The 71,427-nt window shown below is 42.9% G+C and overlaps 1 protein-coding gene across 2 annotated transcripts; it reads left to right on the top strand.

Moving 5' to 3' along the window:
• The first annotated feature begins 20,521 nt into the window (after positions 1–20,521).
• Positions 20,522–68,631, top strand: FRMD1 (FERM domain containing 1). Of its 2 annotated transcripts, XR_010883881.1 has the most exons (15): positions 20,522–20,612; positions 34,815–34,995; positions 41,045–41,135; positions 50,775–50,854; positions 52,907–52,983; positions 54,932–55,118; positions 57,651–57,806; positions 59,760–59,825; positions 60,030–60,098; positions 60,289–60,463; positions 62,841–63,176; positions 63,316–63,444; positions 64,180–64,259; positions 65,142–65,219; positions 66,160–66,198. XR_010883881.1 is itself a non-coding variant. In XM_067294729.1 (14 exons), the coding sequence occupies exons 2-14, from the start codon at positions 34,897–34,899 to the stop codon at positions 66,445–66,447; spliced, it is 1,833 nt and encodes a 610-aa protein (XP_067150830.1). In that variant the 5' UTR covers positions 20,522–20,612; positions 34,815–34,896; the 3' UTR covers positions 66,448–68,631. The 2 variants fall into 2 exon arrangements, 1 of the variants encoding a protein (XP_067150830.1); XM_067294729.1 differs by lacking the exon at positions 65,142–65,219 and having other exon boundaries at positions 66,160–68,631.
• The last annotated feature ends 2,796 nt before the right edge of the window (positions 68,632–71,427 follow it).

The following is a 71,427-nucleotide window of genomic DNA, read 5'->3' as shown; positions in this document are numbered from 1 at the left end:
GATGGACTATTTATCACAAGCTGATATCGGAGTGGTGAAATGCTGGGAGTGGGATTCAGGTTACTGGAAATCTTTTTGCAACAACCTGCTACCACATCAGTTGGGATTGGGTAGGGGACTCTGCAGCCAGCTGAAGGGCTGTGTGACTGAGGCAATCCCAACAGTTCTGAGAGAAATATCACTACACTCCACTGGTCACACTCTCTGGAATTTTGTAGTACTTAAGTCTCCAGTTCATGTAGAAGGCTCTCTGATATTCCTTGCTGCTGACTAAAGTAAATCCAAAGTTGATTTTGTTTGGTTTTCCCATGCCTCAGTAGTCCCCCAAAGGTGCTTTTATTATTTTAGGTATTAGGCATGTGCATGGGAAAGAATTTTGTTAGTTCAGCTCGACCACTCCCTAGGAGTTTTCTTGGCTCTCTTGAGTCTCCTTACCCTCAGGCTGCTCATATCTTTTAGTGGACTCAGCAGCTCTCCTCTTCTTTTTCTGCCTTTCAGTGTGAATCCAGGCAGGGCTGGGCACCCACCACTCTGACTGGGCAGTGAGAACCCACGGCATTTCTCAGGGAAGGATCTATACTTTTCAAGAACAGAGACTATGAGGACAAAACTCTTCATCAGGTGTAAAAGCCAGTACAAAGTTTGTATGCCATTTAGATCCCCAGCAGATGTCAAACTAGATCTCAACTAGTATGTAAATAATATACAGGCCTTGGGCTGGCCTTCTGCATATTAGTGAAATTCATTACTTGCCCTTTATTCAAATACTCTGTTGCTTGTTGGTTCTATGTCTCTGTGTGAATAATGGCAATGCAGTGTAGAGATTCTCTCTAGCTAGACAATGAGGAGACCATGGTGCATTTTACATCATCTGAATTGTTCTTTCCAGCTCCTGAATCCTGAGTGGTAGGTGAGCTGCCATGGAAGTGGTAGGCAGACAAATTCAAATGGGAAATGAATAGCATGTTTCAACACAAAAGCATGTGTGGGGTAAAACTATCAAATAATTTGGGGGCAGTAGTTTCTTAAGGTGTGCAAGAGTCTAACCTACTGTAACTGGTTGAGAATAATGCAAGAAGAGATGCTGTAGGCAAACGGAATATTGAAAACCAATTTCTTCCTATTTGTATCTAATACAGTTTTTATTATTTGAATGAGATGCCTCAGTTCAGCAAAAAGCCTCATGCTGAGATTCCTCCCTGACTCCATTAGCTTGTCAGTCACAAAACAAGAAGCCACAAGCACTCTCAGTTGCCCTGTTCTTTGTCTTAGCTGCCTGGGTTCACAACATTAGCGCTAAGAAATAACCCACTTTTGTTGAGCATGTCCAGGTGCTCTTTGCTCACGGGACTCCTGCTGTGACTTTATCTTTTGTTAGAATGAAGCCTGGGCTCTCACAAGGCTGAGCTGATCAGATCAGGCAGAACAAAGAATAAATGTGATGAAAAGTGAGAGAGGATAGAAAAAACTAGTGAGTCTGTGGATACTCTTCCTCTGGTGTCAGCAGGGCAGTGTCCAGAAGAATATCTGCAAAGAATATCTTCAAAAGGGGTGAAAAGAAGCAAAGAAATAAAAAAAGCCAAGTGGTGGGCTGTCATGGGCAACACAGTCTTAATGCAGGGATTTAATTTAATTTATTGCTAATTTACACAAGCTTCCAATGACTGGGTATTGAGAAAAAGAAAACATAAACAATTAAACAAACATTTAAATAAACACCTTTTCTTCTCCTTCCCCAAGCCCAATTTCAGTCAAACACCTCTCCTCTCACCCCTTCCTAGTCTCAACTTCCCTCGTTGTCCCTGCAGGTTACACTCAGTCCCTCCCAATCCCTTCGGTGATGTGACGAGCAGTGGATGGGGTTGGTGTATAACAGTTTCTGTCTACCACTTCTCCATGCTTCTTATTGTGTTTGCTCCTCTCCTCTATAATTCTTACTGGTTTGCCTGCCCTGGCGTGGGTCACCTGTGGGTTGCAGTGCCTCAGGGTGTTCCCTTTTGGCACGGAGCCAAAATGGCTATAGAAAGCGATTGTTCTTTCACATCTTCATCCTTAATAGCATGAAAGGTTCCCATCATCAAAGACAGAGTATTGACAATAAAGTACCTACAGCAGTCCCAACTGATCTGGTAGAGGGTTGTTGTAATAAGACTTCCAGTAACCAGTGACTTACTAACTTGGTCTCTCCATGCAGAGAAATGCTGGGACTGAGGCGATATGTTTACATGGCTGAACAAAGCAGCTTCTGAATTTTGCACCGAGTGGACTTCCTCTGGGGTGCCTGGCACTACTCCCCACATTGCAGCTGAGGCTGGAACTCACAAATGCACTAACAGCTGCAGCCAGCTGCTCCAGGCCTGGGAAGAGTAAACAAACTGGTTAACTTTGAGTAGTAATAAGTGTACTCACAGCCATAAACAGCCAAAAAGCCTGTGGTGAACAGAAGGACCTCCAGCTGAAAATCCCAGTGTGGTTTTACAGTCAATAGGAAAGGGTGTTCTCAGAAAGACATACTCACCAGAAAGGAGTTTTATGGAGAAAAAGTGTTCTTCAGTATGTCTGGCTTAGGAGCAGATTTTGCATGACAATCACATTCAGGCAGATATTGCCAGGCTTAAGGCAAACATATCTTGTTGGAAGACACACCATATTTTTGCTGGTTGTGGCTTAGGTGGTGGTGTGGAGGCACACTGGTGGATGGGGAGCAGGGCTGGCAGCTGGAGAATTTGCTCTCTGCCTGCACTTTGAACAGGATGAATCCTTGAAGCCATGTCGTTGGGAACTGAGTGTGCTTGGGGATGGAAGGTCCTGGAAGGCAAGCTCACCTTGCATGCTACTTGGCCTTCTCCTTTGAGGAGTGCTGTAAAAACAGCAATATATACTTGGGTCTGCCTTCACCAGTGGGAACAGAATCAGATATGATGGGCAACATGAGGCAGAGATGCCTGAAACTGTTAACTCAAATTCAGTACAGTGTAAATATTACTGGACTGCTTCCAAACATGTTGTAGGACTTCTGTGTATTGCTGCAAACAGCCAGGCCTGCTCTGTGCCTGGCTCTGTGCCTCTCTCACAGCCTAGGAATCGAGCCTTCATGGGAAGACAACCTGAAAAGATGTGCAACCACTCAGTAGAGGAAAAACTGGATGAAGAGAGGTGTCAGAAAGAGAGGAACAATAGCAGTATTCAGTCATGACCAACATGGTTTAAAACTGCTGAACTAGAGATGAAAGGGCTTATTATAGATGTGTCTTAGGTTATTCATGGACCCAAGAAGAATTCAGGCCATAGTTAGATGATACAGTAAATGCAGCTTTAGGGCTCCCAGTAGATCAAAAATGCTGCATCCTCATACCACAAAAAAACAATCCGAGATAAAGTCATTCTTCTGGCTCAGATTTGTTCAATAAGTGATAACAGCTACCTTCACACTGTCCAGGTTAATGCCAAATCAGGTATCTTTGGGCCTGTCACAGCCAGCATAAATTCTCTTTTGTTTGCTCTGGCTAACTTGATAGGAAGTAATCATGTGCCCATTTCTGATTCAGATGAAATTTGTTTCGCTTGGTGATCCGGCAGCACACAGAGCCAGTGCTAATAGTAATGAAATTCTGACCTGAAATCCTTTGTAAGGCTCTGTCTATGTTAATGAAATCCCTTGAGCAAAACAAACACTATCATGGTTCCAAAATTATTCTAAAAGTTTACAAAGGGTCACCAAACATACAGCTACATAAAAGCTAAGAGGAAAAATAAGTTTAAAGTAGCAGGAAGTATTTTATCTGCTATCCAGCCATCTCATTAACACTAACAGTTTTGCAGGCACATGGCACAGTAATTTCTCTCTTCAGATGCTGTGTGAAAGCAAGATATAAAGAATCCCCAGAACAAGACTGCAGGAGGGAAAATAGCAGAACTGACAATGCATAATATCATGTTTACAAAGTAAACAAACTGGGGAGACAAAAGCAAACCTTGCCTCAAATCTTTAGTTAAAAGAGCCTTGTGTACAGCATGCAGCTATAGCACCAGCACAGCACAGATGGGATAGAGATCTGAAACTCATGATGTTCCTTTAAAGGCTTTGCCACATGCTAATGTAGCACTAGCCATTTTTTTAAATTCTGTTTTAGGAACAAATATTCCTAAATATGCACTAGACTACCAGCAGGCAAAGGCCTGTCACCAAATCCATTTCTAGTAGTCACACCAAGGAGCAATTTGTCCTATGCTGCTCACTGCCATTGATATCATGTTTCACCTCAGTCACTGAGCTGCAACATCTGAGAATCACTGTCACCTATCAGAGGCAGATTGAACATGCAGCCCCAGGGGCCAACAGCTATAAACCAGCTATGGAAACACTCACCAATAATTTATCCTAAAGAAGAAGCTTTCTAGGACAAACACAGAGGGGGCTGTAGGACTTCTGCTCCTTGCCAGAAGCATCTGCTAAAGAATGCAAGATGCCTTGTGCAACAGGTGACGCTTGATTTTTTTCTGTGTGTAGAAGAAGAAACACAAATAACTGCTCCATGTGGACACTTCATGCTTTATTGAGATGAGCATGAACAGTATTAAAACTGGGCCTGCTAATACATCCAGCAAACAGGATCTCCACACCACTGAGCCTTCCACTACATCAGCATGCTACCAAGACGTGAAGGCTGTGTCTTGAATTATTTACTTGGTCAAGTTGCTGTTTGGCCTCTTCTTAATCTAAGACAAACCAGTTTTGCCTCTGCTAAAGCCAGCTCCGCCCATAAGAGGGGGTAAGGTGAGAAACCCATGCATGCGCACACACACACGCACTCACACTTTCTAAACCTTGCAGTGAGAAGTTGTCCTCAGTGCCATTTTGTCTCCTTTGGTCTTGTTTTTTTCCCCAGAAAAGACTTGCAGTTATATCCAAAAATACCACCTTGCAGTAAATAAGCAGGCTGCTTCAGCATGAATAGGGGCTCTGGGGGCAACAGTATAATTCTGTGGTGCTATTATTAAGAGTAGCAAGCTGCCAGGACAGAAAAAGAGAGAAAGAAGGACTGAGAAAGTCAGACCGTTGTTTCATGATGTAAGGTCAGCTGGTGCTCCACTTGTCGCAGGTGTTAACCTCCTACAGGAGGGCCTGGCCAAGAGTGCCTGGACGCACTGTCCTAAAAGACTGTATGAAATTATACTCAAGACATTCAACACTCAGCCCATTCATCTCCCGAGACATGGAAAATTCAATCTTGGATCAGAACATATTTTTGCTTTATTTTATTGGCAACATGCCCTGAAGTATGAACCTCCCAGGCCTCACACAAAGGTCTGGAGCATTTTGGTTTCAGAGGGGCGGGTGAAGGTGGGGCGGCAGGTTGGGGGGGGGGATTATGCCTTGCTGTTGTTCTGTTGAAAGTAGGTTTGTTTCTGTCTCATAAAGTATGCAAGAATTTTCCCATGCTCTGCTCTGGCCAGCCCCGAACAGCATGCTTTGGGCATTAGCAGCTGATGCTGGAATGTGGCGTTCCCAGGGCAACTATTAACCCCCTATTGAGCCCGGCCAACCCCTCACTATTGTGTGCCCTTGGACTGAAGGCTGCCTTGTTGGATGATGTAATGTGATGTATGCAAACTAAGCGCCAGGCACAAATGGCACTTGGAAACTGTTCCCTGACTTCAAAGGATGGGCTGTGTGACTCCCACTAAGGCTGCTAGCTCGGGCCCGCACCTTTGCTAGCGTATTTCAAGGGCTCTCCCACTCTGCTGTTACAACCACTGCTAGCCCCCGGCAGAGGCCTGGCAGGAGCTCTGCGACGGGCAGGACCCAGATGTTGCTATCAGTATGTTATCCTACCTGCCTCACCCATGTGTCCCCACTGGGACCCCTGGGACACAATCAGATTTTTAGAGGCTTTTTTCAGAATATTTTTCATTTTTGTTATTTGAGTATGGGACTGGAGAGCCTGCTGTACAGCAAGAGAGAGGAACTATCCTTTCAGACCAGTAACCCAGCTCTGGACACAGTTGAATTCTTACCCATTGCCTTTCATAATTCAGCTAAGTCTACAGCACTGCATCCTCAAGAGACATGGCTTGATATTGATTAGAGGCTTTGGCTGCAGGGAGCCAAGACTTGGTGTAGATCTAATGCTGTGTTAATATTAAAAATACATTATTCTTGTCCCTGAAGCTTTGCCGGGTTCTACAGGTAATAAATACTGAGAGATGAGTTGGAGGTTTGCCATCAGCTTCAAAAAGAAAAAGCAATGTTGTTCTTACTTTTTAAAGTCCATTTATCAGTTGGCTCTCTAAACTCAGTTACATAAAATGCAAAAATAGGACATATCAGACTAATCAATTCCTTAACAACTGGAGTTTAATGAAAATCTCAGCATCAGACCACTCGCAATAACATGCCAGATTGATTGAGAAACAATGGAAATATGTTTGTTCTGCAAGCATAATTTCACTTCTGAACAAGAAATTGGTGGAGGTATGCAATGTTCAGACAATCATTACAGTGCACTTCGGTTTTGCAACAGCAAACCAACATATAATTCCAGCTAGCACAGTGAAAACTCCTGCCTGAGAACAGAAAGCACCCCAATTCTATACCTATTTGTAGACTGCACACAGCTTTAATACTGACATTTTGCCCTACTACTTTTTGGCCCAGTTTTTCAAAGATACATAGGGAGTTTGAAGATGCACGTAGGCATCTGTGAGTTTAAGTGTCTAACATTTTGGCGCGTGTTTCTCAGCCTGTATCCATCCACATCTTTAGGCATCCTGACTTTGTCAAATGATCTCAGACATTTCCTGTAGTACTTCCGAGAGGTAGGCAAGTCAAGTACAGCTGTGATGTTTTTACCCAGTGCAAAACTGATGTGCAAATGGCCTAGTATTTTGGTCATATATCAGTGTCAGTGAGAAAACTGGACCATGAAGCCCATGGATGCAGAAGGCAGAACTCCCTTTGATTTCAAGAGGGCCAGGGCTGAGGTGCTTCCTAGTTCACCTGCCATAAGGGAAGGTGATTTCAAGATTATGTAGTACTTCTGACAAGAATGAAAACTGAATTACTCTGTTTTGTGGATTTTAAAAAAATGAAACAACAGACAAACACAGGGTTGAAAGCCAAGAAATTCAAAGATAAACCCTTAAATTCAAAGACAAACTCTTAAAACGATCTTAAAATGTGGAATAGAAAGTGAATATAAAGCATATAACCTGAAGTCTGCCCACGTGTCCCCATCAAAATTGCAGCAGGAATGCTGCGATTCTTCTGCTATCTGCTTAACAGATAGCTTCTGCTTCAGCTATCCAGCTCCCAAAAAATGAAGCTGATGGGAAACTTCCTGACCTGCTCTAGTGAGACCCAATCCTCTTTCCCTTAAGGTTACACAAAGCTCCCATTACTTTCAGTGGGAACAGCTTAGCAGTTCTAGTAGCGTGAATGGATGCATTATAATGTCAGTAACAACAAATGTCATGCACATTCCATGATTAGCTAGAAAAAATGATTCTAGGGTTAAATAGGAATGTCTCATTCAGATGCATGTCACTGAGCCAGGCCCATCACCTAGGTACTGGATGCCATCTCTCCCTTTTTCTCCTTGTCCTATTGCTAAACATGCTAATCCAGCGCAGCAACCAAACATCATTATTGCAGGCTTGTCCAAAAATTATGCAGAGACAATTAGCCTCATTGAAAAAGGTATCAAAGACCTCACAGTATTATTCATCTGTCCCTCAGTGCGCACGCACACCCACAGGCATCCAAGGGATTTTAAACATAGCTAAGGACAGTGTTTTCATTAGTTCACTGTGAATAGCAGTGACTTCATGCACTAAAAACTCTGCACCTCCCCCCGTGGTGTAATGCCTGTGCCCTGAGCTGAATGGCTTCGCTGCAGCTTTGTCCTGTAAGGCTAGGAGAGAGATACTCACCAGTCCCAAGAGAGATTGCAGCTGAACATGCTCTATTATGATCATGCTGGAGGAATCTATTGATTGCAAAAAGCAGGTGATAGCATCCCTGTCAAATTAAAAACAGGGATAAATCAAGCACTTCTAAGCAGCAGGCATGGAAAGTGGGAAACTTAGAAGAATGCCACTATTTTAGCTTCTGCTAGGGTATAAGTAGTCAGTAACTGTATGAATTTGTATTTCCAAACTGCTTTACTAATGCTAACAGTCATAGTGCTCCTGATGGGTAGAAATATCATCCTTTGTCCTTCTTCTTCATATGTTATAACTGTAAGGTAGAGAAGCATTCATAACAGTGTTCCCATATATAACTCCCAGCATTCCTACAGCATGTGGGGGACAGATGGGCTAAAAGTTAAGTAAGTGGATGCAATAAGGATCCAGATGTTTGCAGGAAACTGTGCAAGTGTGCTACGGCTGTAAGGTTTCTGCAGGGATTTCCATATAAACTGACATTAAATAAGTATTTTTCATTTAAAAATGCTATTTTAATATTGGTGTTTATGACTACAATGCATATATCCTATTGCCTATACTTGTTATATTCTTGCTCACAAGTGTACAGTGCATATTTAGTCCAAACACTGTGATATGGCAATGAGACAGTGTTTAGACCATCACAGAGTGATATTGCAGTGAATCTGTATACTGAATGAAACACAAAACCTCTTCACACTTTATCTTTCAGAGAATTTGTAAACAGAGATGCGGAAGAAGCCCACAACTCTGGAAAAGCGATTACAATTGTAATTTTTATTAGAAGACTTGGCAGAACCACCACAGATCAACTAAGCTATGGGAGCTGAGCACCCAGGATCAGCTGATGATTCTCTGCAAACCTATTGAAGAGTCTCTGGGCCAAAAAGCTTGCTTGCTATTTCCAGCTCTAAGAGCTATTATTGCTCCCTAAAAGCATGTCTCTGAACCACTGAGGCTGCACCAACTTCAATGCTACTGTCTTCAGACCAGTGTCTTTCACAGAATTTATCAACAGCCTTATCTAAAATTGATGGCCATATAGAGAAGCACAGTCATTCTAAAAACTTAGCTCTTAAATTTGCTTGAAAATATAAACCGAAACTCTCCCAAATTTCCTTATTAAAAACATTTACATGCTATGAAATAATTTACAGACTACTACCCTCCCCCTAACAACTACTTTTTTAAGAGTCCACTAAACCACCCTGAAGCATACAGTGGCTGTGTACAGCCTTTAGGAACCTGCTGTTGTTAATAATTAAACTACACATGGTTTCCTAAAGGTGGTGCTGCAGCCAAAATGCAGTCCATAGGTAGGCAGCAGAAACCAAGGCAAAGTAACTGTTCTTCTAATAAAGAACGATTACTGCCTTCAAGCATAATGCTTTTGACAGGCTGGTCTAAACTCTTGTCGGGGTCACAAGGTTAATCTCACAGCAGCCACAGGCCCCCTTACTGCTGAGCGTGAACAATATGGTTAACATTTTTGGAACGGAGTTAAATTTCTTTGTCATTCCTAGCCTACACCTGACAGAAGCAGCCTTCTTCTCCGCTTTCATAAGCTGCCATCTGGAAGATAACAACTTCTTATCTAGCCTGTTGATCTTTTCTTCAATCACTATGATTGTTTCCCACTGCTGACCAAAAGACCAGAAAACAGAGGTTAGGCACCTGAAATAAACTCTGGGCTTTCCTGAGGCTAATTCCTTCAGATACCAATATGACTGCAAAATACAGGAATGTGTGACACAGCAAAGAGCTCTCAATAACAGCAACATTCCTCAGACTCATCACCACAACCATCACAGCTCTCATTCCTGGGCTACTGAGTAAATGCAAATAAATTTTGACATTGTCTTTGTTCACTACTTCGCTGTGTATTTGGCTTCACTCATCAGTTTATCCTAATGTAAGACTAAGAGTAGGTTAATACAGGATGGATGATGCCATTTTGCTTGTGTTCCAACAAAGAGTAGACTGCACTTTGCCTGAGCACCTATAGTGATGGCATAGTATTGTTACCTTTGGTAAATTAGTATCAACACAGAGTTACTGCGAATTTCAGTAAGGGATCCAGCTGTCCTCATGAGGACTTGTGTCCCGTGCAGGGGGAACTCTTTCAATCCAAGTATTCAGACTCAGTAGTGAGATCCCTAAACTGAGTCCTTGCAAGTGCTGTCCACAGCTCCAAGTCTTACCAAATGTACATGTGGGTCAGCATATCTTCTTGGACTCAGGCAGGCTTCTCCTTGTACCCCAAATTTCTGTCAGGAACTTGAAAGCTTCATGAACAAGGTCTCATATCCCACCCACAATTAACCAACAAACTCCAAATTTTCAGTGCTAGTAGCACAGACCAAATACTTAAGGGCCAGATCCACAAAACTGATGTTTTATTTAAATGACCAAATTTATTCACATCATCGAAGGTAGGTACCTACATAGTAATGGTGACCTGGACTACTGAGGGCTATTTATGCTGTCTGATTTTGGGCTAGGCAACCTATATAGTCACAGAAGGGAGACAGGCCTTCTAGGGCCAGTCAGAGGTAGGATTTTTGGTTTCCTTCTCAAACTGGCTTATGTGCCCCTTCCAGGGGAAGAGAAAAAAGAATGAGCTGGGGAAAGGAGGTATAGGTGAAACCCTCAAACTCTTCCAGAAAAGAAGAGGCATGGTAGGAAGAGTTTGAGAACCACCACTCTAAAGTAGCATCTCTGTTGACTCTGTTAGGAACGTAGACAGACTAACATAATTTCAGTTACCCTGGCTGTCCACTCCCATCCTCCTGCTTCACAGCAGATCTAGCAAGCATGCAATTGCTCAGCAATTTAAGCCTTTTCTTTCAGTGGGCTAGGTGCCACTGATTTAACAGTGGATTTCTGCTGAAAAGTTCATTTGCCACTGCAACATCTCTAACTGCAGGGTCCCTGCCCCATCCCTCCCCATATTCTGTTGGGTAGTCATCTTGAAGTGAGGTGCTCCAATTCAGCTGGCTCATCAGGAGAAAAATAGTTCATTTTTTCACAAGATTGTCTCCTGCTGGGTAGACAAATGGACCAATTCACTCTGCAGCTATAGGCTGCACACCAAAGAAGCAACAGAAGTGTACAACGGAGAAAGGAAGAGGAGCAGAGCATTCCTTTTGGCTAGATCAGCTTAGATGTAACCTGAAACCATACTGTAAATCAGGTGTCTAAACGCAGGTGGCAGGAATTTGCCCCCTTGCCACCCAGGAGCAATGCTTGGATCGTTTGGCAGTGACATGCTCAGCAGTAAGCTGTGCTGTTTGCCTCCTCAGCAGGTCATGACACCACTACTTTCAGATGATTTGTGGGCAACACCAAGGAGCAATCTTTATCATGGGTACCCCCAGTACATTGATATCAGTGGAGCTCCCCTTCTCTTCTGAGATGTAGGACATGCCTGGATGCATGCACATATGTATTCATGCATTTAGTAAAATGGGTGGATCGAGTCCAAATTATTTTGGAAAAACTTTTCTGTTTCACAGAGGTGAGCACAGGGGGAATAGTAAATAGCAAATCATAATCCATCTCATGGACTGATCATGCAGAATGTACAATTGCAAATAATCATACAGAAATGCAGTAGGTATCTGAAAGTACTTTACATGTGCTAGTTCAAGGACTCTGGTTGTCCCACACTTGGCATATGATTGAGGGGGTGACAAAGGTACCTGTATTTGCTTGAAAATGCTTAACCTACTTATCTTTATCCATATAAAGTTGCAATGTAGCAAATCAAAAACCTATGTGTACAGATTCACACAAATGGCATATGTCTCATAATTGGAAATTAATACCCATTTCTACCTTCCTTATAATTCTTTTCAACACAAAAACTGATGAAGAAAGTATTTGTTGTCTAAAACCAAGCCAAACAAGTGAAAAAATAGGGAGGTGGGGTTCAGTATGCATATATGCACCTTGCTCTGACATTTGTCAGTGACCAGGAAGAGGAGAGCCTCCAGCCTGAGATACCTGGCTGAACATGCTCTGACCTTCGCTGAAGATGACCTCTTTGAGCAGCTTGCTTACTTACTTGCCTCAGCCAAGCATTATGTTTGGGGCAGTGTTCAGAGCCCACTGCATTACATGAGAATGAGATGTAACCCCAAGGAATTCAGTTCTATCCGAGCAGGGTTTCCCTCTGCTAGAGGTCAGCTTTACCACAGGACTTGGTAAGGGATAACTCTAAAAATTGCATTACTTGCTAGGAGATGAGTATTTTCTTTGCCATTTCAATGGAAGAAATTGAACCAGCTATTTTAAAAAGCAGGACTAATCACTCAGTTCTTTATGGGATCATTTCCAAGAAGCTGTGGACATCTTACACAAAAAAAAAAGCCTCAACTTTGAACTAGAAGATAAAAAATAATTAGTACCAGTAAAAGTTTTTATGAGACATAAGTGATATATACAAAGAATTAGAGAAAACTTCTTACTTTTTAAAGTATTTAAATACATTTTCAAAACAACTCTAAGTGAACCTGGCTTATGTTATGACTTAGGTTTCTCATCTTTACTTGACGTATGAGGACAAAAGAAGATAACGTTGCTATTAAAGATAGCATGATTTATTCAAAACTGAAGTTTTGAAGTGAGACGTGTTTGCAGTCATTGCAGATCAGTCACCCCCGTGTGTACACTTTTTATTACCTCAGGCTTTTCTTCATTTCCCACCCTTCATCTCCAGCTTTTACCTCGTATTTGCCTGACTTGAAGTAATGTCCTTTCTAAAGGACAGAAACCAATCCTACAGAGGATAATGTTTCATAGCCACATTCTTTATTTACAAGGAGCTTTCAATGCTCAAGACCTCTTATATTTATGAGATAACTCACTTGTTTTTGTAACCCGATGAAATGTTTATAACGTGATGAAATGCCTTTCAATTCAGAAATCCTTTACAGAGGAAATTTGCAGCAGATATTTTAACACCTCCAGGCAGCCCCTAAAACAATTGCAGTATGGTGAAATGTGATTATATGTCTTGATGTAAGTTTCCAAATCAGCTCAGATTTTCTTCAGGAACAAGTCAGCTTTTCTTTTTTGGGAATCACAGGTTGAAACATTCAGTTCCAAGTAAATTGTTTCATTAAGGCACTATGGGACCCATCATCCCCTCCAGACCCAAGACAAAAACACAAATATGCGGGAGCCATTATTACAGGCAAGTGAGACTCTGACCTGAAAGGTGTTATTGGTGACGGAGAGAGGCAGAGCCCTGCAGGTGGGGAGGAGGAGAAATAAGAGGGAGGCTGTGTGGAGCTTGTGGAGCAAGTTTACCTCAGACCCCAATTTTCAGGGGTGAGAGCGAAGCCTGATTCACTGCACCCTGGAGCATCCCACCCAACTGGGTATGGGTACGAAAGAGGAAAAAGGCTTACTTGCCTCCTTTATTGATTTACTTCAAAGGATGCCCTCTGGCTGAACACACCCCATATTTAAGGCATTTCTGTCTCTGCTTACATAGCATCTTTCCTAATGTCACCTCCTCTATGGGCAGATACTATATAATACTCTTCCTGCTGACCTTTCTTGACTTTCCACAGGAGCTGGGAATTCATTTGAATCCCTTACTCAGTGCACAGGTAATGCGAGGAGGAAGGAATTGGATGGGACCTACACACCTTAGTAATTTTATCCCAAAGATATAGGAGAGAATGAAAGTATTTATGGAATTAATCTGTGCAGGAGAGATCAGAGTACAGCAGAGATCAGAGCACAGGAGAAGGTAGGGTTTTTTGTGAATTCCAATAGGTTTTTAAGTCATACAGGTACAGACAATGCCTTTTCTTCATGTTTGGAACTGTTTTGCCCCGAGCAACCCAAAAATTTGACACACACTTTACTTAAAGTTGCTACATTTGACCTACATTTGCATTGACATTGTTATGACTTCAAATTATTTCACTGTAGAATCTTAATTTACAAGAATATAACTGACTTTTAATTATTATTTATACAACCCTCTGTTTACAGATTTCACAGACTGTTTGCTGTGATATTATATTCCACTCCTGCTGCCCAATTCCAAAGCTATTGTTGCTTTGACACAGCATACCAGCATTAATACATAACTTATGCATTTACTAAATGCACAGGAGAGAAAAACGGATGAGCTAAAGCAGGGTAGGCAATTGACTAATTATCTGTGAATAGGCTTACGTTAGCAGTGATGATGGTAGAAATGGATTTCACACATCAGGCTAAATTCAAATCGTCTTAGTGCCATTATTTCAGGCAAATGTTCAGGCTAAATGTGGCATTTTTTCCCCTTTCATACCCATTTCTGATTTAGGGAGCAGAATAACACAGCACCTAGGGGTATTTATGCTCTTCCCTTAAAGCTGCAGTATAGTATCCTCATTATTGGCTTTCTCCTCACTTTTTGCAGTGTTTTCTCATCTGGGCACACCACTTCCAAAGGTGGGAGAATCTGAAAGCCCAGGGCATTTGCAAGCAATGGCCCCTCTTCAGACAATTGTTTCTTGTGTGTAGGGTTTTGGAGCTTGTGGAGCTGCTCCCAGGCACGTTCACCTCCTGATGCACTCCAAGCCCCCTCCCTATTCCCCCACCAGGAACACCAGCTCTCCTTTGTGCGAGGCACAAGGCGCTCTGCAGGCAAGAGACTGCATCAGCCTAGATTGCACGTCCTCCACATCCCCCCAATTGCTGAGAAGTGTATCGGAGGGAACACATAAAACTTTTTCAAAAAAAAGGGGGAAGGAAAAGGCAATGCTTTTGACACAAAAAAAAACTCAGCGATTTTGTAAAGAATGTCTCCTAGTGCTAGTGTTCTTTAGTAATACTCTAATAGTCGGTAATTGCAAACTCTTCGAATATTTGATCTAGGAAAGAACACAGAAATGTAGGTGAAAAATAAAATCTGTATTTGACATCAAAAAAAGCTTAATCAGGGAATATTGTTCCAAATGTTTCAAAAATCAGTTAGTTTTTGTAACTGAAACCTACCCATCATCTAGTATATACTTTTTTCCAATTAAAGTTAGCATACTAGAGACAATATTTTTTGGATTAAAAATATTTAAGTAAATCAAAGAGAAAAAGGGAAAAGCAAGAACATACTACAGAAAGTAACTCCAATCAGAGCAAAAATAAACAGATAACTTCAAGAACATAAAATCAAGAGTAAAGCCCCCATAAAATACATCATCTGTGGGAACAGATGCTGCAGGGGCTACAACTCCTTTGGGGGCTATGGGTTTGGTAGGATTGTCTTTGTTGTCCTTAGGGCCTGAGAGAGGAAAAGTTAGATGCATGGAACAGAAAGCTGGAAAGTTTTTTATTAAGCAGTTAACACTAATGTAAAGTATACATTTGCCATGCAGAGGACATATAATTCTGTTAATTATTTTAATGTTGTTATCAAAGCCCAGAACAACTGTGATAAGCACTGAGAAACCCTGGGTGGGAGGGAATTAACAGTTCTAGCATGGTTTTGAAGTTGTCTGAACGTAACCAGAACTTCACAGTTCAAACTACAGTGCATGGTTAGGTACGTGGACTCCTTCTGTGTCATTACTGTATTAATCATTCACAAACACAATTGCAGAAGATCTATTATAGATCTATAAAGTTTCATCTGATGAAGTATGGAGAAGTGACCCCAGAAGGAACTCATACCAAAGGCTTAGGTACTTTGTGTGTATTTAGTTACAGATACTGACGGCCTGAGCATGCATATAGGCAAATATATATTGAACAGATCCTATCAGAGATAATACAGTTTAACTCCTCATGACCAGCAGCCATGCCACCATTAGCTGTGATCTCAAGAGGCTGCATAATGTATATAGGTTTGGACTTGATTAGAGCTTGGGTTAGGAAATCTCTAAAGGAAGCACAAAGTGCAGCAAGAGGAGGCTATGGGAATTTGGTCAGAGTTATGTTAAAATCATGAGCCTATAAAGGTATTAAATGATTTGGTGCTACTGAAAGGCTCAATTTCTCTGTTTTGGTTTACAAGTAAAATGAAGTTTATTACATCTTAGTAATCACAGTCCCACAGAGACCCTGTGAAGGATAAGAGTTATAGTCTTTGTGTCCTAAGCCAAACTTGATTTATGAGTCCATTCTCCCTACCAGATTCCCCATATGGTTTCGAAAGGTTTGCAGAGTTACAGAGAACTGTTAAGCAGCTGCTCCCTTGCTACCTGGAAGGGTCTCTGTTTCAATGGCAAATGAAAAAAATTCTCATTGAGGAAGCACTTTAGGATTCTCTGGGATGAAATATATAATATATAATGCATATGAGGCATTAGATGCAATGTGGTATGATACAATGTTTCCTATATGGGCAGTCAAATAGCATATCCCTGGCACAGGAGCCATACTTGAATTGCCCACAAAACAATTTGTGGCTCCAGAGCTGTATCCTGGCCACACTTACGGCATAATGTGGTTGATGATCATCACAAACAGCATTTGACCTTTATTTAATGTAACTGATGTCTCAAAACTCATATATTATATCTATATATTATATACAGCTTTTGGTAGATTAATGAGTGATTACTAGTAATAATCAATATAACAAATACTGTTAATTAGCACATACGCTACCCTGCAATTTTATTGGTGGTGTTTATTGCTTACATGATGTTATAGATAAATGTGATACTTCACAGGCAAAAAAACCCACAGAGCTCAAACTCAAACTTGATTTTGCAACATGTTGTTAGTCATGAAAGCCCTACTTTCATGAACAGTCCCATGGAAGCCATCAATGATTTTCTTGGAATAAGAAAAGAGTCTGCAAAATCAAGCTCTAACATGCACTGAAAACATCACAAAATAAGATTTTGCTTCATCACATATGCTAACAGAAAGTAGATTATTATTGTTTCATGTGTAATAACTATGATGATTGTATGCACAAAGACAAATATACTCAAATACTTCTTATTCCTGCAATAGCTGCATTAGGGTTGGAAGGTCTCAGTAACATGTGCAGCAGGGATCTGAATGATTTAAATGGAGAATGCAGAGTACTGTGCATAACCTTTCATGTAAGAGAGTCAAGTAATTTTTTTAAAGACTCCCTGACCGTCAACTCACTGCAGCCACAGCTAGTTGAAACTTTCTTTAGGATTCATTTCATGCCTTCTTTTCTGTTAATATCCCAAAGATCAACCCTTTCTCTAATGAATAGCTGACCTATTCTTCTTTGATTGGCCATTGATTTCCTCCGCTTACCTCCCAACCGCTTTGCCTGTTGACTAAATGCTAGACATAAGAATGCTTCAAATTTCTGACTTCTGAGTCATCCTCTCATGACTTGAACAGCTTGAAGTCAGCTTCAGCTCCCCAAGATCATTAGTGAAAACTCCCTTTGCTTCTCCACACAACAAACAACACATTTCTTCCTGAGTTTAGGTGCTGCTCATGAATTAGATAATGAACAGTAGTAACAAAATTATCTGCTATATGCATTTTTTAAATTATCATAAGAAAAAGGGGTATTTTTCCAAAATTCTGAAGGCAAACCCCAGCTCTCCCTTTTGTGTTGTAAATCTTTTTGTCTATATGCAATGCAGACAAGACCATGAGCAAAAATATCTGCTCATGCAAACTTTTACTTTTTGCACAGACTCCCTCTGACTACAGCTGACTCTGCATGAGGCACAAATTTGCAAAATCAGTTATATTTTCTGGATCAAGACACTGTTTTATAAGAACCCTTCCACAAATCCCCCTTCTCCAGCTTCCAATCTACAGAGCAAACTGGATGAAATTGCTTAGCTGCACTGCAAGTTGCTGCAGTTGAAACTTTCAAAATGTGAAGCAGTATTTCCTTGGAACCCAGGTATCTTCAGCCTCTAACACCTTGACGTCTGCTTCAAAAACAAACAGGCTAACACCACCTCCATTTTCCTGCTGTTTTGACGTTTCTCAAAATACAGCTTGTTTTTCTCTAGGGTGACACACAAGGTCTACTAATCCTGGGACACCAGCTATGCAGGGTAATTACTATATTTCTAATTAAATTACAATACCTGACATATTGTAATATATTCCAATCTAACTCACCAACATAATGCTGGAATTTTCTGTCTTTTTAGTGAGTTAAATTAGCTCAGCAAAAAGTCTGAAAGTGCTCCAGAAAGGTGCTGCAGCTACGAGCAAAGACAGTGAAAGAAAGCAAGAGCTGAAGATGGGAATGAGCACAAGGGAAAGGAGAGTGAGACATCTTTCTGTGGGCAGAGGGAAGCCGTCATGCCAGCTCAGCTGCCTGTGAAACCACACCTTTAGGCACCTCAAAAAGGCATGTGAAACAGCCAGCACACTGAAAGAGTAACTGTGTAAATCAGGCTAGGCTTACCCAAAGAACAGGCCCCGAGAGACCTAACTCTGGCTGTGGGGAGTCACCTCTGTCCAACCACAGTCCCAGACCCATTCCTGAAATTAGGTGTCTACACTTTTGCTCAGGTAACGAAGCAGAAACCAATATTTTCTCTAAGACTGCTGTTGGAGGAGAAGGGTTTGGTGATGAGGTGCCCCCCAAGCTCACAGAGCAGCCTCGCAGTTAGAATCCGGTTGGGAAGAGGCAGATGTAAGTTGTCACCCACACTTGTAGAGTTGAGACTTTATCCAGTGTTTTATTCAACCTAAAATGCAGAAACAGGCTGGGAGCAAGAATCTGGACACCTGATCCTCTGCTTCCCTCCCCCTAACAGGTGGTCATGCTACACCCACATGCATGTCATGTCTTGTGCTCTGTCATGGACAAATTTCAACTCTTCTGCAGAGCAGTGCAACACTCTATGAAAATCTTCCCATCCACCTCCCTTTTATGGCTTGCAGTTATCCCGGTTCCTTTGCAGCCTGCACCCTCAAACACAGCTGGCTGTGGGGCTGCACCCTGGACTAGACCAAGCAGCTGATGGGCAGAGAAGAATTAACTGGGAAGGAAATAACTGTTTTTGTAGCATTAAGCTATAAACCTAGACTCTGATGTGGATTAAACTGCCATCTCCGCCAGGATGTCTCAAAGGACCTGGGGCATCTAAAATGGCACCACACACCTACATGTAGGCACCTCAGCTATCCCAAAATGCCTGCTTTCAGCAGTGATCCAAGAGCATTATTCCCCTCAACGGGAGTTTCAGCTGGCCTTCCTGTAAGCAGATGTCGTTATCCTTTATTCAGTCCTAACACCTACACCCCTTATGAAACACTTCACTATAAGTAATTAGACCTCATGACATTTCTATGGGATATTGTCATCCTCAGCTTCTTACTGGAGCAAAACAAGGCAAAGTAATTAACCCTATGGCAAAAATGGCTTTTCAGTATTGAAAGCAGAAAATAAAATTTGAGAGGTCTTGCCTGCTCCCTTTTTTATTGAACCCACAAAGTTGCACCTCTTTTTCAGTGTCTCTGGCTATTTGGGCAATTGAACCAATGGTCTACTTGTGAAAGTAAGCAGAGGAAGCTGTATCAAAGAACTTAAAATGATGTCAGCCTTCTGTTAGAATATTTTATTAAATTAAAATGCAAACTGTAACAGAAAGGGATGGGTAATGGTAGATTTGTATGTAATGTGAACGGAAACATAGCACCTTCTTTCTAAGTACATTCCTTTCTGCATCATCAGGTTCACAGACTGTGCAGAAAGCTAAGTCTTCTCTTTCTAAATCAGACACCATCTCTTCAGCTCCATCTTTCACACTTTCTACTGCTTTTACCTCTGCCAGGACTGCCCAGCCAACCTGGTTATGGGAGAACGACCTGGAGTTAATTCTCATGCCTTGTTGTGATAAATAAAATTTCATCTACATAAACTTCATTACTGCCAGGAGAGAAGAGAGACTTGTTGGACTGCAAGATGATACTTAAAAACACCACCAAACCAAGACCAAACACCCTGCTAGTGCCCATTGGCCATGCCCCGTAGAGCTCTGCCCTCGCAGGGCCCCCACAGCGCAGGGCGCCAGAGCGGGCAGGCTCCCCGGGGCCGCGGCTCGCCGCAGACACCGCCGCAGGGCAACCCCCACTGCAGACTAGAGAAACCAGATTTCTCTCTTTTTTTCTTTTTCTTTTTTTCTCGCGGGGCAGCCCGGGCACCACCTGCCCTGCCCACGGCTTTAGAGCTGCGGGCCCGCCAGCCCCGCTCCCACCCCTGGCACCACCACAGCGACACCCCCAACGGCAGCCGTTATACGGCCCCGCCCCACCACTCCGGCCCTCAGGCTCGCCCGGCAGGGGGCGGACTGACAACCGCGTTCGCCAACCCGCAGCCGTGCCGGGCGCAGGTCCCGCCCACTGCCCACGGGGCTCCGCCAATCCGCGGCGGCGGCGGCGCGCGGGGGTGGAGCGAGGGGGAGCCCCGCGCGGGGCTGTCGCGGGTGGCCGCGCGCCGCCGCTCCACGTGGGTGTGGCCGCGAGGGAAACAGCGGGGCGGGGGCGGGGCCTCGCAGGGCTGGGCTCCGCCCGCCGCCGGCCCCGGCCCCGCCCCTCCCCCCTCGGCTCCCCCCGCCGGGGCCCCGGCGTGCGCCTGCCGTTGGGTCCCGCCGCCCGCTGCTCCCGCCGCTGCCTCGCTCGGCGCAGCGCGGCGGCCGTTGGATGCTGCCCCGGAGGCGACGGCGGAGCCCGGCGCCCCCGGCCGCCCCGCGGTAAGTGAGCGCCCCCCCGGTGCGGGGCCCGGCGCCGCCGCGTTGTCCCCCGGGGACGGCGGCGGATCCCGCGCCGTCGAGGGAGCCGCGCCGGGGCGGGCCGGGCTGTGGAGAGCAGCACCTGCCTCCCTCCTCCTGCTCCTGCTCGGCGCCCGGCGTGCGCCTGCCCCGCCGCGGCGTCCCGCAGCGCCTTGCCCCGGCGTGCCACTGCCGCTGCGGGAGGGTTTTGGTACGAAGGGACAGCGGGGAACTGAAAATCGTTCAGGTGCCGTTTATTTAGGGCTTCTGTTTGTTTATTTTTTCCCCCAGGTGCTGCTTCACACCAGACTTAGCTTACAACTACTAGCTGTAAGTCTAGCTGCGTCGTTCAGTTTGTCTGCAAGGCAAGAGTGTCCTAAAATCCTGAAATATGCCTCTGTGTCCGAGCACGGAGCACTTGTTTTATTCAGCCTCCCTGTGAACAGGTGCAGATTCCTAATAGGACTGTGCTGCTGTTCGTATACCTTGCAGTATGTTTGCATTTCAGCGATTTTAAAGTCGAAGCTTTCTAAGAAAAGGATGTGGGTTGCCGACAAGCCGTGTTGACAGTGTCTCACCTTGCCAAGAGAAGGAGCTTTTGGTCTTGTCCCCTGTTCAGTCTTTGGTCTAAAGTTCTTAAAAATATGTTCAGTTCTACTGTTGTTTCTGTGGGTTTTTTAATTTCTCATTTAAACAATTTAATTCTGGTCAGATTCTTACGTAATGGTGCAATTCATACGTTCTCAGTTTGACTCACCATAGCAGATCATTTCCTGACCTTTGAGGTATCAGGTATCTAGTTAGAGTTGATGGTAGTGAGACTTAAAAAGCACTCAGCTGGTCCTGCAGGATGAATAAATGAGCCATTAGCACGGCAAACATGAAGGTATTTGGAAAGTCTCTTGGAATTTGAACTATATGAGATTCTTATATTTTTTTGTGTTGGTGTAAATATAAATTACTAACTGCAAAATACAGGTTCACAACTTGGTCAGTAAGAGGCCGTGGCCAGTTTAAGTTTCAGTTACGGCTAGACTATAAAAGCAATTTCTAGTTTTATTACATTATCGGTTAATTTTGCTGCTGAAGTAGCAGTGAGCCCAGATCTGAAAAATCTGTGTGCTGCCACGTGCCCAGAGCTAAGACTCTCGGGGGGCCAGGGTCTTCAGAAGAGCACACCCTTGTGAAGGGCGTACCTAGGCTGGTCAAGGAGTAGAAGATAACACCTGGAAATAGAGGAGGGAATTGGACTCTGAAGTATCTTGAAGTTGTGGCAACTCTTCAAGCCCTCAATGTCATCCTCTATCAGTTGGTCTCACTGGTACACTGTGGCATCACCTAATTTCCTAGTATTCCCAGACTCTGCAGTACTAAACCATTTCTGCTGCTGCATTATTAGAGCAACTTTTGGCATGCCCCAAGGCAATTAAGCTTTCCTGAATGCCTCCCCAGCACTAATTTAGAAGATGGCATGGGTCTGGGACTGTTCCCAGTAGGCGCTTGCTTTGCCGCTGCCTTGTGTGCAGATGCTAAGGCAGGTCAGCGACGTGGCCGGTGCGGGCTGGCTTCGGGGCCTGGTGCTGTCCACTCAGGTCGGCGTCAGTGTTGTGCCGTAGTGAGGTCTGGTCACATCATGTTGTTGTTAAACAGCGCAGGCAGACGCCGAGGCTTAAAGGGCTGAGGAGGGGGCTTAAAGGGCTGAGGAGGGTGCGCAGTGAGGGGTAAGTAGCTAAGCACTGAGTCTTCATCTAGTGTCTTGTTTCATCTCCTCAGAGGCAGCATTAAGAGCGAGGGGGACTGGAAGGAGGTATGGAGGCAACCTCGAGTACTGCCAGGGCTGTTTTGGGTGGTCTGAGGTGAATGCTGTGACAGCCTTTTATCTACCAGCCCAAGAAGGGATGAGGGAAGGAGATGAGCATCCCAGGAGATATGTATACAAGGGAGAAGGGGGTGTCAGAAGTGTCTGTGTTTGATTGTTTCTCACCTATTTAGTTCTTTCTTGGCACTGATTTACATCAAAAGTCTCTGCATTTCCTATGCTGCTTGTATTGAGAAATCTTCATCCTCTGTATTGATAGATGTTCTCCTACTGGCTCTGCAATGCTGGACTCTTCAGGTTATCTCCCAGGTGGTATTTACAACGCACATCTGTTTTTCCACCACACCAGGAAACCAAAAGGTGCTGTTTGAACCTTGTCCCTTCTTCAGTGAACTATGGTGATACTCAGGCCTTGACAATAAATACCTCAAAAGCATAGGGAATGCTTACCTTTTAAGACTTTATCCAAAGAAAGCGAGGGTTTATTTCTATCACTGATTATTTCTGGGGAAATATTCAAAAAGAAACTTTTTGAATATTGTTCTCCTGTGCATTTGTTAGGCGTTTTTTTCTTATTTTGTTCCTGGAAAACTTGGAATGACAACAGAATATGTTGTCCTCACTTTTCTGTTTATTCTTCCCATTTAATTACTGTGCACTGTTAATCAGAATGTTCTGTTTTCAGCATCGGTGCTGTTAAGAATTTGTGTAGTAGCCAGTGTTTTGACTTCACATGAGGAATGTCAAACCAGAAGAAAATGGAATCCAAAGGGGAAAAAAATGTTTTTTTGCAGAGGTGACCTTTTAAGAAAAAGGATAAGCACAAACAAAAATAAATCTACAAAATGCTATTAAAGAACATAAGTTGTAGCAATTCTTTCCTGTCATTTACCAAGAAATACAGCCCGTACTCTTTGGACAGGGTTTTATTTTAAGGATTTTTGTTGTTGTTGTTTATGCCATATATATTAAAATATATTTAGTTATATACCAGTAATCAACAAATTTGTATAACTTTTTCTTAAAAAGTTTTAGGTTGTATTTACAGGTGTTTTTCTGATGTAATTTTAATCTTTGATGGTAGAGGAAGATTTCTGATAGCAGGTAGGGGCTGATCCTTCTTTGAAGCTATAGCACTCTCTTCATTTCCCAATGCTTCAGGTAAAAAGTGTACAAATCCAGTGATTAACTCCATATCAGTTAACTATTGTAATAAAGTAGCTGCCCTACTGCTAGACTAATTCAAGATAATGTAAATTACTTGCATGCCTACTGTGCTCCAGGGTTACAGTTCTTTTCTTGCAGAAATTCCTGTGCTACAGTGCTGCTCCTTGATTATCTTAGTATTGTTTAGCAGTAATACCTTAATTCTTACTGTTGTAGTTAGTAACCGAACATGGACAAACTGTGGACTCAGCCCAGAAGTCCTCTGACTAGTAGTAGTCACTCTTTTTTTTCCCTTAACCTTTTTCTCACAGTTAATTTGTCCTTCTTTTCTGCTGTCTCTTTCCTCTTTTTGCAAAATGCAGCATCACCACCACAAAAAGAGACTGTTCTTTCTAGAGCCGCTTGTTTTTGTTATTTTTATATGTTTTATGTTTCTGTTTTGAGCTTTGTCTTTCTATTTCCCCATCCTTGGCTAAAGTTAATTTCTAGCAGTACTATGTATAGTCTTTGAAGTTGCATCTAATCTTAAATACTCTGCTGTTTGTGTTAATTTTGTCAGAGTTTTGGCAGATTGGTGTTTTCACACTTGTAATGAAAGCAAACTGTGTTCCAGGCTATGTTATATCCATTCTTTCTGGAAGTCCCTCCATTTTACATGAACATATTCAGGACAGATAAGAATATTGATTCAAGACTAGCTGTACTTTTTAAAGGGGGGGAGGGGAGAGACTGATGCAGAATCTGAATAGTTGGTCTGAATATTTAGGCTGTGATTGAAATGCTATAAGATCACCAGTGGAAGTTTCTCTTTCCTTTGGGGAAGTTTGCTAAATTTTTTTTAACTAGTTAGTAACTGGTTAGTAGTTCCTAGTAACTGGTTAGTTTTAACTTGTTAGTATTCTTGCTCAGAAGAGTTCTTGATGTGATAAATTGATAAAAACATGTCTATTCTTATTCATCCTGCAACTCCAGGTATTGCCTGTAAAGTTATAATGATGCTTCTTTTTTTTTTTTAATTGAGACTTACAGTCTAGTTACTTCTTGAGCTGATATAAGATATTAGTTGGTGAGGGTAGAAATGAAGGAATAATGCACCCACACATTTTTTGACAGCTCTGCAGAATACTTTGGGTAGTTTGGTGGTCTGTTCCAATTCAGTCTGGCCCAGCTCAAATATAAAAATATTTGATTTTTAGATCTCATTGTCATCACAGTGGAACAAATTCTGCAAAGTCAGTCTTGTAGAGGAGTGTCTCTCAGCTGTTGTAGGCAAGCCAAGAGTATAATAGATTTGTTTGGGAGAAATCTTGTTTATAGACTTGGTAGACTTGAAAAAAGGAATATGTTTCCAGTTGGAGAATTAGCCCGTAGGCTTTTGGGTGATGGGATCTCATCCATTTCCAATTTACATGATACGGGAAGATGCCTTTCTCTTGAGCTGCTGGTAGCGAGGCCAGGTCCTTCTGTTTAGTGCTTTTCCTGCACTTCCTAAGCTTCCTTTCAGTTATAGTAGCAGGGAACGAAGCCTCCTTCTCCCCTATTTTAAAGACCTTGCTGTGACTCTCCATTCATGCTTTGCCTCTCCTGTTTCACATAAATGCAGAAGAAGAACAGTCTTTATTAAAGAAGGATTGCACTACTTGGCAGAAGTGCACAGACAGAGCACTGTAGTGCCAAACACAGAAGTATTTTCTGTTACTCTCCTTCACATTGAGGTATCAGACTGTGCCTAATGCTTTCTTCTGTACTGCACTCCTGGCTCCACATGTGTTTTCCTGTGCATGAGGTTTCTCTAAGGATCTGTACTGAAAGAGATGTGTCCATGTTTTTGATTAGAGGCAAGCTTGCTGTTATTGAATGGATATCCAAGCAATGGGCTTTTCTTAATCTAATGTGATACTGTCTTGGTCATCCAGCTGATAAACAGGAGCTTTGCATTTATGAGCAGACTTTCTTTGCAGCTGCTTTTGTACTGTGTAATGGACACAGAAGCAGCTTTGCACACTGTCCCATGTTTCTTTCTTATATGCTTCTGCACTTGCTTAAGTCAATCAGTATTTTCAATTGCCACTAAATCCTAAACTTCAGTTCATGTGTTTGATTTATGAAGTCTGAAGAAGTCCTATAAATGATTGTTAATCAGTAAAAGGAGTCCAGTTATAGATTGTATAGAAATAAATAAATTCATTATGGTGAAATACTTCATGTTGGTAGTTTGGCACACTGGGTGTAATGCTACTTTTACATTATCAATCAAGGGGAAGACAGGACCAGCTGATCCATTGCTCTTCAGGCCTTTGGCAGGAGGATGTTTGTCCTCCAAGGAAAGCATCATGCTGAAAGAGGAGGTGCATGCTGTAGCTGCAGGCTTCATTGTTTGGATATTGTTTCAAACATGTATATTGCTAAGTTTTGCATGTTTCTGGTAAAATAATGTATTTTAAAAGGCTGTATGTTTTTGTGTACAAAAATACAAAGTCACTCACTTAAAAGTGATGGGGAAAACCTAATGGTCCCTGTGAGATCTTAGTTTGTCCCTTTTTGCTTGGGGGCTTTAATGCTTGTTGTCTGTTTCTCTCAAAAGACTCCTGAATTCAGTTTTGGTTTCAGGGAAGGATTAAGTCCAGGTGATTCATGCTGAGCTCCTCACCAGGAGTAAACTGCTGAGGAGCTGTTTCTCAGAGGGAGAGTCGGATGGAAGCGCAGCAGCCACCCTGTGCAGTCCTGCCCACACAGCCTCCTTGCTGCTGCTGCCATCCTGCTGTTGCACTTCCATGTGCTCCAGGAGCATGGCCTTTGCTGCTCCATGCTATGCTAAGCCTTTTCTCTCTCCTTGCAGCCTAGTTTGCAGCAGTAGGGTCTGATGTGTGTCCCAAACCACATGTCATTTTACTTGGCTACTAGAGAACACTGCATTATCACTGGGTAGGAAAGCTGTCGCACCTTTGAGCATAAGGTCTAGGGCTTCGTACAGATAAAGTAGCATAGCGGCATGGTCCCAGGTTGTGAGCTAGGGCCCCGGGGAATTTTGGGAGAATTCTTCTTTCGGAGCATTCTGGCCTTGTTGTAGGAGGCACAATGCAAAGCAGAAGAGTTACTAACCCTAAGTGTACCTCATGTTCCAGTATGTGTCCTTAGCTAAAGGCGCTGCTTTACTTGAGGCTGGAAGACTTTGCAGCATGTAGGCGGAGTGTAGGCAGTCATGCCTAAGAGCTGTGTCTAATCCTGCAATGAAGACTAACAACAAAGCATTTTCCTCTCTATTGTTAAAGCTCAGTGTCATCAGAGAGTTCTGTTTGTACAGGAAGAAAAGAAAAAGGATGTTGGTTGGCATTTAAGAGCAATGCTGAGCAATTCTCCAAGCTGTCCCAAAAGATATGAGGTGAAGACTAAGTCTGCTAGGGCTCCACAGTTCTGAAATTTTTGGAGGTGTTTCCCATTGCTCCTTTTGAAAATCCCAGAAGAAAGGGCCCACATCCCATCCCTGCAAAAGGAGTACACTAAGTTCTAACAGATGCTGATAGCAGATGGAGAAGGTTAGCTGCGGTTGCCTCTTCCACATCTGTGGACTGAAATCCAATTGTCTTTGCCAGTGTTACATCTGTCCTGTGGCTAACCAAGTTGCATCCTTTCTGGGATCCAGTCCTTCAGAACCCTAAAGTGACTGGGAGGTGGTCTTAGCATGCCTTGTTCTGTAAGTAGGTAACAATTGTGTATTCCAACCTGAAAGCAGCATATGGGTACTGAATGCAGTACATATCCACCTTGTGGTGTCCTTGCCCTTAGATGAGTAGTGCTAGTCTTGGGATGATGCAGAGGCAGATATGGTTGACAAATCAATGCATTCCTAGGAATTTGCTGCAGGACATGACTTAGTTGTTTTGGCTGTTGAAGAGAGGGTGGCATTTTTCACTTCTGCTGCAGCCATGGCATAAAGCTATCTAGCTTCAGTCTCACTTTCTACCACTGAAACACAATTTTTCTTCCCCTTCATATTACCAGAGAAATTTTCCTCATCTCTGAGAATGGTCAGAGGAGGTGTGTATGGTCTTAAGATCATGATGCTGGGAAAGGCTGATACATACCATCTGTACGTTTTTACTTGTTCAGGCCCTGTATTACTCTGTTTTACAGATAGCACTGGTGTCCTACAGTATGTCTCTGAGATGATAAATATGTAGGTGATGGAAGTTCCAGTTTTTAAGGCTGTTTCACGATCAGTGTAAGGCAGCCTAAATGTAGGCTGACCCCAAAATACAGGTTTGTTTCCAGATGGTTCCTCGATCTGTCTTGTTGCACAGCTGGCTTGATTAGAGCTGCTTAAGCTGTTTGCAAAACTGCAGCCTAAGAATGTAGTTGGCTCCAGCTTGTCCCGAAGAGTCTTAACAGTCCTGGATACTTCTTGACAGGACTCTGTAATACCTCTTCTGGCTAAAATTTACTGGTTTTGCTCAGGATGTTAAATGGGCCAATCTGGTAAGCCTTCCTCAGGAAGATTCTCAGTGTTCATTTTTTGTCACCTGTAGCAAAACCAGCTTTTCCAAGATGTTCTACTGTAATTAACTTTGCAAAGTGTTTTTCCAGGTTATGGATGCTTGAGAAACACAATTACTTGTGCTTTTTTTTTCTTAATATGAGAGGGGTTTATTTCATTTTGCTTCTTTGAGTTGGTAGATCATTGCTCTTTCATCAGTTTGCTTTATCCCCTGTAGATGTAGTTGTGGCAGTACCAAGAGGCTGAAGTCAGGATTAGGACCCATTTACAATGGGTGCTGGACTAATATAAAGTACAACTGTACTTGTAATACAGCTTGAACCCAAATACTGTTTCAGATGGGCTAACCATGGTGTGGCCCCAAATTCAGCAAGGGGCAAGTCACTTTCATGCTGTTGTGTTATATAGGCTATTAGAGGTGGTTCAGTTAGCTTTCCTGCTAACATCCTGCAGTTAACAATCTTCTGGAATTGCCCAGTATCAGCTGTGGCTGAGAACTGTGAAGGGAGTCCCTGGGAGAGAGCAGCACCTGGAGAGACAAGGGTTGCTGCACTGCATTGGCTTAGCAATATTGTCGAGCCACCCCTTGGCAACTATTTTTAGCTTCCCTACCCCTTCTCTCAGGCTGCGGCTGGCATTTACATAACTCAGCAGTGTGCTCATTCAGGAAACTACGCTGAAAGAAAATTGTTCCATAGTAGGAGCAGTGTCCTGCTAGTTTAGCTCCCTGAACTGGCTCTCTGCAAGATCAGGTTAGCCCAAGTCCTCGTGCAAAGAAGAGCAAAACCACACAGCACTAGAGAACTGGGCTTAGCAGGAAAATAAAGGCACATCTGCAACCAACTTCACTGGTAACCACTGTCTGCAGGAACAGTTTCAGCTGGTATCAGCTGCGTGGCTGAACTGGCTCCAGTGCATGGTCTAGTTCTTTAAAACAGGTACAAGTTGGGAACCTGAGGTCACGATATATGAAGAGAGTAGTGTTACTTCCTGTGACTGATGAGTGGCTAAATAGAGGCTTGTTTTTTCAGGTGGCATTTATTTTGGGGAAAGAAGAGCCAGGTTTCAAATTTACCTGCAGAAGCGCAGTAACCTATCATCTCTAGGGGCAGCTGGAAAATTATTGGGTAAGTTGGTGGGCTGGCTGTTTGACCAGTAACTTGTGCACATAGGGAATGCAAATGTTCTGTAAATCTGAAATGACTGGCCAGGAAGAAGCTGTCAAAACGATCCCATAGGTAGGTATTCCTGAATTTCTTCTTTTCTCAGAAGACTCCAGTTGCTGAGGCAAACTTAAGCAATTCTTGTTTTTACCAAAGAAATGCTGTGTTTCTGTTAGGATTCTAGGAAGCAGCTTGTGAGGACATGGTGAGAGAAGAGGAAGACTAGCTTTTTTCTTAATTAGTTTTTATGACTGTGTTTGAGCTGCTTAAACAGAGGAGTCTTGAAATTAATGACAGACTTATTTTCCAAAGCTCTGGTGCATGTGTGTTTAGGTAAAGTAAAATAAAATAAACAGTGCTAAATAAACTGTGCTATCACTCTAGCCACTAATAAGACTCCTGACTGATACCAGAAGCATACAAATAAATAGCATCTTTGACTGTTTCACTGATAGACTGCAGGGACCTTTGACCAAGCATTACATCTCAAAATGCACTTCTCCAGGAGCTAAAACATGAAGTGATGTTATTTAAAAAACAAACAAACTGTAGAGTGTCCCAGAGGCAGATGATTGACTTCAGCTTTTATTAAATCATCTGCAGTGCATTTGCAGGAGCTTTTAGGGTTTAACTGAGGTTAAGAGGTTGGAATCCGTGGTAAACAAAAGAATGGCATATGGGCAGACTGAAATTGTGTATATTTAAGTAAGAGCATTCCTTCTGGCCACTTGTTTTCATTGGGCAGTTATTCTTGGCTCACAACTTAAACAAAAAGTGTAAACATCAATGCTAGCAAGTTAATGATTCATTACATTTTATCACATTCTAACATACCTCTAAAGAAGAGAAAGATGATCTAGGCTTGTGTTTGACCTCCCTCTTAAGATTAAGGACATTGCTTCTTTAACCTCTTACTTGCTGTTGCAGGGTTGAGGGGCTCATTTGTTGTTTTAAAACATAAAATGAATAACACCTCCCCATTCTTTCTCACTTTCTTTCTCCCACAATCTTTGTTCTCTTAAAAATTCAAATGGACAAAACAAATGTGAGATTATAGGAAGCTTTCCAGAAGCTTTATTTTATAGAGGCTGTGAGGAGCTGGGTTTCAGTTTCCTGAGTTGTCCAAAGAGCAGTATGTATGCGTGTTCTTAAGGCTGTTTCTTTAGCCTTATTTTCTGAACTGTGCCATAAGCTGTATGAATGCATTCGTTAGGCTACATCTCCTCTTGTGAATGAGACTGTGTAGCATCTACTGTCATAAGGCCTGAGTTCATACTCTGAGGTTTTTATGCTATTCATAAATTTTATAGCGCATATGACATCAGCTGACAATAACAACGGTGGCCTGTGGGCCTCAGGTCGTTCTGTAGGCATCTGTTATTTATGTACGGCTGCTAATAGTGTGTGGCCTAGAATCTAAGAGGACTCGTCAATATAATTATATTGATAAGAGAGGATAAATGAGAGATTTTCTCTTAATATTTCATCTGATAGGAGCTTTCATCTGTCATCTTCCAGGAAGTCTAATATGTCTTTTTTGCTTGCTTATAATTTAGAGCAATCTCCTTTTTAAAAGTCTTAGTTTTTAGACTAAAATTCTGAGTTTTGAAAAAACAAAACAAATAAAACCCAAGCCCTTTAGTGACTCCCTCTTTTCAGTAGCTGTAATGCATTAAATGCGATTTTTGTGTATTTATGTCTCATAAGAGAGATTCTATATAAAGAACTTGGATAAAAAATGCTTTATTAGGAAGTATTGTACATACCAGCGCAAGGAAGGAAGTGGATGGAACAGCTTTTGTATTTGCAAAATGACACTTACAGATCCTTACTTGTATTTGATGTTAAAAAATAATTATAATGTTTGCGCATAGAATTGAAGGGAGATGGGTAAAGTTTTTTTTTCTGAACTGTACTTTGTCTTCCTTCTCCCATTTCCCATGCCAGAGTTTTTCCACTGTATTTTTCCCTCTGAAACAGGACAAAATGAATTTAAATACTGAAGCAACTTTAAACGCTTTGAAAACCTTTATATAATGCCTAAAACCCTTTATATAATGTCTGTGTGGGGGGCTCTGTGTCTATATATATATTTTTTTTTTTAATTTGTGACATCCTATGAGCGCTATTGGGAGTCTTTTTGTTTGACTTCTTTTTTGAAAGAAAGTGCTGGCTTCTCTAATTTGTCAACAAGATTAAAAATACCTTCTGTGAGTCTGAGGATATTATAAAGCAGAATGCTTATGACTGTGTGTTGAATTTAAGATAAATATAAATTAGATGCAAAATTTTCTTTTGAGAATGTTTGTTCTGTGGTGTATGTTCTCTGTGTTAGTATAAAATGACCTGCTTCCTTGCTGCTTGTGATCCTTTGTTATCCTTGAACCCATTTTGGAAGATGCTGAGGAAAAGTTATTGCATCACTTTATAACTCTTCCCCCCCAAAAAACGTACTGTGTGTCAGCAGTGAGCTGTGGGTGAGTGCCGTACTGCTGGTGTGCTGCTGCTTTGCTGGGATACGCACCTTCCCTGAGACGTGCTGCATGGGAGCTTTCTGGGCACATGCTAGGCAGCAGCACCTTCATTGTTGCACTAGTCAAGGGCATCTGCATTTTGTTGGCAGAAATAAGTTGTGTGTCAGAGTAACTTTATTCAGAGTGGCTGGGGTTTGCTGGCTGGCATCAAATCTTGTATATGGCAGAAGGTAATAAAGGTCGTCATGTTGTCATTGACCTCGGAGGTGTAGACCAGGTGTCAGAGAGACTCTTACTGACTTCTTTAAGAAACAGTATGCAACGGTTCAGGCATGAGGTAGTAGTGGCATTGCTTCCCCTGGGTCCAGAGGCAGGCTTAACCAGGCCAAGGACAGACGAAAAGGATGCCTATTGCTCCCTTCTGCTTTCTCTTAGCAACCTTCCATTTTGTCCTCTTCAGCTTCACTGGGGAGACCAGAAACACTGCCATTTTTCTCAGTAAGGTAGCCACCTGGAGAAGGAATAGTCCACAGAAAGCTAGTAGATGGCACATCCATGTCTCTGTGGACTGTCTGTAATGCTTGGTTTAGTAATCACTTGTTATTGTACTCCCTTCCCTGGCAAGATAGGCTCTGCTAGGGGGGGTATATAATATCCCTTTCCTACCCATCCTTTGCATAATACTAATATGTTGGCAAGAGAAGGGGAGCCTTGCAGTATGCACTGAAGATGGGGCCCATCCTCTAGAAACAAGTTCTGCAAACTTAGATGCTGTCATAGAGGAAGAGTTAGCCCTTGGCAAGATACCTGCAGATTCTTGTGATCAGCTCCCTCCCCAAGGGATAGTAGGTGTTGTGGTAGGTAATGTGCTTACTGATGTAGGTACCTGCTGTAAAGGGCTGGTGAAGAGCTGTGAGCAGACGGGTTGGTTAGTGCCGCAGTTCTGCTGAGTGTGAGGCCATAGTTCGTCCTGCTTCGTACTGGACCAGTGCAGTGCCAGATCACCCACCGGTATTTTGACCAATTCAAGGAGGGAGCTAGGCTTTCATTTCTGTCAGATTTATCAAGGCGCATGATAGGTTATGCTGACTGCTTTTCTGCTGGCTCTAAAGAGATAGGTGCTACCTTGCTTAACAGAAAGCCTGCTGATACAAAGTTAATGCACTCTGCTTTTCAAACCAATCTGAACTGTTAGGATGAGCTTTATGCTGGATTCATACTCTGTGTGGTCATGGTGGTTTGGGAGCCAGTAGTAAATGCCTTAAGTCTGGACTCTCTGTAGTTGTCTGATTTGCCCTGGAGCAGGTTCTGTGCAGAACAACCTCTGGAGCCTCGGCACCATGTCTGCTTTCAGCCTGCCTGTGGTGAATTGCACTCGTAGCCTCAGCAGGGAGACCAAGCTAGCCTGGCACTAAGATGGACCAAGAGCATGTATACAGTCTGCTGGAGGTTGTGTGTGACCTCTGGCAGAGAGGTGGTAACAGGCAGCTGGGAAAGCCATAATACCTTGAACTCCCATGGCCATTTCTGCTGTGAGCATCTACCTCTTGGCCTGGCTTGGAGTGCGCTCAAGAGTTAGAAGGCAGGACATGCTGGCTGAAGTCTTTCAAGCTATGCATTTCCTGGACTCCATAACTGGTTGGTGTCGTGCTAGTTCAGATCTCTGCCACCATTCGTCCATAACCTTCCCTCAAAGAGCCTCTTCCCTTCGTGCTGGACTTGCTTTGGCCATACATCTTCATGGAGGAGCTCAAGCTCCCTAAGACACCCTGATGTCTCTGTAACAGTGTCAGCTGCCTGAATGGAAAAGGATTTGGGGCTGGCTGTCGTCTCTTAGCTCTTGGTCTGTCAGCATACTGATATAGATACAACTGCCTCGTGTTCTGCTGTGAGGGAGTTTGTCAATTAGAGCTGTACAAATAAACCAGCCAAGTGGTGCATATGCATCTTCCATCTGCAGCTGCCAGGTGCGCTAGGATGTTTGCTTGAACTGGAGAGCATTGGGGTGGAGAGGGCTGCAAATAAATATCACAAATTGCTAAGGAAACTGTACTTAACCTAACTATAACGTGAAGATGATGTTGGCTTATGTGCATTTGGGCATGAATTGAATTTCTGGTCTCTTATTTTTGTAGTTGTTATTGTAACTTCAGCTCCAAGATATTTATGTAACTATTCCAGACTGCTGCATTTTTATGTCTGCAATTTCAGCAGCTTTTACACTTAACTGAAGAACATACAACTGTGCCACTTAGCCTCAACTTCCAGGAAGAAGCTGGCAGTATTTGTCTTGAAAAAATTATCAAACAGTGGCTCAACTTTTTCTCTCCTGCAAGTTTGCACGTTTTTTCCCTTTGAGTTTATGCATAGTCTCACAGTGGTTTCCCAGGGATAGGAGGGAGTGAGGGGAAAGATGATTCAAATAAAATCCGGAGTTCTCTTCACTGACATAGGCACGCTCTCTACTTTCACCAAGAGTGAGGTATCCCAGTTAAAGAATGGGCTGTTTTCCCCCCGTCCCCATATGCTTTTTCAGGAAGTAGTCCGTTGTGTCATCTGTTTTATTACTTGTTTGTGTCTTGAAATCTCATTTCTGGTTTGGTATTCTAAGTCGATTTAATTGCTTTATGGCTCTTTCCTGTGATTCCTGTGTTATTTTAAAGGTTGCCTAGTTTACGCTGTGAGTTTGTTAGAAACATTAAGTGTGGGGTGGTAAAATGAATGAGTCAGGAGATGAGAACTCATAGCAGGTGCCACCTGACAGCCCTATACAGGGATTCATTGTGAGAGGTTTTTTTGGTTTGTGTTCCCACCTCCAGGGCAACATGACTGCCCATAATCAATAAGTGGGCTGACTAATGCAGGCATAACCTGTGGCGATGACTCTGTATGCAGCCTTTTCAGACGCTTCTGTTTGTTTTTTTTATTTCCCCTTGTTTTTTCTTTTTTTTTTTTCCTTAAGAATAAAGAGGAAAGCATCTCATTAAATGTGGGCTGTGTGCTCTTACTGATGCTCTCAGCCTTCTTCCAAGGAGCGTGGCACTGAAGCTTTTACCTTTTCAGCAGGTACGTGGGATGAAGGGAGCCTGACCCCTGTGCGGAGAGGAGTTCCCTGGAGGCCTGCTGGCGTGGGCATGAGGAGCTGCCCATGATGAGCAAGGCGCTGCTGGCCAGCAAGATGCCACAGGAGTGTCGGAGCATGTGCGTCTTTCTGCCCAACAGAGAGCAGCTCAGCGTAACCGTTGGGGTGAGTGATTTGAAGTTCTTGCTGAGGTCTTGGCGTCAGTGCTGCAACTGCATTTGAATAGCCAGGGCTGTAGTTGGGCTGATTTTGCTAGCTTCTATTGTTTTCTCAAAGGCATCATGATAGTCTGCTGACCACAAGACTATTAGCCAGCTTAGTGTAATTGGTGCTCCATTTTCTAATTGAGCAGTTTCAAAACACACAGTTTCTTGAAAGTCCATCCTGGTTATGTTTTGGGATAGAGGGTCCCCTTTGCTCTTTTTTTAATCCTTTTTTGTTCTCTCTGAGTGTTTTTGCCACAAATAACAATCGAATGATTTTAAAATTGAACCTGAAATGCCTTGATTCTTAGACTTGGCAAGTGTGCCTAATATGGAGCATGTCTCTGTTTGCTCTGGCATTTTAGCTGTTTTGGGGTTTAATACTTTGTAGATCTCTTCAAAGACTTTGAGGTAGGTGGACAGCCATTTACTTTTTTTTCTAAAGTATTTGTACACACACAAACCAGAGGTAAGTCATTTCATTTCTTTGATCGTAGCTTCAAACATGTAAGTACGTATACAGAAGTGATAGCAGAGCCAGGTCAGTTGGCTGCCAGTATGGCACGGTATCCACTACAATGCAGTGCCCCTTTGTGTATTACTGATTGCTCTTTAAACTTGTGAGGTACTGAACTCACAGAGCACACTTCAAATTCACATGACAAGCTGGCCTGAACGTTTAGTGCTCTCTTATGAGCGTGTGCATGCACTATGTGTGGGTTGGTGAGGTTTTGCTTTGTTTTTGTGTTTTTTTTTCCTGTGGGATGGGAAGAAGACAGATACAGTAAGCTGCTATTTTAAGCACATGATTGGAAATGTGGCTTTTGAAAGTATGCATGCTAATCTTTAAAATACATGCAGGAATTTTCCTACCTACTATGCTTAAATGTGGCATCACTAACAGAAATGGCCATAAGGACTGGGTAGAGCAAGTCTTTAACTGCAAAATCTGGGGCTCTGTGCTTCTAGATCACCAGTTCAAATTCAGTCCATGTGGAGACTCAGATTTTTGCAATCTGCTAGATTTTATGCAAGCCACAGTAATTAAGTTCTTGGAGGCAGGTGCCCAGGTCAGGGTAATGGTCCGTTGCAACTGACCCTAAATCTCAGCTGTTTATAGCTTTTATCAGAGAGGCTAAAGATCTCAGATAGTCGTGCCTGCCCTGCCTTGTTTAAGGTGCTGACTCACATGCAGAAGTGCAGGCACAGCTGATGCAGTCACTACTCTGTACTGTCTCCCTTGCTCTGTCCCCTCATCATGCATGTGTCTGAGCTGGGAATGCAACCGTTCATGAACTGCTTGGTCACGCTCCACCTTATTAAATTTAAATAGTGCTTAGTGCAAATGGTAAATCGTGAATAACTGCAGTTTATCATCCCTGAAGCAGGGATCTCCTCCTCAGTGCGGGGGAGGGCAGGATGGGAAGGGGAGACAGCTGGAGGCACTAACAGGTTCAGCCATCACCATCTGGTTTGGCTGGCATGAGTCAAGTGGTGACTGAACCAGAGACACCTGAAATACTTCCTGGTTTTGTTCCTTCTGTTTTGGCCCTGATGCATGCCCTTGGCTGGTGTTTTAAGTACAGTGTCATGCATCTGCTCCCATTGCAAGCTTAATGTTATTTCCAAAGGATGTGACAGGCATGGGTCTGTCCAAGCTCTAGGGTTTTGGACAGGCCTCCCCCTGTAGCTGAGACACGGCCAGTGAAGAGATCCTGTCCCTGGTTTCTGCCTTCTCTGTCAGGAAATACTCCTTTGCCATCCCTAATACTTGCATGAGCAGTTTATCCTTTCAATTTGTTATGGTCAGAATGAGTCAGGTTGGCAGAGACCTCCTGCTGGGGCTTTCTGAGCTAACCCCATGCCTTATAGCTGAAGATCATTGTGCGCTCACACAAGCAGCTGCCCTCGAATTTTGGGGAGAGTGGGATTTCCCAGACAGCTGGCTGGCAGGGGCAGGCAGGGATCAGTAATTGCTGCATTGGCAGCTGGGAGAGGCCCCTGCCCAGCCCTGGCAGGAGTGAGGAAGGACATTGTGTGCACTCACCTGTGTATGCAGGGTTACGACATCTTTGGCCAGCAGATCTATGTTTAAAAGTTACTTTGAAGCGCCTCAGGCTACAGCAGTTTAATAAGCGTAGAAGCAGTCTTTAGAGTTGAGCTTTACAACACCAGTGGGAACGGAAGGAATGTGAGGTGTCTCTGCAGGCCGTTTCTGCCTGCTTTCCTGCAGCCTTTCTGAAGGGCTGCATGGTGGAAAAGTGGGAGGCTGCGTGGCCACTTTTATAGTTAAGTGTAGAGCTTTATATTTGGGCCTTGAGTGTTTCCTTTTTTTCTGTGAATGGATCCATAACATTGCATCTGTCAGTAGCTTTTTAAAGATATTTTTCCTTTTCACTTCTGTTTCCACTTGTTGTAGTGGCTAGAAAGATGGGAAAATATGTACTCGGACATGCACATGTGTGAAAGAGAATAGCTATCTAACTGAAAACATGAGTTCTCAAAACATGGTTCTGTACTAATTGCATAAAGAGTGAAACATGATCTGTTATAACTGGGCAAGTCACCAAAACTAGCTTTTCATTAGACTTCTTTCTTTACCCCACTGCCCCTTCAAAACAAAAACAAAAATTGAGATCTCACAGCTGTAAAGATCTTTTTAAAGGAACATCAAGGCAATTTTCTAGTAACATTAGTAGAATCTAAACTTAATTAGCACAACCACAGATGATACATACTCTTTGCCTTTATTACAATAATAATGCCACTACATAGGATTTTCAAAACATTTTAACCTCTGCAGTGTGGAATGCAAATACTGAATAATCTTGCTGCTCAGTGAGGTAGGTAAGAATCATTATTCTTCCAGCAGAATAAAGCATAGATCCTTCCTTTGATAAGCAAAGGATTTATGTACACAGTTCCTTTCTCCCCCTCCCATGTAAATTCCATCCTTCCAGATAAGAATTTTCCTATATGTGTTTTATGTGGTCAGGTTTAGATTGAAGTCTGTTCTTCAAAATGGATATACTTCAAGCTCGTCACAGACATGAATGTTGAAGTGAGAAGAGTGGGAGCCATTTTGAAATCCCTTCACCCATTGTCAGATGTCTCTTGTTTAATTTTCGTGTCCATTATGCTGATTGTATAGATTATTTGAGGGAATGGTGAGCAGGAAAAAACAGTTTCCTAATTATCAGCCATGAACACTTAGAAAAGCAGAGCTGTGAGGAGTAGTGGGTGCTGCAGCTTACCAGCCACCCTGAGGACCTCAAAGTGAAATGGGAGGCTTCTGCTGGGGAGGATGAATTTTTCTGATATCCAGTTTATTCAGTTTTATTTATCTGTCATTGCTGCAGCTTATCTTTATCTCCCTCATGCTTTTGAACCTGTTGATCAATATCAACTGTTTTTTACAAGTATCGCCTAAATTTTTCCTTAAATTTTTTTGGTGGCTGTAGCTGAATAAAAGAATGAGACCTACCCTGGTAAAGGACAGGCTGCTTCATGAGTGGAGCAGTACAACCAGCCACCCTATCTGTGTTTGGGTAGCTCCAAATTGGTCACAAAAGATGTTGCTTCTTGCCAACCTGGTGAAAGAAAACTGGGAGTATGAGCAGAAACTTGGGAGGGGAAGTCTGGTGAGGTCCTTTAGGTTGGGGAGTGGCAGACATAAGTCTGAAATCTTCTTGTTGTTTTGTGAGCAGCAGAGTGGAGGTTTTAAAACATATGAACCAAGAAAAATATAAATAGGTGACCAATATGTATGAATATTTGCACATAAGGATGACTCTGGAGTAGCAGTTACCTTCTATAAACTTACACTTGATTTTACTTTGGACTAAACTTCATGTATAAAGAAGCCCCGAGTCTGACATGGATCAAAGCTGAGTGTCAGCCCTTGTCAAGGGAAGGAATGATTCATGGAATATTTGAGATGGAGCTTGATATAAGAACCATACCCAGAGGGAAGAAAGGCCAAAGAAACCACACAAAATAAAAATGCAAAAGGAAGTGTTTTGGACAGAGGTGAATGCAGGAAGACGGAACAGAGATTGCAAGTCTAATCAATATTTCATAGCCTTGAAAGCTGGGAATAAAACTTAATACAGAAGGAAAGTGCCAAAATGAGAATGGATTGGGTGGGGACTCCCATGCCTGCTGTCTGAGAAACCTGATTAAATTACTGCTTTAGAGTTAAGTGTCACAAAATCTTTAGGTGTTCACTTCTATAGAACTAAGTATCTTACAGCAGGTTTCTCTTCTCTGTGTTCTTTTATATGTCAAAGTATGCCACTTATGAAATGCATCTGATTCTATAGCTTCTACATACAGTCCTGTGTTGCTAGTGACTGTTGTATGCATGTAATCATTTTGGTTGCTAGTAGGTTGCCTCTTTCTCAGTGAATGCTTTTTAGATAGGAGAACATACACATAACACTTACTTTCCCCCAAAATGGAGACAGATCTTAGTGTCTAACTTTTCCTTCCAATTGCATGTTGTTGGCAGCTAAGCAAATACTGCATTTAGGTGTGAGACTGAACACTTAAAGGTTTTGTTTCTTATCAAAACTGTGCATTATCTCTTCATCTGCCAAAGCACATGTGTGCACACGTGTATGTGCATTGGTGTAGTGCACCAGAAGCTCCTAGTAAAGTGATACTGGGTGGCTGACTAGTGATGCATTGTCAAGTGGAAAAACTGAGTAATTAAATGACCTCCAGTTTCCAGTTGTCCCTATCTAGTGATATGGTATATCCTGGGGCACAGAGGACAACGCAACTGGTTTCTGGGGGGTGTGGCATGTGTGCACTGAAAGGGTTGGAAAAATTAAGTTGGTGGTGTGAGTTCTGGGTAAGTGGGGTAATTGGCTTCTGCTCTGTTTTCTTTGCTGCTGTGAAGGTAGCACTGCACTTACCCCCCCAGGAAGGCTGCTACTGCTCAGCTTTGTCCAGTGGTAAAAGCAAAATTCAGAAGATTGTGGCCTATTTCAAAGCTGGAGCTTGGCACACTCAGAGCTGAGCACAGATTGCTTGTGTCTGTGTTACTCTGTTCTCTGCACCTGCTCTTGCTCAAAATTCCTTTCTCACATGCCTCTAAGGGCTGGGGAGTTTGTCTTTTTTTTTTTCTTCTGCTTAGTCTGTTTGTCTTTGCTTCTCAGGTGATGTGATGGGGCAAGGGGAAATGAGGCTATAAGTGGGAGTACATTTAGTTGGGGAATTTTCAAAGCGTAGTACACATCCCTGTCTGCACATACAGCTAGTCCTGCCCTAGCTGAGGAAGTTTCTGCTTCAAACAGCCCTGGTAGAAAAGGGTATTCAGTTACTCTAACATAATGCCACAACCCCTTTTTTTACCATGCACCATCCTTTCAAATGTCTGGATACCTAGCCTTTGGCCCCCTGCAATAGCATGTACTGGCATATTTGCCAGTGCTTCTTCAGTGCATGCACACTGTTGGGGGACACACTGAGGGGCAAAGATGCTGGAAGGTCTGAATGTGGTGTGGAAGTAGGCAAGAGCCCATAGGCCATACGTGGCAGCTTCTGAAAACTAAGTTTCAATTGCTCTGTGAGTGGAAGTCAGTGGGGGACCAAACAAGCTGCTCCATCTGGGTTGCGGGGAAACCTCCTCTGTACCCTGCAAGTACTTTCATTTCTGTGATTACAAACACACGCTCTTTAAGAGGACATATAAATTGCCTGGAAGGTACTGCATGAAACTAGTGCTCCAATCATGATCCAAACTCTGCTTATACAGGGATGCCAATAGATAGGAAGCCTTAAATTCAAATTCACATCTTACTGAGCCAAGCCACTTTGCAATGTAAAGGAGGGAGAATAACAATTTCATAATTCTTTTGTGATAGTAATATTAATACTGAAAACAAAGCTTGTTTTGGGTTGTTTTTTTTTTTGCTATGGTACCCAAAGAATCAATATAAGGAAGGAGAATTGCTTCATCCAGGTGTGTGAGCCCTCTGTAATGTTGGATTGGTTGTTTCTTTCAGGTCAAAGCCACTGGACAGGAGCTCTTTCAGCAAGTCTGTGATTTAGTGAAGATTAAAGAGCCTCACTTCTTTGGCCTCAGCATTGTTAAAAGTAAGCAAACTCAATGCACAGAGCAAATGACTTGGCAAACTTCCACAGACCCGCTTGTGTATTTACAGTGTGTGCATATATACACACTGGCCGTGCCTGCGGTGAATTTGATTGTAATAAGGTCACAAAGTGTGTAGATTATGCACAGCCTTCTCGGAGCTCTTTTGATCTTTGGTATGTGGGCAGACAAATTGGGAGAAGGGGGGCCTTTGTTCTCCTCCTTTGTTCTTATGTTCTACCTCTTTGTGGGGTTTTCTTTCTCTGCTGTAGCTAAGTTGCTAGCCAACATATTTGTCACTTTGAATTCAAAACTGCCAGTAGTTGAACAGGAGAAGAATTTTAGAAGGACTTTGGGGCTGAAAGTGTTACTTATCTTCTAAAGTCATAAGTAAAGAATGTGGCACTGGGGGGTGGAAACTTAAATGACTTGAGGGGACTGAAAGTGGGGGGGAACAGGGTTTTGAAATACTATGCGGGAAATACAGAACTTAAGTCCATGGGTAGAAGTCCAGTCTGCCTGGTGCTGTTCTTTGGTATTGACCAAGGGACAGTGTAAGGTGATGCCTTAAGGAAGGAGCAAACCAGTGTGAGATGAGATTCTAATGCTTCTAGAAGAGAGGGAGAGTGTGTGTGTGTGTGTGTGTGTGTGTTGGCACCTCCCCCCTCCCCCAGCTCTTACTAATTGGACGTTGATGTATTGTCCTTCTTATTCTCCTTTCCCACACCTTCAAATGTGTGGGAGGGACTTCTCTTCCCTCCAAAATGCTTCTTCAGTGTTTTAGTATTTACTACTGCAACTCTAGATACTGTTGTCATTGAGATGAGAATAGTCTTTCATGAACCCTTCTAAATAAGGTTTCTTTTTCCTCCTTATGAATTTTGCATTATGTGGGGGAAAATTGTTTCTTTTGTTAAGTTTTTTCTTTTTTTCTTTTCCTTTCTTCTCTCTGTATTCTGTAAGAATGTAAGGTTTGTGGGTTTGGGTGGTCTTTTTTGGTTTTTTTTGAACATAGCATTCAACCTAATGTCAGTGTAAGCTGTTTATCTCCATGAGGTTTGGAAGGTCTCCAAGAGATTCCATCAACATAACTAAACCAGTTAACAAGTAGATCTCTGGCTTTAAACCAGTGCAGTTTTATATGTGAAGATCTGAATGCTTTTAACCTTTTTCACAAACGTGCTGTGTTCGCTGTGAGTCTGCCCCCAGCCTTCTTTTGGCACCAGCTATTGCCTGTTCCACTTGTGGGACATCTCCTCATGAGAAATTCAAGTTCCTGTCCTCCCCTTTGAGACAGGATAATTTCATTCCCATTTTCTTTGAATTTGAAACGGGCTCTTCTCCTGTCTTTCTTTATGATTCTTCCATATCTTCCTATCATATCTTGCTTGTTTCACATTTTCAGCTCTCTGCTTTTCCCACATCCCCCTTTGTATGGAGCAGTTTCCCTCTCTCTCTCTCTCAAGCACAGGTGCTCTGACCCCAAAATGTCAGTTTGTGGCAGGTGCCTCTCTGTCTTCTGGAATACAGTATAACTGCTCCAACCCAACAAGTGTAATAAAATCACTGCTGTCTAGAGCCCCAAAGGTACAATAACTTGCCTACAGCTTTAAAAATAAATAATCTTCTCTCACTTCTTGTAAATGCTCCTCCATTTTGGAGGAGCTAATTCTTGATGAGACTCTTAAAAGATGAAGAAAAGGGTTCCAGGAGCCCAGAAGCCTGAACTGACCTCTCCTTTTTTCTGTTTTCATTTTCCCAACTATTCCTCACTTGCATTCAGTATAGCTCAGTTTGTAAAGCTGCTTAATTGGAGGCATGTTTACCCTGGTTCCTTATTCACAGAATCACAGAATGGTTGAGGTTGGAAGGGACCTCTGGAGATCGTCTAAGTCCAAACCCCCTGCTCAAGCAGGGTCACCTCTAACACATCTCACAGGATCGCATCCAGGCAGGTTTTGAATATCTCCAGAGAAGGAGACTCCACAACCTCTCTGGGCAACCTGTTCCAGTGCTCTGTCACCCTAACAGTAAAGAAGCTTTTCCTCATATTCCTGTATTTGTTTGTGCCCATTGCCTCTTGTTTTTACACTCACCTTCCTCCTCGCCCAGGTAAGATGTCAATGTTTTGGATGAGGAAGAAATTTTTTTGTATGTTTGTGCCCTTAAGGAGCTGCTGACTAGCTACTGGAGCCAGATAACAGGAGGGAAAAAAATGCTGACAGTGAGTTTCTCAGCCTGAACAGTCACAGCCACCAGAAAGGTGGCATACAGTGCTTGGGAAAGGGAGTAATGTATAAGCAAACCTGGTCTGCTTGTCTGTGCTTACAGGGCTTTCACCACCTTTAGTGTACGAACAGTCCACTAAGCTGCTGACTGGAGTCTTGTTTTTTGTTTTTCTTAGGTCCAAGTTTATTACTGCAGAGCTATAGTAATAGATATCTTTTCATTTTCTGTTTCCCCATCTTGGCTTTTTTTTTCTTTTTCTTCCCCCCCCCCTGCAAACAGGTGATAATCTCTGTTCCTGCCAGTGATAATTGAGGTCTTGCTTCCATTGCAAATGCAGCACTCTCCCTCTTTAGAGTTTGGAAGTAGCCTTTAAGGCATTGTCTGCTTTCAAGGACCAGCTTTTTAGGGATTTTAGTTTCATGGCAGACTATCACCTCAAGGAAGTGAAGCAGTCTGTTCAAGTCATGGGAAGGCCTGGGTAAATTTTGCATTGCCCAGGGTTGTCTTGTGGGTACTTCAGTCAACTGCCTTTACAGGCAGCAAGTTGAAGTGTACTTACTGCAGAGTTTGTGAATGGAAGGCACGCTGCCCTTCTGCAGAGAGTGGTGAGGGAGATTGAGATAGGAAAACTAGAGAGGGATCCTCTGTGTTTCAGAGCAAAATATACTTCTCTTCTGCATCACGTTTTTATGCCTTTATGTTGCTGCTCTAAGATGGTATTTTAATAAACCACCTCATAGTTTTAATAAGGATGTATTCTACTGTTTCTTAAAGTGTGTTTATTTTTGGCAGTCTGATACTGCCACATGCAGAACAAGGTATTCTAATCCACCCACATGCATTACCTTGCTCCTAATTTGTCAACAAAACCCTGTCAGTGGTGGCAAGAGAATGAAAATTAAGGGATTTCTGCAGAATTGTAACCAATCACACTGTGCGGATTATCTGGATTAGGAGCACATTTGACCTGCAGATGTTGTACGGATTATCTGGATTAGGAGCACATTTGACCTGCAGATGTTGTACGGATATACTAATGCTCAGTTAGTCTTGTAGTAAAATATGTGTGTGTGTGAGGGGAAGAGGTTGAGCTCCTTAAACGAAAACAGAAATTTAATCCCTAAGTGTGGAAAAAAATGAAAATAGCACCACAAAGCACTGTGCAAGTTGCAAACCGTAAATGCTGTGAGATCTGAACTGTAGATCTTGAGGCAGCTCTTCTAGCAATCATTGCTTAAAGAATAAAAGAATTTGGGGCTTTCCTTCACTGCTGACTGTGACAAATGTGGAGGGTGAACTTCAGGATTTCAGATAACAGGAATGGTGAGAGGACAGTTTTTCACCTCTTGTGCTTTTTTCTTGTCAAAATGAGAAGCATTTCAGCCAACTGTATCAGAAGAGAGCTTGCATTTGTAAGAGGAATTCAATCCCTTTGCAAGTTAAGCTCAGGAGTGTACATTAGCGGGAAGCCACACTGGCCTGAAGCTTGGGACATGTTGCTCTTCTGGTTTTGTCACAGATCATCAAGCAGGCTATACCGCCTGTTCTGTTGCTGCTTAAGTGCATTTTTTTCTTGTACTCTGCTCAGTGAGAAGACCCTGTGACCCTGCCAGGTTCAACCTGGCTCCATGGGCTTCAGCAGCTGGGTCTTATATTGTGACTCCTCCTGCAGGGTCAATCTTATCTAGTGCTCTGCAGGAGTTTTCCCTCTTGTTATCAGAAAGTGTGTGCAGTGACACAATTCAGTCTTCTAAAGCAAAACTGATTGTCAGCAGACAAATAACAGTCAGGTCTCCTTTGTTATTGTAACCTGGATCTCTGCAGTCCTGAATCCTGAGCTTCTCCTTTCTTCGGGGAAACCTTGCTCGACCCAAGCAGATGAAAGCTGTAGATTGGGAAGAAGCAAGCCTGCAGCTCCTACACCCTGCCACTCTTGTCTTTTGGTGTTCTCTTACCAGTTTCACAGGCTGGCTTTCTAATAAAACCAGATCCCTTTGCTTCAGCTCCCCTGTCTGAAGGATCATCCTTCTGTTATTACAGCTCTGACTGTTCACTTTGCCAGACCCAGGGAGGGATGCCTCCAAGTCCTAATTACTTGTGTACCTGGCAAAGATCTTGGTGGTTGACTCTATCAAGACCAATGTGTCTGCAGTTAACTTTTCTGTGTCTGCATAGCCTCCAGTACTGATGTTCATTTATAGAATATGCTACTCATTATTTTTATATTATGTGGGTATCTATTATGCCACACTGTCTTTTAAGACAGGTGACAACAGAATTTCTCCTCAAATACCCTCAGATGATTTGTACATCCTGGTCCTTCCCAACTATTTATACTTGCCCCTCTTCCTCCTCCCTCCAAATATCTGTTCAGATAGTTGCATTTCCTTTGTGAAAGAAAAGTGTCCATATGCTAACCTGAGAAGATAAAGCCCTGTTACAAGGACTTGGTCACCCTGAGCAAGAGTTAAATGCAATGTAAGGAAAATGGGTGCAGAAACATGCCAGCTAGAGGGAATTGCAGGGGTTCAGGCATTCAAAAATTATATAATGCTCCTTAGCAGTACTTGCATGGTCTTTCCCTAGAAAAGCTTTTTTTTTCCCCCCCCATATCTGCTGTAGGTTATTTCTCCTTCAGTATCAGTACAACATCCAGCCAGGTGCTCTACAGTCTGAGGACCACAAGGAGTTTGTTTGATCCTGGCTGAGCAGTGGTGGGAATGGTTCTGCAACTCTTCTTGTGCAGAAAAATCCCCTTTGACACTGTCAAAGGTCCGGAGAGTTTTGCCTGGGCATGCTGTGTTGCTAACTGTAAGATACCAACATAAAATCCTGCAGTACTTAAAAATTCTCAGGAATGAGCGGGCCTTTATCTCAGTCTTCAGACTGGGACAGTTTGTAATAGCCATACTACCTTAAGCTTTTTGTTACCTCCTTTCATTCTTCCCTCCATGTACCTTCTGTCCATCCCAGTTAAACTACATCAGCCTCCTGCCTCACCTTATTCCCAGCTATTGAGCATCAGGTAGTCCTGCAGAGGTGGTAGGAGCAGATGCCATGCACGGATTGAGATTCCCAGGCCACCAGCGCTTGGAAGCTTGGGGAGCTCCACTCGCAAAAGGAGTGTGTAGCCCACTTTGTTCAATAAATGAAAAACCCCATGCTGGCATTCAGGGAAGTTAAACAGCTTAGGTGAGGTCTGTGGTGTGCATTGTGAGGTACTTTTGCTTTGTTTTTACTTCAGCTCTCCCCTAACCCCACCATCCTCCTCTTTTGGTCTTGGTCTCTTTCCTGTTGCCTCTCCAGGGATGGATGTGCTTGGAGCAGTGGCAACATCTCCACTCAGCAAATAGCAGTGGTGGTGCTGTGAGGTTTTTTCAGCATCTGGGAGAAATTAGGTGCTGTAGCCAGGGACAATTCTTTCCTTCTATTTAAAGCAGTAAATGCATGCTATGTGGAAATTTGGCTTTGCACTAATTCGTATTTTATTTGAGTCCTAATCTCCTAGGCTGTCTGAATAGTTATAGTATTAAAATATATCTGACTGAACCAAGTGAGTTAATGGGATGTTCATGGCTGCCAACTCGGACGGAGTTCTCCCTTGTGGTAGGACTGGTGTATAACTTACCTCTGTGGAATTTCTTAGCACTCTTAGCCCAAAGTGAAAGGAGCAGGTCACTGGAATTCACTATTACTTAGTCGTTCTGCAGGGAACTAACCTTTCATAAAAACAAAATGGGGAGGCGCTGTTTAAAATAAAGGCATTTAAAGTAACAGTAACTCGCAATGTATTTGACCATGTATTACAGTCAGTATTTTCCATTCCTGTTTTCCCTGCATTGTAAATAATGCCTATAGCAAATCTGCACAACTCATTGGGACTGTGCCACTTTATTCTGATTGTAGATATGTCCCATTGTTTTTTGCAGCAATGCACATTCTGTATTTGCTTAAATACGTAAATGTGCTAGGCTAATTTTACAGAGTAGGAGCCCTTGAATGTTTACATTTCTGTTGACTGCTTAAGTTGAAATGAGACTTTTACACTGTGCGCTCTTTGCAATTCATCTGGGGGCTCTTACTAGCTGAGCTTGCAGCAAAGCAGTTTACACATTTCTCTCAAACTGGCTGCCTGTACACGTGGGTTTCTTGGGATTGCATTGCAGTACAGTGGTGTGTTTTGTCAGGTCTGTTACCTGTACACACATACATGAGGGAACCCTTCAAGAGAGGTTGGTATGATGTATTTGCAAGCTCACTACCAGTATTGAGACAAGATCCGTGAATGCAGTGTCAATAGTTGTTCATGGAGATGTACATATTTGCGTGTATGTGTGCTTCTAAGCCAGTTTCTGCTTTGGCCATTCAACAGAGGCCAGAGGAGCAATTATACCTGCTGAGTATCTCGCCCTGTTTAGAGCTGCAGGTTAGACAGGTTCTTCCCTGGAAGGGTGACCATTGTGCATTTCTATACAGTCCTTTACAATGCTGTTTTGAGGTGCTACAATTCAGTGCCTTCATCTCTGGTAAAGAGAAAAATTCTTTCAAACCAGAGACAGTTTCAGCATCTGACAAAGATCTCTAAGGGTCACCGCTAATCCAGTTTAAGAAAAAAAACAAACACTACCCACGTAGTGCTGAGGAGGGAAATACCTCTTTGCTTTTGCAGGTTGAGGCTTACGCTGCAGGTTGGCATTTCAGCAATATTAACTTCATTAAAGCAGGAATTTAACACTGCGTTTTTGCACTGAAGGGAGGATGGGGAAGGATGCTGGGCTGGACTGGGGGAGGAGCGGGACCACCAGGGAGAGCTGATGTATCAGAATGTCTTCTTCCTTCAGCCTGGCATATACACGGTGTTTATGTGCACCTCTCAGTCACCACGCTAATGACCTTGCCTTCGTGCTTGGTATCTGAGCCTTCCCAAGGTTGTCTTTCCAACCTAATTAATATGCACAGAAATAAATAGGGGCTGTGGAGTGTGGGCAACAGATGTCTTTACTACTGTGGAACTGCTCTGTTGTCCTTTTTTCCTCTTCTGTCCCAGCATGTGTCATCACAGGATGACTCAGAGTATCTCACCATGCTTGCTGTCACTGTCTTTCCTCACAGCTAACTCGCATATTTCCCTAAATGCCTCTGGGCAAGGGATCATTCCTGAGCAACAAGGGAAAACTGACCCTGCTAACTTGTTGCAAAGGTGAAGGTTCCCTACCTTCTTTACAAGATCACAGTTAAAGCTGCAGTATTGATAGAGCCGGTATGAGACTTTAACCATATCCGACCCAGTTGGAAACGCCACTGTGCGGTAGTGACCTGTCATGAGGAGCAGTCGAGGTCTGGCTGCAGGGAGCCTGTAATGGAGTGAGCACCTTGACCTGGGACTGCTGAAATCCACAAAGGGACTGTGTATCATGCTTGTATTATCCCATTCTTGTTGTTAGCTGTGCAACTGGTTCCTAAAAACAAACTTTTATTTACTTTTTAAGGAAAGCTTTATAGAGAGACACTTGTCAGCTTAGGACAAGGGACAGGGGCAAGTCTGAGGGAGGTAACCAAACCCATTCATCTCACTGGCCAGGTTTTCTAGCATACTTTTCAAGGCAGCATTTTCTGATGTAAATGGACTTACAGAAGCAAAGGTGGTTGGTGCCTGCATATCCCCACCTGCCACCCCACCTTGCACACATAAGTGAAAAGGGAAATACAAGATGCAGTCTCTCTGTGATGCTAAAACCTCTGCCTCTCTCCTTGACAAAATAGCAAAACAACTTCTATATCACATTGTGTGCTAAATCAGTTTAACACCCCTCACTAAAATTCAGGGCTTCTGTCCAACAATTTCAACAGTGCCATTGTACTGTGTATACTGTGCTGTATACATACCTATGATGTGTCAAACAAAGCAGTAACTGGAAATATAGTTATATTAAAATTACAGCTGTGATCAGTACAGTGCAAGAAAGACTGTAGATGAGGAAATATGAGTTTTTTAGGGATTATGTCCTCTTTGTTTGTTACCAGTATTTTGCGCACAAGGCTTTGTGCTATTGTGGTGTGTGGAACAATTCTGGCTAGCGCCAGGTTTGATTTCTTTTACCTGAGGTGGAAGGAGATGGAAGTGATGTGTGGGGGATTGTTTTGCTTGTATGTTTGTTTTCTAAAAGCTTGCCTAAAAAGAAGTATTTGCTGTATCTGCACCTGTAAGGAGCTTTAATGTTTTGGGAAGATGGCTTTGAGGTGACTCAGAGCTCACTTGAATGCCTCTTCTAATGTTAGCCTATGCCAGTCCTTCATGCACAGTAGAAACACCACTGCAAGCTTTCACTCAGTTGTAATTTACATTAGGAAAATTTCACTTCTATTCTCCCCTTCCTCTTTTTTTTGTTTGACATCAGAAAGCAAAAGTCAAATTTCGAAGTCCAGACTCGTTTTGGGGGGCAGAAGTGTTTTTTTTTTTTCTTTCTTTCTTTTTCCTGCTCCTTTTATATCTCTTAAGTAACAAGCTCTTCAACTTGGCACTTATGTCACCTGTCAAAACACTTTCCTGGGCAAGACCAAAGAATGGAGTTAATAGTCACATGAATGTGCTCAGCTGGCACTGCCTCTGAAGCCTGAAACACCCATAAGGTGTTTTTTTTTTTTTTCCTTTAAGAGACTTGAGAAGGCTCAGGGAAAATCTTTCACTGGCTGAGTTGTTTGACTTTGATAATTGGTAAGTAGTGTTACAAAACATTGGCTTTGAAAGCAGCACAAAGCTCTTTCAAGATGTGTGCTGTTCACACTGCCTCTTGTTCTCCTTCTCCCAAACCCAGGTGGAGAGCATTTCTGTAGTCTTTTGAGGTAGGCCAGGGAGTTTCTATTTCTTTCTTTCTTTCATCTTTTTGCCCTATAAAAGAAGTTGGATCTGAGTAGGAGACATCAAACTCTCTCTGAAGATGACATTTGGGTTTGATACTCCTCCTCCTCACCATTTCAGAGGTTCCCATTCATATACAGAGGATGAAACCGGTGAAATACTTGACTCTGTCCACTGTTTATGCCACTCTCAACAGTAGTGCTACATGATGGTGAAGCAGAAGTTTGGGTAGGGCTTGCTCATTAAAAAAATCTTAATAGTAAGCTTGTTGCTTCAGAAAGCAAGAACTCTGCATTTTTGGCTCAAGTGTTAGGAAACTCTAGCTCAGCATCTCTTCAAGTTAGGACACAGCTGGGTTTCCTTTCATGCTATCCAGACTAACATGCATGCTGCAGTCCAAATGACCACACTCTTTCTTGCCCTCTCTGTTTTGCAGTTCGGCTTTTGTTTTAGAGTGCATTGTTTGAAAACAATTGGTATATTCTTCTAAGTACTTCATGAATAAGAATTTTTATTTCTTTAATATTAAATGCTTTTTCCTCCTGTCTTTCAGATAATGAATATGTTTTTATAGACCTGGAGCAGAAGCTTAGCAAATACTTTTTGAAGGAATGGAAGAAAGAGACAAGCAAAGTAAGACAGACGTTTAATTTCAGAAGCTACTGCTTTGATGTTTGACTGCTCAGTAAAATGGAAGCTCTTAAACTGAGGTCCATAAAGCATTTCTTGAATGTGGTCTGCAGAATGCTGTTTGGTAGCAAGGTGCTTTGACTTGCTGGGCATGACTTGCTGGGCATAGTTAATACACTGAATTAAAAGGAGCTAAAATAACATCATCTACAATTTTACCTAGGCAAGTAGTCACGTGGTTGTTACTTAATTGCTGCAGGAGAGGAGAAGGTCAGTCAGTCTTCCATTTGAATGAAGCCCAGTCTATGAAAATCTGGAGGTCTCCAGTTGTACATGAGCAAAACAGGCTAAATGACCTTTTGTGACTTGAACCATCCCAGTTGACATGAGAGAGGGGCCTGGAGCTATGGATTCTTTCAAAGTATATGCAGAAAGACAGTGGAAAGAGAGAGGAAAGATATTTTGTTTGAGAAGAGTCCTAGTTCTCTAAGACTAGCCATCACAGTCAAAGGAGGGAAAAACTATGTGAAATAAAGACAAGCCTATATAACTGTCTAGTACTGGTCATTCAAACATGATAATGCCTGTTTTGCATGTGGTATTATTAAAGGAGCTGCAGTCTAGAATGAAGTGTTGTATCCAAATACATTCTGATATGCTTGCCAATTCTACTACTTAGGAAGTTTGGAGATGACTAGGGAAGTTCAGGGATCTCTCTTATCCACTTCTGCTTCTTCCAAACAAATAACAAGTACTTTAAATACAACTCCCAGTCACGTGGGAAGTCTGTCTATCCTGCCACCAAGGGTTTCTTCCAGGGTAGGTGTTTCACATAGCTCTGATCAGGGGTATGCTTTGCAGTTACTTTGGGACTTGCAACGTTTTTTAAGTCAGGATAAGTGTTGAATCTGTTGTGTGAGATGAATCATAAGAGGCTAAATGAATTGCCCTTGGCAGTACTGAAGTCTGGGGCTGAGTTAGGCTATTGAACTAAGAGGCTGGGAAACACGATTTAATGCCTGTTGAAAGGTCTCAGCTGAAAAGCCCAGCTCTGCTGATGAAATAGGGTCACTATGCCCAGATTACAGAAATAAAATGTAAATATTTGCTTGATGATCAAGATTTTGCTGTCAGCATCAAAGATATGCATGGCATGCTGTGTACCTTCTCCCAGTGAGATGAATCTGATCCGCAAACTCTTGGAACTGCCCATGTGAGCAAAGATATCTGTACAAAAATTAAAGAAGTAGGAGGCAAAAGTAGACAAGACAAGAGAGTGAACTACTAAAGTGATAAGATGTCATCCCCCCATTTAAATACACCTGTAAGGCTGAAAGGAAGGCTATACTTAAAACAACAACAAAAAATCTTATTGGCTTTCTTTTAGCAAACATCTTAAACATGAAGCAGACATCAATGTCTCCTTTCAGTCTGTGGCTGTAGGAAGCTGTGAATAACTAAACATTAGCCCTGCCAAAAAAAAAGACGAATAGTTAGTATCACACTGGTGCACCTCAGCCTCTGGCAGTGAAGGCTGAATGTGTTACTCTTGCAGCAATGCGTGTGTCCCTGTTATATGATGTGGATAGTAGAATTAACTCTAGGTGTGTTCCGCAAATGGTATAGCAGTGCAAGTGTGGCATGCTGCCTGAACTGCTTTTCCTGGTACTTTCAGGAAGGTTATATTAAACTTGCTGTGTTCAGCATTAATATGCCTGCAGTGCTGCCAGGTGCTGAGCAAAGTAATATTGAGCTAGGCTGGGCATCCCCAGACTGTATTGGAACTCTTTTGTATCTACTCATCCTCCCAGTCCAAATTCTCCTGCTCTCCCTAGGATGTTTTGTCATTCATCCTGTCCGAATGTTTCGTGATGCTTCATTGATGGAAGCTTCAGTGATGATCAGATCCCCCAAAACCCTGCTGAACAGCTAGGTGTGGAGAATGAAGACAATATGGGGAATGAGCTTGGGGAGGGGAGTGTTACAAGAAGATAATAAGATGCTGCTGAATCTTTTTTTTTTTTTTTTTTAACATGTCTTCTCCCTCTGCTCAAGGGAACAGAGAAATTTAGCCCTCCTTTTGTGGCATTCTTTAGAGTACAATACTACGTAGAAAACGGAAGGGTGATAAGGTAAGTTCCCTTCTGCAGTAGTTAACTGTGTTTTAAATTATTTGCTGTGTTCTTAAAAGCAGGAAAAATCACGGGTTTTTTTGGTGAGCTCATCTCTGTGTTTGTGAGAACCCAAAAAGAAGTCTATGGAAGAAGTCTATGGACACTTGCCCTAATGGTTCTGCCAGTACATTCTTCTCTGGAAAAATAAAGAAAATAAAACAGGAGTCAAATGATGTGTCTTTTAACTAGTTGTCTAGGGTTTTATTTTCTCTGCAGCACATTGTTTTGAACCTGCCTTTTTCAGTTTTACATCCAAGTAACTTGAAAGCTGCAGTTATTGGATATTACTGGTTTGACAGACAGAAATTTCATGTTTGTTGTCTTCATACTTACTCTTTTTATATTCGATTCTAGCTGTTGCTTCTCTGTGCTACCCACAATGAATATGACAGCTTGATTTCTTTTTTTTTAAGGTCGTCCCAGCTGATCTCAATGCGGCCATGAATGTTTTCCCTTCCATACATGCTCCTTGTTATTCCTAGGAGAATTCTGAATGCTTCCTTACCTGTGTCTAGAGAGCAGGTTGAATGGTGACAGTATTGAAATACACTTAACAATCTTTTGATTGCATCTACAGCATGACAAGCATCAAATTAATATACAAAAAATAGCTATCTGTGCTTCAGAACACTTTATAATATTTTTGGTTCTTTCTTTTGTATCTGAGCAGTGCTCTCTGTAATCTGCTCCTGGAAGTGAATGGACTTTCAGAAGTGGGCAAAAGAAATGATTTCATAAGTTAGGATTTTGCATTTGAGTGGGATCCATTCACATGGAATATGGGCTGCACTCAAAACACAATCACTCTTGCTGCACCATGCAGAACAAATGATGAGTTAGTTAAATAAAATCTGTCAGGTGTTCATTTTTACATCAGCGCTACTGGTTTGGCTGTGACCCCAGGGCAGGCTAAGAGCTGAAAGCATTCGGGTGGATTAAAATAAAGCACAAGCTTTACTTAATATTTTGGCATTTGTCCTCATCTAGAAGAAAGCTTGTTGGTTTTTTGTTTTTTTTTTTTTCTCTCCACAGTCTTTCTTTTTGGATGCAGGGGAGTTTTCTGGAGTCTGTTTGGCTGTTAGGTGTTGTTTGTTTAGTTTAGTGTTTTGGTACAAAGATAGCAAAGCTTAGCATTCTCGCAGCCCCTACATACTCATACTCATTTGCACTAATAATTTAATTGGAGAGGTTTGTGGAGCCATACAGAATTAGGTATGTGACCCCCTTCAAACTACATACACTTTTACAAGAGGCTCTAGTGTCCAGCATTTCATCCATGTGAACCTGTCAGTGACCTGCTTTCCCTGTGCTCTCTTAATGGGGTGTGCATGCATTATTAATGGCATGCACTAGTTAGTATTATTAGGCTATCCCTGGTTTGTGGCTTGAGGAGGAGGACAAAAACAAGTGCAAGGCTCCTGCCTCCTTTGATCCACCTTGCAGGAACTAGCTGTTGAAAAGCACCTTGAGCCTAAGGCAAGGTGAAATGAAAAAGCAGTGCCAGGTTTAGAGGGGAAAGGAAGACAAGTGTGTAAGAGACACTGGGATTCAAGGTGGTTGATTCTCCTGATGACTGTGCTACAGGCTTTCCAGAAAAAACAAAGTGCTTGATGTAGTCAGCCTCTGAAACAGGTTTGATATGATTATCTTTCATCTACCTTCTGCACTAACTACTTAGATCTTATGCTCCTTAAGACAGAGGCTATCATTTCCCAAGTCTGTACAGAACCTAGAGTGAGAGGGCATTGATTATAGCTCCCTAAATGTGCTTAATTGTATCATGGTGACATTGGCACACATCAGGATGCCAAAGTTTAATTACTCCTCTTGCATGTATTTGAGAGACCTTGTCTGAGCCTGATCTTTTTTTCTCTTGCTCAAGCAAATCTGCCTTTGTATCTTGCAGTGACAAGGTGGCAAGGCAGCTCTACTACTGCCATCTCAAGGAGCAGGTACTGAGGTCTCGGTGCAACCACAAAGAAGAAATCTACTTCCTGCTGGCTGCCTACAGCTTACAGGCAGACTTGGGCAACTACAAGGAGGAAGTCCATGCTGGCAAATATTTTGAACCTCAGGCTTATTTCCCGCAATGGGTACGTTTGGGGGGGATCTTTCTGTTAATAGTTTGTGTAGACAGCAGGAGCTATGGAAAGGTGATACCTAATTGTAGCCATGCAACTTCCCTGGGGTCCTGCTCCAAAGGATGTGCAGAGTGGGTAGAGCTTTGGCCTGATTCTCACTCAGAAGCTATATCCCTCTCCCTCTTCACTGGATATCGCTGCCCAGTCCTCCTGGGCTCCTTCTGAGCGAGGTGGGTGGTACATGTTCTCCCTCAGTGAGGAAATGTGTTGGTATCAAATGAATGACTCTGACAGCATAGCTGTTTTTGTTTAAATCTCTGTGGCTTAAAAGTAGTATATCAGAAAGATCTGCACAGACTAAGATCTGTAGAAAACCTCAGGGCCATGAAGCTAAGTAAATTTCTCTTTGGTCTTAGCTCCTTAATGTTTACCTCTGGGATGGCTAGATCCAAACCCTAGGGGGTAGTACTGCCTTACAGTGCCTTTGGTGCTTGCTTTGCCATTCATCTAGGGCCCAATTGTAGTAAGAGAAAAGGGAAGGGCCTGGAAACATTTTTTCATGTTTGTTTATAACCATGTGCACATTGGTGTTTGCCCTCCAAAAGTAGCAAACAGCTTAGAAGGCCAAGAGCTGGTTTAGTCACTGAACCAAAGCAAATTAGCTGTGAATCAGGAGTTTAAAAAAATAGTCTCTCAGAACTGATTACTTGCAGAGAATTCTCTTCTTGTGGTGAAAAGATCAAGAAAACTGTCCATAAGCACTTCAGTGACCATAAAAATGGAAGGGGAAATGAGGTTTGTTATGGACGTGAGAACAGTGGTCACCCCTCAATGTCATCTGCTGGCGAAGGATGTTTCACAGGAACCAGACAGACTGTCTTGCAACCCAACTTAGTTTTGGAGCCCCTTTCTCTGCTCTGACAGCTGGTGTTAGGCCAGCTGGGGCCTTGGGATAGCTGCCAAAAAGCCTGGATTCCTCTGGTGATTGGATCTGTGTCCCTGGGCAGGTCACTTCTCCCCTGCAAAGCGGTACTGTCCCCCGGCTTCAGGGACAAAGTTCAGAGCAGTAGACAGGGGTTGTGTCAGGGAGGCAAGGCTGGTATACACACTTTTACATGAGTGTTAGCCTGCCTGCCTTACTATGCAAAAATGCTCCGTTCTCTCAGACAACAGACCTTCATCCCATGCCTTTCCTAGCTATCGGGTACCTGGCATTACGTAGCTTACAGAGGGCTGGAAAAGATGGGTGTGATATGCGCTGTTTATGAGGCAGTTAAAAGTCTTATCACAGAGCATTGCTCATCTGGCAAACATTGCAAACGCCGAGGCAGAGCCCAGCTCACCTGCACTGAGCCACAGCCCTAAGCAAATATGTGGGTGATTTATCATTATAAAGAGTGAAATCTGGCAGTCATGGGGACGCTTCTCTCCCTGCCCCCAGGCTCCCCTGGGGAGACACTGCGTGATCTCCTCCACAACACCAACACGTGCTTGAGATCATTTAGCCAAAGGCTGCCACAACCCTTGTTCGAGTAAGAGGCAGTGCTGCTCCAATGTGAGCAACCCAGCTTTGAACTGCAGAGTTGGCACTTCTCTTTGTGCTGATGTTGCACAGCTAATTGCATCAATGTTGTTCTTGACAGAGTCCAGCTTTCCTTGTGGGAGGATAACTAATCACGTGAGCTGGCATGCAGAAAAGGGTAGAGATGTTACAGGATAGAGTAAGGGAGGGACTTAAGTTAAAATGGAAGGGGGAACTGATTGATGAGGACTTGATAGTTTCAAGCTAGGACAGACTGCTTCTGGCAGGATGTTCTCAGATACCTGATGGGATCTAGTTTTAAATGTCCTGAATGATGGGGGTGGTTTATGAATAGAATCCAGCCAAAGTCCCACTTATCTCTCACTGCTGCTCCCAGCCTAGAAGGGGCCTCTCTCGTGCAGGAGCAGACTGGGCTGCACTGTAGTATTGCAGAGAGAGCACATGCAGCCACACATGGGGATTGGGTGCTCGCAGGACAAGGGCTAAAGGTCCAGTGTAGGATTCCCTGCTGCTTAGTGAAGTCATGTGTCTGCCAGCTGCTCCAGATGGGTACAAAATATCTTGAGGTAGGGTTTTTGTCCCTTTTGAGGATAGAAATGCTAAATAAGCCTAATGTGTTTCTGGTCTTAAAAACAAATCCCTAACCACCTAACATTTCTGCAGTGTTTGGAGACGTTGCTGCTGATGATCATGTGGGCGTTCGGAGCAGTATTAGTTATCTTCCCATAAGCCTTTAAGCTTAAGAATAAAAAGAGCTGACACAATCCCCATAGTCTCAGTCTGTTATGATTTTGCCCTCTAGGAGTCTGTCTGGAGACATCGGTATCATCTGGGCTGCTTTAAATGCTTTTTCTTCAGGAAGGTAGGGGTGAAGTTGAACTAACTTCTTGAGCAAACATTTGAATATCCTCCAGCTCCAGTCTAGCCCTTGCTGTTGATCACAGCTACCTCCCATGGGAATTATTGAAGTTGCTGACTTGTTTGTTTCCCTCATGGTTTAGATAATTGCAAAGAGGGGGAGTGACTACATCTTGAAACATGCCCCAGAGATGCATCGAGAACAGCAAGGCCTGACTGCTAAGGAAGCAGTGCTGAAGTTCATTAAGGAGTCCTGCTTGTTGGAAGATGTGCCTGTCCACTTCTACAGGCTGCAGAAGGTTAAAAAAAGCTTCTTATTTTAAACTTCTCTTCCTCTTTTAAATGGGTACACAGCTGTATTTTTCACTTTCTGTGTTTGTTTGAGGGATTGCTGCCTCTGGTGCTGAAAGGCCAAATGAGTCTAAAATTTTCAGCTTTTTCTTACTCAAGCTTGCTTAATGCACTTTATTTTTATGTGCTAAGAGAGTTTAGGTCTAGAAATAGGACTAAAGAGATGTTTTCTGTTTCACTTAGGTGAGTGAAACCTGCTCATGCAATTAGGATTTGCATGGACCTTTTCCCAAAAGGAGATAGTCCACTTCGTCAGACTTAAAATTAAGCTATTCAGCTGTTCATACTTGGTCAGAATCATGGGAGGTATCTGTGTCCTTTGACCAGATCTAAAAAAAGTTACTACAGAAACACAGAGAAGAAAGTCTCTTGTCTTCTGGAGGAAATAAGTTCCAGTTTGGTCTCTAATCCAGTGTTAGTTTAAATTCCTCACAAACCATAGCTTCCCCTCTTACCTCTCCTTTGTCCTCTCTGTTTTGATACGAATGCTATTAATGATGCAGTCATAAGAGAGTGTGGGTTACACTTGAAGGCTATAAGAAATCCAGCTGGCAGGACATAATACAATTTATGTCTGAAGGCACTGGGGGCGTGAAATGGGTTGCCCTTAATATCCAGATTCCTGACTTGAACTTATTTTAAGCATTGTTAACTCCTTCATGTGTTGTTCAATTCACAATGTGCTCTTCTACCTGCTGTATAGCATGCAGGAATGGTTAGATATCTTCCTCCTAGGTGATACCTGGGTCACAAAGCTCCTGATCAAATGCATAGAGGCGCTGGGGTGAAGTGCCAGTGCTTTAGCTGCCCTAAGATTTCAAGAGCTGTCACCTCTTGTTTCAAGCCATCTTCATGTCTCCTACTGAGGTTGTGAACTCTGAAAGAAAACACTGACTGCCCTGAGCCCTGCATTTTTCCTCCAGACCAAGTGTTGATTTATGAAAGCTCTTTGCCTTTAGAAGACAAACTATTTCTTAGTCACTTTAAACTGCGGTTCTACTGGACATGAGTAGTAACCGAGAGGGGGAAGAAGGTGAGGTAAATGTGATGACTTGACAAACCAGATGAGGAGAGAAAGTTCCAGTGTAAAATTTGAGGTCTGTGACTCCAGAACTTGTTCCTCAACAATTTTCTTCCTACTTTTCCTCCTGCCATGGCAGAAGAGAGAGACTGAGTGAACTAGTTTGGGATTTTTTCTTTTTTTTTTGTTCTTTAAGCAAAAAAATCTCCTTACTAGAGAGCAATTATGTTATACCAAGATAGAGCATGAGGAAAAACAAGTCAGTATTCCAGCTAAGCCTTGAACATTTAAAACCATCTGCTGCCTACACTGAGACCAAAAGGTTAAAAAGAAGGTCCCTGTAACTGTGGGCATTGATTAGCTCCCTTCTGGCCAATGTACATCTGTGATCCAGCAAGCACCTGGATGGGAACAGGTGTGCTGTGGCAAGGGAAGGGGACAGAGATCCCTTCTATTTTGGACCCTCTGTCACCTGGAGAACCATGTGTATTCATGGGGATGGCAGAGGCAGCACATGGCAATAAGAGGGAATCTGTTACAAATTACCTCTGAGAGCAATAACTGTCCATACACTCAAATGACTGAAGCTACAGGATTCCCTGTCCAGGGCGGTCTGGAGTGTTGGGTGTTTGCTGTTGGCAAAATGCTTGAGACCCACAACATGGGGGGATTCATAGGTGTTTCTTATTGCAGAGAATTTTTCAAGAGCCAACAAGGTAATGTGCTTTTTAGAAGCACAATAAAAAGTAAATGAGCAGGATGAAATGCTGATGACATTTGCCTGGTGAGCAGTCCTGCTACCTCTGTTGCAGTAGGTGCCGAAACAGGAGTGTGGTTTTTGTAGATTAACCTTTGACTCCAGGCTCTTCTGTTCTCTTAGGATAAGAAGGAGGACCGCCCGACAGTTATCCTGGGCCTGACCCTTAGAGGAATGCACATCTATCAGGTAACAGACTGCCATGAAAGCCTTCTGGCGTAGTGTTTAACTCTGTGCAGCCCTCCTGTTCTTCCCCCCGCCACAACTCCTCTGCCTGTGTGCGCCAGGCTCCGCATATCTCACGTTCCTGATTGTTTGCAAATTCTTTGCACATCACTGACTCCACCCTGTAGCTGTCAATCCCTGTGTCACTCTGAGTTTGATGTGTTGCAGGAGGTGAATCACGTTCGTCAGCTCCTCTATGACTTTCCCTGGTCGCACATCGGGAAGCTAGCATTTCTGGTGAGTATGACAGAACGGAGGCCATCTGGCACGGGGCTATCAACCTGGGACCTGGCAAGGCTGTTGGCCTACCCAAATTGCCATGTCTAGTCCTGTTACTAGTATGCATAAGATTGCAGCTATCTCTGTCAGTTATGTGACTGAAAACATGTTCTTGTTCACTGCTCTGGTATCTCTCCTCTTTATGCAGGGAAAAAAATTTGAGATCCAGCCAGATGGTTTGCCCTCTGCACGGAAATTGGTTTATTACACAGGTTGCCCCTTCAGGTCACGGCACTTGCTGCAGCTCCTCAGCAATAGCCACCGACTCTTTCTGAATATCCAGCCAGTGTTGAAGCAAATCCAAAAACTGGAGGAGGCTGAAGGTATGTGACAGGAGAGCAGATGACTTTTGATAAGGGTAAGAGTATGGCATGTTAGTCTCTCTGCTGTGGCTTCACAGTGGCTGCTCTCTAATTGATGGTATTTCTGCCTTAACAGAAGACAGTGAGAAGAATAGAAGTCTTAGATTTGTTTCAAGTCAATTAGTGGGAAGTGGTTTTGGTCCTGCCTTGCTAGATTGTGATCAGAAAATGTGTGTGTGAGCAGTGAAGGGGGAATTTCTCCCTTTAAGAGGAGGTCTCTGCTCTCTGGGCTGTCAGTTTTTGCACATTTGACACATGCCTCTGAGATAATGTAATCTTGAATAAAAAGCTTTCAGCTGGGATAAGATTTTCCTTTGTTCAAGGAGCAGTACAAGTTGTGAGCCTGTGCCTTTTTTTTTTTTTTTTAGTGCCCCTTTACTAAACAGTGTTTGCAGTTTAGTCTATAATGTCAACCAGTTAGGAGCTGCAGGTGCCAGAAGCAATCTGAGAGCAGATAAAGGCTCCCAGAACTTATCTTCTCTGTAGGGATGGTGTTTGAACTCTGAGAGTCCCTGGTATCCTTCTAGGGAGACTTCAGTCATTTCATCCCCTTCCTGTTTGTTTCTTTCCATTTTTCTCCTCTCTGGAACCCTGGCTCTCATATAAACTTCTCAGCCCACCTCTCTCCCATGCCTGTTTCTGAATGCATTGCATAGGCCCTCTCTTGGAGGATTTTTCCCCTTTTTTATAGCCTTCCTCTGACTGCTTTTTGCCCCAGTTCTTTCCTGGCTGCTGTTCCCTGTGTTCTCCATTAATGTGTTCTCTATCTTCTGTGGGGTTTGTAAGACTTTTATCAGTAGCTTTAAGCCCATCAGGAAGCAGAAGTCAGTAGAAGTCAGCCAGCAGTAGTCATTCCTCTTGTATGAGGACTTAGCCTTGTTCCATCCAATGAGAAGTCAGGAAGAAACTCCTCTCTGTGGTGTAACTCAGTTATTGTCCATCTCAACTAATACTAAAGAATTTATATCCGTCTCTGAAGTGGTGGTTTCTTGTTGTGTGGAATCTGTGTACAGAACAAGGTGGCCATCTCATCTAACTTGGTCATTTTCCTGTCTCTTCCTTTAGTGGGGTTATACAAATGGCCTTAAGCTGTGTGAGTGCAGTCAGTGGTGCATGATACTCATCTGTACAAAGACTCACTAATCAAATGCCTGTGGGCAGAAGGCTTGAGAATTACCTTCACAAAACTTTCACACTGTTTCGAAGGCCTCTTTTTGGTGATTCCCTGTAGTCCACTCTGGTTCCAGATAATAAAATGGTGGTGCTTGGGCAAAAATTGCAACTAAAGAGCTGCAGTATTAAAAATACTGTTCCTTATAAATGTTCAGAGTCAAAATGAGATCTACTTTTTTCTTACTTGGTATATATCCTGCCACCTGACTAGCTGCTATTTCTTTTCCCTTTTTCTAGTGGCCTCCATAGGGCTATCCTATGTGAGCACTCATTCCTCCTGGTCCAGTGGATATGTAAACATTCAGGCTTTCTTCTTTAATAGATAGATTCCCATCTTGTTGGAAGACTGAGGCATTGCAAACAGTGAGTCTTCCCTGGACTTGTACTAGAGCAGTTGCCCTGTCTTTGCTGGCATTTTGAACTCTTCTTTCCTTACCAAGCACTATTTCAGGAGAGCTCTGCTAACATTTATTGTCTACAGTGGGTCAGCACCTAAGTACAGGTCTTGCAACATTGTGGTAATACCTGGGGACATGGTTCAGTTGCCCAAACAGAAGTAGTCAAAGTGCCCTGGTGCATTTTCTCTGCCTTCTAGCTCCTGCTTTAGGGTGGGACAGGTTTTTTCCTAGGTTGTCCTGCATTGTCTGCTAGTGTCTCATGGATTTCTTGGCCACCCTTAGCACACCCCTCTTCAGGTAACACATACCAGCCCTGGAAGAAGTGATTAATAAGTGCCAACCAGGCACCCCCTGCACAACAGGGGATCCTGTTCTTGGCTGTCTCTACACATTGGTGACTGTTTTGAGGAACAAAGTACTCTGTTTTAAACACTAAGCGCTTAGGTTATCCAGGTAACACAGGTCTTTTCCTTTATTCTGTAAGCTAATATTTTCTGTACTATAACTGTCTATACCTGCCTGTTCTAATTCATGAGATACTGGTCTTACTGTATCTATGACTAACTGTAATTCTGTTATAGCCAGCTGGGCATCCAGGTATCTGTTGAGCAAACAGAATTCAAAACTTCCTGTCTTTGTTCAGTAGCTGCAGTAATTGTTTCTTAACTGCCAAGTTTTGCCAGTACCAGAACTTACTGATTATTTTTTGCTGCCATTCCTTCTGTCTTGCTTAGCTTTCCCTGGTTTCTCATGTCTTTCTTTCTCAGAGAAGAAGCGCTACCGGGAGTCCTACATCAGTGACACGCTAGACATGGACCTGGACCCATCTGATAAGAACTCACATGGCAGCGGGAGCAGTGGAGGTAGCCGGAGGGATAACCATCTCTCACGCCAGTCCACAGGAAGTCATGGCAGCTCTCACACATCTGGCATCGAGGCTGACTCAAGGCACCGGGTATCTGTGGAAATGTCAGTGGATGAGCCCTTCAGCATTGATAGGATACATAGGAAAGAAAAATCCTGCAGCTCGACCATCAGCTATGGTAGCTCTGGCATTGACAGTGGCAGCAAAGGGAGGGCTGAAGATGACTCTCAAGACGATGGTAAGGAATTTGGAGATGTGGAGCAACTTTTAAGCATTCTGTTGTCTTCTCCTGCAGGAGAATGGGGAGTAAGAGAATGTGAAGCAGCTTGGAGCAGAAGTGTAATGCTAATCCTTCTCCTGTGGCTCTTTCCTGCTAGAGCTTGAGCTGGCAGTAGATGAGCCTGAGGAGATGCCTGTAGATGAGCCTTTAGAGGGAGACCAGTTAGAGGAGGCCACTGTGGGAGAATCTGTTGATTCCCTTCATCTAGATGCTGCTAGCTGCCAAGGTGAGATGGCTTTCTACTACTACTCAGTGCTTTTCTTTAGGCCGTAGCTATAGGGAAATGCATTTGGCAACCCAGGCATGAGCTAAAAGATCTAAGAAAGCTCTATCTTCACTGCTGTACTGCACCAGAATTTCAAGCCAGCTCCTCTGGAAGTTAAAGGCCTGCACTCTATACTGTGCGGTGCTCCTCTCCTGTTTGCTTCTCAGGGTCTCCCTTTTCCAAATTTACCAAGCTTATTTTATTTATATTCAGTTAACGACAAAAAGACAACCGAGGCAAACCTTTTGTAGTAAAGGAATTTAAATTAAAATCTTATATACCACAAAACAGCCAAAGGGTTCAACGACAGGTTAATGGGCCAGGCACAGGAAATAACAAGTGAAGTTCTGTGGCTCATGTTATAGGGAAGGCTAGACAGTAGGCTCACATAGAAGCTGTCTGGTCTTATGGGATGTGAATGACATGTAGCCCTTCTGGCAGAGCGAGATGAGTGAATATGGGCAAGCTGGTGAAAAGCTGTGGGTTTTGGGTGGGCGGAGTTTAATGTTGATCCTTAAGGGCAAAGAAGTACTTGTGAGCCAAACTCACAGAGCATTGGGAGTGCTTACTGATGTGTAGTTATATTATTAGAATAGCACTGCTTGAATGTAGCCTATGAGAATGACTTCCCTTTCTCCAGTAGCCAGTAAAAACTCCAACCTATAGTTCTCTTTGTTTCCTCCCTTTCCTTTGCAGCTATTAATCAGGAATCACTGTCTGTGGTGCAAGTCACACTAATAAAAATGAGAGGTCAGAGTGTGGAATCCCTTCATCAGGTAAGGAGAGATGCTTGGCAGGAGAGTTTGTATGTGGACATTTAACCAACTTCTAGTGTAATGGAGACAGCTGTAAATCAGGTGAACTTGGTTGGTCTGGATTTAACTGATTTAAATAGTGTAACTGAAAACAGCTGTTTCCCAGCTACTGTTATCAGGGATAGGATAACAGTAGCGTTTGAGTCCAGAATAGTATAAAGAGGTTTGGAGTGATCAACATGGAAATCTTGCAAGCCAGCTATTATCTCCCTTAGGCTTCCAGAGAGGAAATGGAGAATAAGCCACTTACACATTTTTAGTGCAACATAGAGCCAAGACCATCCATGCAGTTTGGATGTGGGTTCCAAAGTTGATCATTTTCCTGCTCCTGAAGCTGGAAGGAGCTCACATCGGAGCAAAACCAGACCCTCAAGTTCTAATTACTATCATTTCTGTGATTACACTATGTGTGCTGGACTCTCTGTTGTCAACATCTTCTTTTCATCAAACCCTTGAGAAAAAGGCAACTATGTATGGTAAAATATGTTATATCATAGGTTGTGGAAAAAGCTTATTTAGTTTTTTTAAAGGCCAAACATTATTACTTTTCAAAGTGGAGCTGTACCCACAGGGGTAGAAACATTTAAAAATGTCTCTACTGTTTCTTCTCTCACTGAATCCAAATCAGCCTTATCTGCTCAAAGAATTTTAAAAATCTGTTCATTCTTTTCCCCTTTACTCCCACTTCTTTTCTGATCAAGGACTTCAGTCACTACTTAGGACTTTTTTTTTTCTTCTCTTTTCATGCCTCCTACTGGACCCAGTCAAGAATGGTAAGGAATTTTCACTTAGCACTTAACAGACTATTTTGGTTTGTAATTGTTGGTTTATTTTTCCCCGAAGATGAAGACTGTGCCGTACAAACTGTGATGAACTTATTTCTGTATTTCAGTGGAAGGACTGAAGTGTGCAAGGCAGAGAGTGAGCATCTTTTAAAGTGTGATTTTTAAGTTGTAACTAAACTGTACAGGACTGTGTTTCTCACTGTTGGCTGGATCATACTGTGTATGTCTGTTCCTGAGAGCACAGTTAGTCAACATAGGATTTCATCAGAGTATTTTTTTTAATTCCCATCCAGTGTGTAAGAGTAGTGGGACTGGGAGGCAGTTTTCTGTATTGCTCACAGAAGTGTTTTGGTTTAAATGTCATATTCTTGAAATCAGCCTCAAAACTAGCTTTTGAAAGCTAATTGTCAAGAGGCAGAACAAGAAAAACTAGCTGGGAAAGTTGGAAATTTATCAGGTGATTAGTAATTCCTCCATAAAGGCGAAGTTGCTACAGCTTGTGTAGAACAACACCTGCATCTGAGAATTACTGTTGGTTCGTTGCTTCTGTTTTCTTCATTTCTGAATAATGTTATGTAGATGGAACTGTATGTGGCACTTACTGAATTTTGGAGACCTTAACCTGTTCATTTGCATAGTTGCTTTCTGAACTTCTTTCAGCTCATGAGACTTTAATTAACCCATCTAGTGGGTTCAAGCACTTGGGATTTTTTTGTTTTGTTTTGTTTTTTAAATGTATACTTTGCCCATGAGTGAGGCTGACTGCACAGTTCTGCCAAGAAGTGTCAGTTCATTAGATGTTATTTGTGTGAAGTGTTTAGTCCAGTGTATTGGACACTGAGGACATAGTGTACAAAGATCAGGATCTGGCTCAACATGGCAAGGCAGCTGAGTGCGCTTGTAATTTTTTAATTGTTCACAGCTTCTTCGTTAAGCCAGTGTCTTTCAAAAGGCCAAGAGGATGATGTGAAGGAATGGAAGAACAATTTTGGAAAGCTTAAGCATGCACAGCCATCATCCTTAGGCTGTGTCTGAGCTCATCATTTTTATTCGTGTGTGTCTTACTAAACTGACAGGTCAGACCGCCCAAAGGCAGGAGCTGCACAGACCAGCACAGCCAGAGTTTGGATGATATATGTCTTTACAAGCACCGGCATCCGCCACTAAGTGCCATGCTGTCTTCGGACACGTCTCACAGCTACACATTTGGCTGCACCCTGGAGGATAAGCTGGCTATCTACGGCTGTGTTTATTCCACAGCAGACTGCAAAACCAAGTCTGCCCTTTATGGGAAGCGATCCATGAACTGCCTCTCCTTGGATCTTCTGGGAGAGGACCAGCTCCCAGAGGAATTTGTGGTGTAATGAGATTGGAGCTCCTCCACATCAGGGGACATCTCATCATGGAAACAGAAGTGATTATATATACCTCATTAACACATGTGATGTCAGTCTGGTTCTTGCTGGAGATTTTAAGTATCTTTGTTACTCAGCTCCATAATCAGTAAGTGACATCACTTCTGCAGACCTGACTACAGGGCAAATTAACTGGAGTATAGCACTTAATTTGGCATTTGAAGTGTCGGTTTAGAAGAAAATGGAAGTGGCCTGCACCATTAGCAGTGATATAACTGATGTAAAACCCCCAAATAGTGGACCAAAACTGATACTGAGTTGTTAAAGAAAACATGTCAAAATGGATTTACCAGATAGAAATTAAATAGTCCATGTCAGTTTAGCTTTCTGCCTTTCTCTTATGATCCATTTATGTTAATGCTAGTACACGAATAGATTTGTTGCCTTGAGTCTGTGCTGCTTCAACCCTGCCAACAGCTGTCAGGCCAGGGTATACCCCGAGTATATTGGGAGGTATGTGTATGGAAAAGTCCAGCCTGTTCTCTTTGTAATGAACAAAAGTCGCCCGTTTGCTTTACTGGGCACAAGACCTGCTCTACTGTGAGTTTATTTCTAGGTGTTTTTGTTTTGTTTTAAGCATCCAGCCAAATATAGTGTGGGTTTTCTGTTTTCCTTCGTTCTGTCTTTGTTTACCTTTTTTTTTTTTTTTTTTAATGCAAGAAATGGAACTGTCAGCTGTCTACTACTTCCATGATTAGATTGGTAGGTAAATTCTTATATCCTATGAGAGATGGGGGAGAGGAGAAAAGAAGTGACTTGTCTTCTGTCCTCTTAGAAACAGCCAAGATGATAATGCTAATTGACTGGCTCTTAAAGATGGGAGTGTGACTGGAAAATTTGTCCAAGCATGATCACTCCTGACTCTGAATCATACTTTTTAGGTTGTTCTTTATTTTTAATAAATCTGTTCCTTAGAAATTTTTATCCTTTGCTTAGGAGGCAAGTATGGGCTGGAGAAAGTCGCTTTGGAAAGGCAAATCAGGTAGTTATTAGTGACTTTGTCCAATTTAGTCCATAGGGTGTGCAAGTGTGAGTGAATGATGCTGTAGGGCCCATGATGGTGGAAGTATAGTGGGATTGTGTGTCAAGCCAGGAGAACATGTATGATGATTTTGAGTCCTACAGAGCTGGCTATGCTGGCTCTCACTGATACAATAGCTATGATTATGCTGTTTGATTAAAGCATTTGTTTGGTGTGAAAAACATCTTGTCACCTTCTAGCAGCCAAATAAAGGAATATTTATTTGATTTTCTTCCCTACCTCCCCTTCCTCCTCTCCCTCCTTCCCCCCGAGTTGATTCCCAACATTTTTTTCCATTATTCCAAGCAAAGCCAAAAATGCCACCACAAAATACTGAAGATATTTTTCCTGTATCCAAAATAAACTCTGCTAAATGGATCTAAATGTTTAAAGAGCATCTGTCTGCTCATGAACAGGCTAGTCTAGCCTCCTGCTACCTGGGGCCTGTTTGGCTGTATTCTATGGAGAGGGGCATATCCAAGACCCAGGAGGCTGGTGGCTGTACTGCATGGAACAACCTTGTTCTTCCACAGAATGAAACCAGCTGCAGCACTGGATAGATGAGTCTTACTCTGGTGCCCATATTTTAATGAAAAAGCAGGGAGTTCTGGTGTAACCTCTCTGCTTAACTGTTGCTCTCCCACACATGCTGATGTATAATTATTTGTGGTTCTGTCAACAGTCACTTACTGGAAAAAAGTTTGAAGTGGGAATAGCTGTTTGGAAAGCTGTTATAAAACATGTGATACATATGCTCATAGCCATTCACACTTGTTTTCTCAAAGGCAATCACATTCATACCTGCTTCAGCCTGACCAGCTTACCTGAAATGTTTATTACCATTAATCAGCTTGGTGTTTTCTTTCTAGTGTTACCAAGCATTAAATGGAATTGGTGAAAATGAGTGTGTGTTGAAACTCTGGGTATTTCTATTTTTGCTAAGATGACATGAAAACCATATTTCTACATACACTTGAACTCTTGTTGCCACTATTCCAAAATGCTGTAATGTTAGTGTTGCTGGTTTACAAAATGTACCAATGCCTAAAAACAATGTAATTGGTTCTTGTATGTGCATTCATTGCTTCTGATGCCTGTATGTACTTGGAGGGGGGGAGGGAGGGTGTATTTATTCATGGCTTGTGGGGAAGGAAAACTCTCCAAGTTTGACTTCTTCTTTCAATTGTCTACACAGCTCCTTCCAGTACTATAAGTTACATATGTATATGAAGGGGAGACTGGACACTTTTTTTGTGTGTAGACTGAAAATGAATTAATGAATATCTTACAAGCACTGTGAATATCTGTTATGCAAGTTTTTGTATTCATATGAAAAAAACCTGTTCCCGGTAGTAACAGATTTTGTTGTCTTCAAACTTAGAAGGTCTCTTTTATTATTTTGGTTTTTATTAGTTTGGTAGAGGGTAATGTAAGCATTTATCAGCTGATGTTAGAAACTAGCTGCCAGTATTTGTACATATTTGTAATATACTCGTATAATCACTCTATTTTAATGGTAAACATTTCTCCTTTCTATGAAAGGAATTTCTTGTTTAAAATAAAATACAAATAATTATATGTACACCTGCAATAAAGTATGGATAGAAAAAGGTAATTGTGTGAATTTTTTTCAAGAGGTACATGTCAATGACATCTTCCGTTAGAGATAAATAGGTTGTGGAAATGAATTTGCTGCTAGATTGTAGCACGTGTGAGCTCAGATTGGAAGTCAAACCATAAGCACCATAGGCAGTGGAACAACTCCTTTTTCTCCTTGCCAGTCTCAGCAGTAAGCTGCCACACCAGTCTCTGTCATGCGTTAAGGACCCAGTCCAGCTGGTTGGAGTCAGCAGGACCACTAATGGGAGCTGAATCTAAATAAAGAGACAAGTTAGGCTGCTGTGGGAAAGAGAGACACACTCATGGTTAGTCAAGAAGACAGCATTTGGGCAATCCTGCATGGTGTAGAGAGATTCTGGCAGCATCCTCCTTGGGGCTGCATCTGAGGCTTGGCACACCAGCATGTGATTCAAAATGCTGCTGAAGAGCTGTCACCCACAAGTAATCTAACATGCTGACCTAGTATCTGGCATGCATGAAAAAATTTGCTTTTCTCAGGATATAAACATTTTCTTTCTTTTTTTTTTGCAAGTTACATAACTTGTATTTTATCTGAGGACAAATCTCTGAAAGAGTGCCATAGTAAACTACCTGCCTCTCCTCAGAGTAGCTTGTTGACTGGGATTCCCTCATAAGTTCATTTTCTTTTTTTTTTCTTCTGTGTTATGGACTACTAAAGTTAGTATTCAAAGGAAGGACAGATTTTTTTTTTTAATGTATTTAAATGTTGTACTGTTGCCCTTAATCTTGTGACCACCATAATTCACATTTTTGTCTAGTACCTGCTGTGTTTCTAGTATGTCAAGTCACAAAGACTTTAGTGACTCTCATACAATTCTGGGTCAGGGATGTGGGGAGGAAGAGGTTTGGTTCCAAATGCAGTTTTCTATGGAGATAAAATCATGATAGTGCCTTCTTGCCTGCTAGGATGAGTTTGTCTCTGAAGATGGGACTTCTCATGGTGCCAGAGAATCCCATGTGCATTCAATAAATGTGAGGCAGCCTGGGATGGGGGAGATCTTGTTACTGCACCTCATCCATAGTGAGGCATGTCAAACATGGGAGCTTGCATGGAGGTAACGTTTGAAGGTGTTTAAGCAGCATCTGTTTTGCTAAAGCTGACTGAGGGGGCATTTAAAAATGCCTTAAGAATTTTAGGTCAAATGAAAGCAGTTTCTCCATGGAGTTCTTGGCAGTAAGGTCTATGAAACTAAAGGCAGCCAGTTGTTTTAAGGGCCTGAACACATTCAAGCGAGAACTGGCTGCAAGGCCCCATGGGGGTGAGTGCGATCTCTGCCCTTGCTGCTTGCCTGCCCGCGGTGGCACTTCCCCTGCCCGGGCAAGGTGTCTCCTGGTCAGAGCCTCTTCTAACCTATCTGGGTTTCTTCTCCCTGCTGTCCCTGCCAGTGTATCCAGAGACCCCTACTGCTACTGCCCCCATTTTTGTACCGTGTCTGAAGCCTGCTCCTTCCCCGAAAGTCTTCCCAGGGCCCTTGTGCTCCTCCCACAAGCGGCCTGAGGACCAGACGGTGCCTTCATGGCCCTCCTGGAGGCCCACCCGTGGCGAGGAGGAGATGGGAAACAAAGATGTGCCATCAGCCTTTGCACGGACCTTGGCTGCAGCTGGGGAAGTCGAGGCACGGAAACACGCTCCTTTTGTTGTGCCAGGAGAGGGCTTGGGGAGAGCAGTCAGTGTTTCCCACTTGGTGCCTCGCTGCAGGCATGCGCGCTGGGCCACGCAGCTCCCCAACCTCCTTTTCTTGCTTTACTCTCCCCATTACGCAGATTTGCTTCAGCGTATTAAAAATGGGCGTTCTTAACCATTTACAGCGTGGCGGTACCTGTTCCTTCCCTTTCTGCAGGGCGCCAAAGGGCAGACTCGCAATGTGCCCTACAAAATGGCAAAGCCGTGGGGGGAGGCTGGGGGGCACCACCAGCGAGTCCTTCCCTGACGGACCCCGGGGGCAGCTGGGGACCCACGGCAGCACCGCAGGCTGCAGGGGAGGAGGGCAAGGGCTCAGCCTGACCAGAAATTGCTATTTTTTTTGGACAAAATAACAATTTAGGTGTTGAGAAAGTTTTAGTAAACCCTTCAGCTTTTCAGACACCCCCCCCCCAACTCTTTTTTTTTTTTCTTTTTTTTTTAACAGCGTTTGGGCGGGGAGGCAGGGTACTCCCGCGGCGCTCCGCGGCGGTTGCGCGCCCCGCCGGCAGGGGGCGGTGCCGTGCCGGGGCGCCCCTCCCCCTCCCCCCTCGGCGGCCGTTGCTGCGCGGCGCGGGCGCCCCCT

This window comes from Apteryx mantelli, chromosome 3 (genome assembly GCF_036417845.1).
Source record: "Apteryx mantelli isolate bAptMan1 chromosome 3, bAptMan1.hap1, whole genome shotgun sequence".
Lineage (NCBI taxonomy): Eukaryota > Metazoa > Chordata > Aves > Apterygiformes > Apterygidae > Apteryx > Apteryx mantelli.
Note: the sequence above shows the minus strand (reverse complement) of the source record. Positions and strands in the feature narration are given on the sequence as shown.

Bases quoted from the DNA above. Each gene is read 5' to 3' on its own strand.
- FRMD1 (XM_067294729.1), top strand. From the start codon at position 34,897: ATGATGAGCAAGGCGCTGCTGGCCAGCAAGATGCCACAGGAGTGTCGG. The intron at 52,984-54,931 runs GTAAGTTCCCTT...TGTATCTTGCAG, and splicing joins GAAAACGGAAGGGTGATAAG to TGACAAGGTGGCAAGGCAGC. The intron at 63,177-63,315 runs GTAAGGAATTTG...CTTTCCTGCTAG, and splicing joins AGATGACTCTCAAGACGATG to AGCTTGAGCTGGCAGTAGAT.